Source organism: Pinus tabuliformis, chromosome 2_2, assembly GCF_031772625.1.
Source record: "Pinus tabuliformis cultivar Carrire ecotype Pingquan chromosome 2_2, CPIR1, whole genome shotgun sequence".
Lineage (NCBI taxonomy): Eukaryota > Viridiplantae > Streptophyta > Pinopsida > Pinales > Pinaceae > Pinus > Pinus tabuliformis.
This window is the reverse complement of record NC_142300.1, coordinates 433,568,921-433,641,009: the sequence shown is the minus strand read 5'-3', so window position 1 is coordinate 433,641,009 and position 72,089 is coordinate 433,568,921. Positions and strand designations below refer to the sequence as shown.

General features: G+C 37.4%; 1 protein-coding gene across 1 annotated transcript; it reads right to left on the bottom strand.

The window, feature by feature from the left end:
* Positions 1-12,567: 12,567 nt before the first annotated feature.
* LOC149193116 (E3 ubiquitin-protein ligase RSL1-like) lies at positions 12,568-68,510 on the bottom strand. Its single transcript, XM_089404784.1, has 4 exons — positions 68,386-68,510; positions 67,452-68,199; positions 25,588-26,375; positions 12,568-13,247 (listed from the first exon to the last, which is right to left on the bottom strand). The coding sequence occupies exons 2-4, from the start codon at positions 68,175-68,177 to the stop codon at positions 13,046-13,048; spliced, it is 1,716 nt and encodes a 571-aa protein (XP_089260910.1). The 5' UTR covers positions 68,178-68,199; positions 68,386-68,510; the 3' UTR covers positions 12,568-13,045.
* Positions 68,511-72,089: the final 3,579 nt, after the last annotated feature.

Here is a 72,089-nt window from a genome sequence, read left to right as displayed (position 1 = left end):
TAATATCTAACAATCCTCTTCACTGGCTTTCATCCTTTACATATTCAAGGTAATAACTAATGCATGAATTCACTTTATTTCACCAACATTCATACTTGAAAATATGTTAGATGTCATTATTTGCAGCAGGAAGTTAATTAGAAGGGACCTACAACATTCCCCTACACCAATGTTTAATTGAATTGATGTATTTGGAAAAGAAAAAAAACATCCACCACCTAACCATAAGTATTTTTCCTCCTTTATTTTTAATACATCTTAAGTATTTTTTGGCTAAGTTGTCATTCTATGAGGAGCATATCTATGCCATCAAACTCATCCAAGACTTGCACCTAGCATCATCCGCAACCAATCAAGGAGTTTGAACCCAAGTCTCTACACTAATACAACCCAATCACCTTGTTGCTTGTCACTAGACCGCATTCCTATGGGATCCACAAGCACGCTTACTCAAATGTCAATGTTAAATTGCACTATAAGATGACAAATACTTATATAGTGTGCTTTCTCCCTACAAACATGTATTAGCATAACCCCTTGTGGCAAAAGAAGCATAGATAATTTGCAACATTAAATTATAACCATGACAACAAACTGCCAGAACAATGGGATTCCAATATAAAATGTCTATTCTACAATCAAATGGAAAATCAGGAAGAATAAATGACAACTCAAACAAAATATTGATAAATGCATAAATGAAATACATACCTCTTTCTCATGGGTTGGTTCTTCTATTTCTTTCTTAGATGAGATTAGAATGCCTATAAAGTTTAATAGCATATCCACAAGTCTAGCATTGGGCTTTCACTGAGAATTTATAAGACCATGTGACGTTGTATATGGACATAATTAGTAACATGGAACACTTATCATTGACACTATAAATCAAATATATTCACATACTTGACCTATAAAGGTACTTAAAATGTCTCTTTCTCAAAAGGCAAAAAAGTCCTATGAAAAAAAACAAGTGACCTTCCTTTTTATACAATTCAACATTGGCTTATGGGACAGCCTAAATTTTCCAAACCATCAAATTTAACCTTAATAAATATATCTACATTCCAACCATGTTTCAAAACCTCGAAGATATTAATTTAGTCGCAATGGTTGTTAAGGAACTGTAATGGAACTCCCAATTTTAACATAGCATGAATTATGAATGGGTGCATTCTCGTGAATTGTCATATTCCCAATTTTATTCTATAATAACATGATAGTAAATCCACTCTTTATTTCTTCCAACTCATCTCAATACTTCCTCACAAGAGAGCTTATAATATTTAACAATCCTCTTCACAGGCTTTCATCTTATACATTTTCAAGGTAATAACTAATGCATGAATTCACTTTATTTCACTAACATTCATACTTGAAAATATGTTAGGTGTCATTATTTGCAGCAAGAAGTTAATTAGAAGGTACCTACCACATTCCCTTACACCAATCTTTGATTGACTTGATGCATTTGGAAAAAAAACATCTGCCACCTAACCATGAGTATTTTTCTTCCTTTATTTTTAATACATCTTAAGTATTTTTTGGTTAAGTTATCATTCTATGAGGGGCATATCTATGCCATCAAACTCATCCAAAAATTGCACCTAGCCTCATCCGCACCATATCAAGGAGTTTGAACCCAAGTTTCTAAACTAATACAATCCAATCACCTTGTTTCTTGTCACTAGACCACATTCCTATGGGCTCCACAAGCACGCTTACTCAAATGTCAATGTTAAATTGCACTATAAGATGACAAAGACTTATATAATGTGCTTTCTCCCTACAAATAGATATTAGCATAACCCCTAGTGCCAAAAGAAGCATAAATAATTTGCAACATTAAATTATAACCATGACAACACAATGCCATAACAATGGGAGTCCAATATAAAATGTCTATTCTACCATCAAATGGAAAATCGGGAAGAATAAATGACAACTCAAACAAAATAATGATAAATGCATAAATGAAATACCTACCTCTTTCTCCTGGGTTGGATCTTCTATTTCTTTCTTAAATGAGAGTAGAATGCCTATAAAATGTAATAGCATATCCACAAGTCTAGCATTGGGCTTTCCCTAAGAATTTATAAGACCATGTGATGTTGTATATGTACATTATTAGTAAAATGGAACACTTAACATTGACACTAGAAATAAAATATATGCACACACTTGTCCTATAAAAGTACTTAAAATGTCAAATTCTCAAAAGGCAAAAATTTCCTATAAAAAAACAAGTGACCTTCCTTTTTATAAAATTCAACATTGGCATATGGGACAACCTATATTCTCCAAACTATCAAATTTAACCATCATAAATATATCTACATTCCAACCATGTTTCAAAACCTTGAAGATATTTATTTAGTCACCATGGTAGTTAAGGAAGTGTAATGGAAATCCCCATTTTAACATAGCATGAATCATGAATGGGTGCATTCTCGTGAATTTTCATGTTCCCAATTTTATTCTATAAGAACATGATAGTATATACACTCTTTATTTCTTCCAACTCATCTCAATACTTCCTCACATGAGAGCCTATAATATTTAACAATCCTCTTCATTGGCTTTCATCCTATACATATTCAAGGTAATAACTAATGCATGAATTCACTTTATTTCACCAACATTCATACTTGAAAATATGTTAGGTGTCATTATTTGCAGTGGGCAGTTAATTAGAAGGTACCTAGCACATTCCCCTACACCAATCTTTAATTGAATTGATGCATTCGAAAAACAAACAAAAAAAAACATCCACCAACTAACCATAAGTATTTTTCTTCCTTTATTTTTAATACATCTTTTAGTATTTTTTGGCTAAGCTGTCATTCTATGAGGAGGATATCTATGCCATCAAACTCATCCAAGTCTTGCACCTAGCCTCATCCGCACCCAATCAAGGGGTTTGAAACCAAGTCTCTACACTAATACAATCCAATCACCTTGTTGCTTGTCACTAGACCACATTCCTATGGGCTCCACAAGCACGCTTACTCAAATGTCAATGTTAAATTGCACAATAAGATGACAAAGACTTATATAATGTGTTTTCTAGCATAACCCCTAGTGCCAAAAGAAGCATAGATAATTTGCAACATTAAATTATAACCATGACAACACAATGCCATAAGAATGGGAATCCAATATAAAATGTTTATTCTACCATCAAATGGAAAATTAGGAAGAATAAATGACAACTCAAACAAAATAATGATAAATGCATAAATGAAATACCTACCTCTTTCTCCTGGGTTGGGGCTTCTTTTTCTTTCTTAGATGAGATTAGAATGCCTATAAAGTGTAATAGCATATCCACAAGTCTAGCATTGGGCTTTCACTGAGAATTTATAAGACCATGTGATGTTGTATATGTACATTATTAGTAACATGGAACACTTAACATTGACACTAGAAATCAAATATATGCACACAATTTTCCAATAAAGGTACTTAAAATGTCTCTTTCTCAAAAGGCAAAAATTTCCTATGAAAAAAAAACAAGTGACCTTCCTTTTTATACTATTCAACATTGGCCTATAGCACAACCTACATTCTCCAAACTATCAAATTTAACCTTCATAAATATATCTACATTCCAACCATGTTTCAAAACCTTGAAGATATTAATTTAGTCACCATGGTAGTTAAGGAAGTGTAAAGGAAATCCCCATTTTAACACAACATGAATCATGAATGGGTGCATTCTCGTGAATTGTCATGTTCCTAATTTTATTCTATAAGAACGTGATAGTAAATCCACTCTTTATTTCTTCCAACTCATCTCAATACTTCCTCACAAGAGCTTATAATATTTAACAATCCTCTTCATTAGCTTTCATCCTATACATATTCAAGGTAATAACTAATGCATGAATTCACTTTATTTCACCAACATTCATGCTTGATAATATGTTAGGTGTCATTATTTGCAGCGAGAAGTTAATTAGAAGGTACCGACCACATTCCCCTACACCAATCTTTAATTGAATTGATGCATTTGGGGAAAAAAACATCCACCACCTAATCATGAGTATTTTTCTTCCTTTATTTTTAATACATCTTAAGTATTTTTTGGCTAAGTTGTCATTCTATGAGGGGCATATCTATGCGATCAAATTCATCCAAGACTTGCACCTGGCCTCATCCGCACCCAATCAAGGAGTTTGAACCCAAGTATCTACACTATTACAGTCCAATCACCTTGTTTCTTGTCACTAGACCACATTCCTATGGGCTCCACAAGCACACTTACTAAAATGTCAATGTTAAATTGCACTATAAGATGACAAAAACTTGGATAATGTGCTTTCTCACTACAAAAAGATATTAGCATAATCCCTACTCCCAAAATAAGCATAGATAATTTGCAACATTAAATTATAACCATGACAACACAATGCCATATCAATGGGACTCCAATATAAAATGTCTGTTCTACCACCAAATGGAAAATCAGGAAGAATAAAAGACAACTCAAACAAAATAATGATAAATGCATAAATGAAATATCGATTTCTTTCTCCTGGGTTGGGTCTTCTATTTCTTTCTTAAATGAAATTAGAATGCCTATAAAGTGTAATAGCATATCCACAAGTCTAGCCTTGGGCTTTCACTGAGAATTTATAAGACGATGTGTTGTTCTATATGTACCTTATTAATAACATCGAACACTTAACATTGACACTAAAAATAAAATATATGCACACACTATTCCTATAGAAGTACTTAAAATATCTCTTTCTCAAAAGGAAAAAGTTTCCTATGAAAAGAACCGGTGACCTTCCTTTTTATACAATTCAACATTGGCCAATGGGACAACCTACATTCTCCAAACTATCAAATTTAACCTTCATAACTATATCTACATTCCAACCATATTCCAAAATCTTCAAGATATTAATTTAGTCACTATGGTAGTTAAGGAAGTGTAATGGAACTCCCTATTTTAACATAGCATGAATCATGAATGGGTGCATTCTCGTGAATTGTCATGTTCCTAATTTTATTCCATAAGAACATGATAGTAAATCCACTCTTTATTTCTTCCAACTCATCTAAACACTTCCTCACAACAGAGCTTATAATATCTAACAATCCTCTTCACTGGCTTTCATCCTATACATATTCAAGGTAATAACTAATGCATGAATTCACTTTATTTCACCAACATTCATACTTGAAAATATGTTATATGTTATTATTTGCACCAAGAAGTTAATTAGAAGGGACCTACAACATTCCCCTACACCAATGTTTAATTGAATTGATGTATTTGGAAAAGAAAAAAAAAACATCCACCACCTAATCATAAGTATTTTTCCTCCTTTATTTTTAATACATCTTAAGTATTTTTTGGCTAAGTTGTCATTCTATAAGAAGCATATCTATGCCATCAAACTCATCCAAGACTTGCACCTAGCCTCATCCGCACCCAATCAAGGAGTTTGAACCCAAGTCTCTACACTAATACAATCCAATCACCTTGTTGCCTGTCACTAGAACACATTCCTATGGGATCCACAAGCACGCTTACTCAAATGTCAATGTTAAATTGCACTATAAGATGACGAATACTTATATAGTGTGCTTTCTCCCTACAAACAGGTATTAGCATAACCCCTTGTGCCAAAAGAAGCATAGATAATTTGCAACATTAAATTATATCCATGACAACACAATGCTAGAACAATGGGAGTCCAATATAAAATGTATATTCTACCATCAAATGGAAAATCAAGAAGAATAAATGACAACTCAAACAAAATAATGATAAATGCATAAATGAAATACCTACCTCTTTCTCCTGGGTTGGTTCTTCTATTTCTTTCTTAGATGAGATTAGAATGCCTATAAAGTTTAATAGCATATCCACAAGTCTAGCATTGGGCTTTCACTGAGAATTTATAAGACCATGTGACGTTGTATATGTACATAATTAGTAACATGGAACACTTAACATTGACACTATAAATCAAATATATTCACATACTTGACCTATAAAGGTACTTAAAATGTCTCTTTCTCAAAGGGCAAAAAATTCCTATGAAAAAAAACAAGTGACCTTCCTTTTTATACAATTCAACATTGGCTTATGGGACAACCTAAATTCTCCAAACCATCAAATTTAACCTTAATAAATATATCTACATTCCAAACATGTTTCAAAACCTTGAAGATATTAATTTAGTCGCCATGGTTGTTAAGGAAGTGTAATGGAACTCCCAATTTTAACATAGCATGAATCATGAAAGGGTGCATTCTCGTGAATTGTCATATTCCTAATTTTATTCTATAAGAACATGATAGTAAATCCACTCTTTATTTCTTCCAACTCATCTCAATACTTCCTCACAAGAGAGCTTATAATATTTAACAATCCTCTTCACAGGCTTCCATCTTATACATTTTCAAGGTAATAACTAATGCATGAATTCACTTTATTTCACCAACATTCATACTTTAAAATATGTTAAGGTGTCATTATTTGCAGCGAGAAGTTAATTAGAAGGTACCTACCACATTCCCCTACACCAATCTTTGATTGAATTGATGCATTTGGAAAAAAAACCTCTGCCACCTAACCATGAGTATTTTTCTTCCTTTATTTTTAATACATCTTAAGTATTTTTTGGCTAAGTTATCATTCTATGAGGGGCATATCTATGCCATCAAACTCATCCAAGACTTGCACCTAGCCTCATCAGCACCCAATCAAGGAGTTTGAACCCAAGTTTCTAAACTAATACAATCCAATCACCTTGTTTCTTGTCACTAGACCACATTCCTATGGGCTCCACAAGCACGCTTACTCAAATGTCAATGTTAAATTGCACTATAAGATGACAAAGACTTATATAATGTGCTTTCTCCCTACAAACAGATATTAGCATAACCCCTAGTGCCAAAAGAAGCATAAATAATTTGCAACATTAAATTATAACCATGACAACACAATGCCATAACAATGGGAGTCCAATATAAAATGTCTATTCTACCATCAAATGGAAAATCGGGAAGAATAAATGACAACTCAAACAAAATAATGATAAATGCATAAATGAAATGCCTACCTCTTTCCCCTGGGTTGGATCTTCTATTTCTTTCTTAAATGAGATTAGAATGCCTATAAAATGTAATAGCATATCCACAAGTCTAGCATTAGCCTTTCCCTAAGAATTTATAAGACCATGTGATGTTGTATATGTACATTATTAGTAAAATGGAACACTTAACATTGACATTAGAAATAAAATATATGCACACACTTGTCCTATAAAAGTACTTAAAATGTCAAATTCTCAAAAGGCAAAAATTTCCTATAAAAAAACAAGTGACTTTCCTTTATATACAATTCAACATTGGCCTATGGGACAACCTACATTCTCCAAACTATCAAATTAACCGTCATAAATATATCTACATTCCAACCATGTTTCAAAACCTTGAAGATATTAATTTAGTCACCATGGTAGTTAAGGAAGTGTAATGGAACTCCCCATTTTAACATAGCATGAATCATGAATGGGTGCATTCTCGTGAATTGTCAAGTTCCTAATTTTATTCTATAAGAACATGATAGTAGATACACTCTTTATTTCTTCCAACTCATCTCAATACTTCCTCACATGAGAGCCTATAATATTTAACAATCCTCTTCACTGGCTTTCATCCTATACATATTCAAGGTAATAACTAATGCATGAATTCACTTTATTTCACCAACATTCATACTTGAAAATATATTAGGTGTCATTATTTGTAGCGCGCAGTTAATTAGAAGGAACCTAGCACATTCCCCTACACCAATCTTTCATTGAATTGATGCATTTGAAAAAACAAACAAAAAACAAAAACAAAAACAAAACAAAAATCATCCACCACCTAACCATAAATACTTTTCTTCCTTTATTTGTAATACATCTTAAGTATTTTTTGGCTAAGTTGTCATTCTATGAGGAGCATATCTATGCCATCAAACTCATCCAAGTCTTGCACCTAGCCTCATCTGCACCCAATCAAGGGGTTTGAAACCAAGTCTCTACACTAATACAATCCAATCACCTTGTTGGTTGTTACTAGAACACATTCCTATGGACTCCACAAGCAAGCTTACTCAAATGTCAATGTTAAATTGCACTATAAGATTACAAAGACTTATATAATGTGCTTTCTCCCTACAAACATATATTAGCATAAGCCCTAGTGCCAAAAGACGCATAGATAATTTGCAACATTAAATTATAACCATGACAACACAATGTCATAAGAATGGGAGTCCAATATAAAATGGATATTCTACCATCAAATGGAAAATAAGGAAGAATAAATGACAACTCAAACAAAATAATGATAAATGCATAAATGAAATACCTACTTCTTTCTCCTGGGTTGGGTCTTCTATTGCTTTCTTAGATGAGATTAGAATGCCTATAAAGTGTAATAGCTTATCCACAAGTCTAGCATTGGGCCTTCACTGAGAATTTATAAGACCACGTGATGTTGTATATGTACATTATTAGTAACATGGAACACTTAACACTGACACTAGAAATAAAATATATGCACACAATTTTCCAATAAAGGTACTTAAAATGTCTCTTTCTCAAAAGGAAAAAATTTCCTATGAAAAAAAAGAAGTGACCTTCCTTTTTATACAATTCAACATTGGCCTATGGCACAACCTACATTCTCCAAACTATCAAATTTAACCTTTATAAATATATCTACATTCCAACCATGTTTCAAAACATTGAAGATATTAATTTAGTCACCATGGTAGTTAAGGAAGTGTAATGGAACTCCCCATTTTAACATAACATGAATCATGAATGGGTGCATTCTCGTGAATTGTCATGTTCCTAATTTTATTCTATAAGAACATGATAGTAAATACACTCTTTATTTCTTCCAATTCATCTCAATACTTCCTCGCAAGACAGCTTATAATATTTAACAATCCTATTCACAGGCTTTCACCTTATACATATTCAAGGTAATAACTAATGCATGAATTCACTATATTTCACCAACATTCATACTTGAAAATATGTTAGGTGTCATTATTTGCAGCAAGAAGTTAATTAGAAGGTACCTACCACATTCCCCTACACCAATCTTTAATTGAATCGATGCATTTGGAAAAAAATCATCCACCACCTAACCATGAGTATTTTTCTTCCTTTATTTTTAATACACCATGAGTATTTTTCTTCCTTTATTTTTAATATATCTTAAGTATTTTTTGGCTAAGTTATCATTCTATGAGGGGCATATCTATGCCATCAAACTCATCCAAGATTTGCACCTAGCCTCATCTGCACGCAATCAAGGAGTTTGAACCCAAGTCTCTAAACTAATACAATCCAATCACCTTGTTGTTTGTCACTAGACCACATTCCTATGGGCTCCACAAGCACGCTTACTCAAATGTCAATGTTAAATTGCACTATAAGATGACAAAGACTTATATAATGTGCTTTCTCCCTACAAACAGATATTAGCATAACCCCTAGTGCCAAAAGAAGCATAAATAATTTGCAACATTAAATTATAACCATGACAACACAATGCCATAACAATGGGAGTCCAATAGAAAATGTCTATTCTACCATCAAATGACAACTCAAACAAAATAATGATAAATGCGTAAATGAAATACCAACCTCTTTCTCCTGGGTTGGGTCTTCTATTTCTTTCTTAGATGAGATTAGAATGTGTATAATGCGTAATAGCATATCCACAAGTCTAGCATTGGGCTTTCCCTAAGAATTTATAAGACCATGTGACGTTGTATATGTACATTATTAGTAACATGGAACACTTAACATTGACATTAGAAATAAAATATATGCACACACTTGTCCTATAAAGGTACTTCAAAAAACAAATTCTCAAAAGGCAAAAATTTCCTATAAAAAAAAGTGACCTTCCTTTTTATACAATTCAACATTGGCCTATGGGACAACCTACATTCTCCAAACTATCAAATTTAACCGTCATAAATATATCTACATTCCAACCATGTTTCAAAACCTTGAAGATATTAATTTAGTCACCATGGTAGTTAAGGAAGTGTAATGGAACTCCCCAATTTAACATAGCATGAATCATGAATGGGTGCATCCTCGTGAATTGTCATGTTCCTAATTTTATTCTATAAGAACATGATAGTAAATCCACTCTTCATTTCTTCCAACTCATCTCAATACTTCCTCACAAGAGAGCTTATAATATTTAACAATCCGCTTCACTGGCTTTCATCCTATACATATTCAAGGTAATAGCTAATGCGTGAATTCACTTTATTGCACTAACATTCATACTTAAAAATATGTTATGTGTCATTATTTGCATCGAGAAGTTAATTAGAAGGTACCTACCACATTCCCCTACACCAATCTTTAATTGAATTGATGCATTTGGAAGAAAAAAAAAACATCTACCACCTAACCATGAGTATTTTTCTTCCTTTGTTTTTAATACATCTTAAGTATTTTTTGGCTAAGTTGTCATTCTATAAGGGGCATATCTATGCGATCAAACTCATCCAAGACTTTCACCTGGCCTCATCCGCACCCAATCAAAGAGTTTGAACCCAACCATCTACACTATTACAATCCAATCACCTTGTTGCTTGTCACTAGACCACATTCTTATGGGCTCCACAAGCACAAATAGATATTAGCATAACCCCTAGTGCCAAAAGAAGAATAGGTACTTTGCAACATTAAATTATAACCATGACAACACAATGCCATAACAATGGGAGTCCAATGTAAAATGTCTATTCTACCATCAAATGGAAAATCAAGAAGAATAAATGACAACTCAAACAAAATAATAATAAATGCATAAATGAAATATCTACCTCTTTCTCCTGGGTTGGGTTTTCTAGTTCTTTCTTAGATGAGATTAGAATGCCTATAAAGTGTAATAGCATATCCACAAGTCTAGTATTGGGCTTTCACTGAGAATTTATAAGACCATGTGATATTGTATATATACATTACTAGTAACATGGAACACTTAACATTGACACTAGAAATCAAATATATGCACACACTTGTCCTATAAAGGTACTTAAAATGTCTTTCTCAAAAGGCAAAAAATTCCTATGAAAAAAAAACAAGTGACATTCCTTCTTATACAATTCAACATTGGCCTATGGGACAACCTACATTCTCCAAACTATCAAATTTAACCTTCATAAATATATCTACATTCCAACCATGTTTCAAAACCTTGAAGATATTAATTCAGTCACCATGGTAGTTAAGGAGGTGTAATGTAACTCCCTATTTTAACATAGCATGAATCATGAATGGGTGCATTCTCGTGAATTGTCATGTTCCTAATTTTATTCTATAAGAACATGATAGTAAATCTACTCTTTATTTCTTCCAACTCATCTCAATACTTCCTCACGAGAGAGCCTATAATATTTAACAAGCCTCTTCACTGGCTTTCATCCTATACATATTCAAGGTAATAACTAATGCATGAATTCACTTTATTTCACCAACATTCATACTTAAAAATATGTTAGGTGTCATTATTTACAGCGAGAAGTTAATTAGAAGGCACCTACCACATTCCCCTACACCAATCTTTAATTGAATTGATGCATTCAGAAAACAAAAACATGCACACCTAACCATGAGTATTTTTCTTCCTTTATTTTTAATACATCTTAAGTATTTTTTGGCTAAGTTATCATTCTATGAGGAGCATATCTATCCCATCAAACTCATCCAAGACTTGCACCTAGCATCATCCGCATCCAATCAAGGAGTTTGAACCCAAGTCTCTACACTAATACAATCCAATCACCTTGTTGCTTGTCACTAGACCACATTCCTATGGGCTCCACAAGCACGCTTACTCAAATGTCAATGTTAAATTGCACTATAAGATGACAGAGACTTGTATAATGTGTTTTCTCCCTACAAACAGATATTAGCATAACCCCTAGTGTCAAAAGAAGCATAGATAATTTGCAACATTAAATTATAACCATAACAATACAATGCCATAACAGTGGGAGTCCAATATAAAATGTTTATTCTACCATCTAATGGAAAATCAAGAAGAATAAATGACAACTCAAACAAAATAATGATAAATGCATAAATGAAATACGTACAGTGAAAAATGAATCACCTTTTGGACACCATAGTACCCCATTGCCCATATAGTGAACTTTAGCTATGATGGATATCCCTTTCTCGTGTAGCCATAAACTTGAAATATGCTACAAGCATTATGCATTTACCTTTTTACAATCCCTCGTTGATAAGTCATGTACCTAAAAATATCAACTATATAAACTACAGAGTGTTCAAACAACAAAAAGCAACAAAGAAATAAAATATTGAGATGCAAAACCAAGCATTAAAGTTAAATTACATATTTCCCAAATAGTCTTAAGATAAATGAAATCTACCAATGGATTTTAAGGTTTACTGAGCTGGAAACATTGTGACCACATGTGATGGAATTAATCTCATAAGCAAAGGATTATTAGCCTCGCCTATGCAAATGTAACAATAAGTATAGCTTGCAAGGGCAACAAAAAAACATTGTAACTTAAGCCAAAAACTCATACAAAAATATCATGATTTCATGATTTTTAATGCAGGTTTAGCTTTCCAAAGATCAAAAGGCGTGTTAAGTATAACACTAACCAGTTATGGGCAACTAAGAATAACTAGAACACAGTACCACCTTGAGAGAGAAACTCGGGATATTAAAGTTAATCCCAAAATCCATGAATCATATGATAGAAATGTTGTCATTAAAGACAACCCACACGAGATAATCTAAATGATGAACCATAGATACTATGCTTTAGTGCACTACGTTTGATCATAAAGAATAATGTACCACCCAAGCAAAACCATGATGCTAACATATTGAAATGAAATTTGAAGCTTTTGAAATTCTAGATAGTTGAGCTGCTTCAACATGACTCCAAGTAGAAATTTGAGGCTTTAGGAATTCCGGAGAGTTGAGCTGCTTCAATATGACCGCTTCATAATAGTGGATACCAATGATGATCATCATCAAAATAGTCATCACTCTCGTCTTCGTAGTCTTCATCTTCTTCAGTGTCATACTCACTATCTGTGAGTGGTTCTCGAATGATGTTAGTCTCATCCCATAAAACACAGTTACATGTCGCTTTCTTATTCTTCCATTCAGCACCACAAACATAGCAAAATTCAAAGCCGCACCTGAAAATCCAACCCAATGCCACTATTAAATTTATAATAGCCATGTACAATTAAAAGAAAAAACCTCGCTTTAAAAAGGTTTCACTAACGATCATCCATGACTCGTCACAAAAGGTACTTGGAATTATCTATAAAGTTTCTTAAAAGAGATTCTTGGAGAATGGAACCGAAGGGAAGGATTCTTCACAGTTTGATACTTGTTTGACTTGAAATTTTATATATAATTTCTTAAAGTTTCATTCTATATAAAATTTCTGAGAAAAGTCATGGAGAATGGAGTTGAACAGAAGGATTTTTCAATGGTTTGTATACTTCTGGACTGTTTTTTATCCATGTTCACGGCTAAGAACCATTTATACAACGTCATTGGCATTTGTTCTCATACTGTCATTCTTTATAATTATTCATGTCCACAGTCAAAGCATAACTGCTCACATCATTTGAGTAATAGGGAAAATATTTTAAATAGTGACATTAAAAAAAAAAAAAATAGACGTCAGTTTTTTTTAAAACAACACCAATTGCTGCTGTTTTAACTTCTAAACAAATACCTGAACTGACAAGAGGCAGAAGAGAAACTTCAACAGCATACAAAATCGAAGAGCACCACATCCATGTAAAATATAGGTTTATGGTACAGTGCATATAGATAGATAATTGGTACTTTACACACGCATGCACTAGCACAGCGCGTGGCGAACTGCGACAACTAACCAATTCTTCAGGAAAGCTTTAAATTTTAATAGCATTTATTAATATCTATTGGTTGGACATTAATGCCCACATTAACACCCTCTGAAGAAGGACGTAACATAGATTGCCAAGGTTTCTCACATGGGCAGAAGCAAACGAGTCAATACACGGTAGACTTTGAAACTAGTAAGATGAGCATTGAAGATGTGATCAGCCGAAGCATTTGGTATGGCCACGGCGATTGATGAGTCAAACATTCTGAGACCACATTTACAAAGTTTGAAGTTACCTAGCAAATTTTCCAGGTTCAGATTGTAATGATGTAACATGCACCCTAGTGGTGCTTCTATTGTTGCCGTGATAGACAGAGAATACAAAACAAATATGGATGCAATGACAATTATAAACAGAATGTGAATATTTGCATGCATACAGAGCATCCATATGACAGCTACGTATACATGAACCGTATGATCCAAAATAGATTTTGGATAGACTCCTAAGTCTAGGTGTTCCTCACTGAGGAAAATAAAAGTCCAAGGAAGTTCCTGAAACTAGCCCCATTGCAGATATCGTCTCGTTATGAATCCACTGCAACCTGAATAAGCAAAAATGGACTTAGGATGCGGAAGTTATCATAAAATGAAGCTGCCCTTTATCCTTTGGAAAAATGGGCAAAATCCCCTAAAAATGGGTCTTAAAAACCCTCTAAGTCTTCTAAAGACCAAAACTATCGCAAAAGGAGAACCTTCAAAAAAAGGCGGAAAACACTATCGGGACCCAAAAATATGAAGAAATAGTGGAAAACAAGCTTATCAGTGGTCAAAGGAGCAACGTACAGGAGCCGTCGGATCTCGCCAATCAACGGTTCAGATCCGATCGGCATATCGCAATCAGCGGTGACAGGCAGAGGATATCGGAGGCAGACATGCGATAGGACCGAGTCGATGCGATATCGCCATATCAGTGGATCACAATCGGCTTTGGCATAAACCATACCATATGGAAAGACCTCAGGCTTATGCGATATGCGATTGCGACAAGTCGCATCGCAATATCGCATCAGAGCATTACAAAGGAGCGGGGGCGTTATATATATATATATATATATATATATATATGCGATGCGATAGCCGGACCCGACAGGGCTATAGACAATATTTGATATATTTTGAGATCTGTCAAACGGCAGTTTTCTATGTATTTTCGCGTATTTCGTTTATTAAACGAAATATGAAGGGAAGCGCCGATGCGATGAAACTAGACCCGAAAGGGTTTAGGAATGCAAATATATAATATTTCAAGTCCGTCTAAAGCCATTTTACGGGATTTTGCAATGTTTTAATGTATTTTTAAAATACAAAGGGAAACCACAGAACAGGGCAGTTGCGACATGCGATAAGCGATTAAAGGCGGACCCGATAGAAGTATAAAGCGGATCTATGGATATTTGAGGTCCGATGAACAGTGTTTCTGCGGATTTTTCCCGTGTTTGAATGTATTTCTCTATGTAAACAGAGAATGGCTATTTCGGGGATTTCAAAGGCCCGATGGACTCTTCTGTTGCAGAACAGGTGGCCACCTCCCCTGAAGGCGTTATGCCATGATTGCTAACGCTCAGAAGGGGGATTCGAACGGACAGAGGCCAAAAGCCAGAAAGCTCGAGAAGAGGAAATAAACAGATAGCGTCGATTGGCTTAAAAGCCATAGACTAACAGAGAACAAAGCATAAGCAGGAGTTGTTGCTAAAACAAAAAATAAGCAGGTAGCACAGAAGCAAAAAGAGCCAGAGAGAGTGAAAGCTAATGCGCAGAGCCACTGAGGGAGTCTTTGGAGTCACTTGGAGGTCAAGTGAAAAGCTAGAGAGCTGAAGGTTGCAAAAAAGCAAGAGCCAGAGCCAAGAGCCAGAGCCGAGAGCCAGAAAGCCGAGAGCTTCAAGAGCCAAGGGATAAGATGGTGTTATGAACCCATTGTTGCTGTGTAAAACAGTGGAGTTGAGCTAAGAGCTTGTAAAAGGACTTTGCCATAATCCCAGAGAGCCTAGTCAAATTGACTAGAGCTCAAGGAGATGTAGCCCAAGAGTTTTGGGTGAACTCCACATTAATTTGTTGTCTTATGTGTTTGTTTTACTGCTGCATTATTTACTGTTATATGTATCTATATATCAGTTTAAGCACATCAACTTACAGCACAACAACAGATTCTAAAGCATATAATCAGTTAAAAACAAATACCAGCATACACCTATTTTCAAGCATTTTTAATTCCGCATTGGTTAATCATAAAGACTTGGGAATATTTAAAGCTTTGGAAGTGGGAGAGGTTCTTGTAAGTTAGACAAGAAGCCTAAGTGCCCCATTTTCAGATCAAGTGATATCAAAGCTTAAGATTGATTAACCCCACCTTCAAGGAAGGTTATATCAGAGTGCTTGATTGACAAAACGAAGATTGCTCGCCTAAAAGGTGTTTTGGTAGTCAAGGATTGATTGTCTGATTGATGTATGCTTGTTTGCAAACTGACTATTTTCTGAGTTTGCAAAGGTGAAGGGAAAGCTATTGATAGCACAGTCCAGGAAGGACAAATAAGAAGAAGGGCTGAAGGCATTCTTCTATCCCAAAGGACCTCAAAGCAATCCTTGAAGCACAAGAGGTTTGTTGCAAAAAGTTGCTTAAATAAGCTCTTTATTAATTTTGTTTGAAGTTCTTTGTTTATTGGCATAATGACAACTTCCTCAAGTGTATCCTCAAATTCCTTCTCCGTCACAAGACTCTTTGATGGAGACATGAAGCAAGACTTGTTCATCATGATGGACAAGGTGAGAGAAATATATGAGGATGGCAAAAAGAGCAGCATACTTAGAGAGCAGTTGAATTCCATGAAGGAAGAGAAGCAGTTGCTTTCTGACAGACTGCAAGAAATGGAGAGGCAACTTCATATTGCAAATATGAACCTGAAGAGAATGCATGAGTTGGAGTCACAGCTCTTTGTTGCCAAAGAAGCCTTGGTCAAGTATCAGCTTGAAGAAGAGGTAAGCCACTCCAGTTTGTCTTCAAATTCCTCTAAGAATGCTTATATTGGTTATTTTGAAAAACATACCAAAGGCATAAGTTCCAAGCTAATGTCCAAGATGGGCTATGAAGTAAAAGGCTTGGGTAGACATGCACAAGGTATTGTTGAGCCAATAATAATTGAGGAAAAGACTAAGTATTTGGGTCTTGGCTATGGACAAGCTTATGGGGAGAGTTCCAAAGCTGCCATGAAGGCCATTAAAACAGCTCCAAGAAGGAGATGCATAGCAGGTCTTCAAGAGTGTGAAGGTTGTATTCAGGAGGAATGCAATAGCTTGAAACATCATTTGCAGGATGCAAGTGTTCAAAAGCACACACTTGAACCAAAAAGTTCGGGAGACTCTAACAACCTTGAAGAGATTGATGGGGTTCCAAAGGGAGCCACTTCTTCATTTGCTTCACGTCCTCATGAAGGCAATAAAGGGGAAAGAGAAAGGTATAAATCTGGTTCTAATCATCTTCCTTCTGATTTTGCAAAGCATGATAAATTTCCACATAAGCATGGGAAAAGAATTGCATGTTCCTTTTGTGGTTTGGATGACCATCATATTTCTAGATGTTGGAAGAAAATGGCCACATACAAGAAACTTTTGAAGGAAAAGAAGCAAAAAGCCAAAGGTCCATTGGACAAGGCAAATCATGTTGTCAAGAGGATGCACATGTGTTGCACTTACTGCCATAAGCAAGGGCATCTTGCTGAAAGGTGTTGGACTCTGAATCCAGCAATGCTTCCACAAAAGTTGAAAAAAGTGGAAAGAGAAGATGGCAGAAATGGAAAGGAAGATTCCATGAATGATGTGTCTCAGAATGATTCACATGTTGATGCTAATATGAAGACAAAGGAAAGACCTTGGAACTGGATTGGTAAGAAATGGCTAGAGTTTTTTTCCAATTAAGGTTGCATGTCTATTGACGCATCTATTTGCATTTTTGTGGTAATTGAATGCAAGATGCAGGGTTCTACCAAGAAAGTGAATGGAAAAAGGTTGAGTAGGAGACTCACTTTGTTGCTGCAACATTATATTTCATTTCAGCTTCGAAAATACAGTGTGCTTAAGTGAAAGTTGAAGGATGAAATGCATGCATGAGCAGGAGATGCATGAACACAGGGATGCTGATGATTTCCTTGTTTTTGAACATGTATGTGTAATCAACTTGCAGGGTTGATTGCTTTGACATGCATGGGATGCAATGTTGACTTGGGAGAAGTTAACTTGGTCTCCAAGATGGAGATAATAATGAAGTGTTTCATCTTTGGAAAGGAGTCCTAATGGTCTTTTTCTACATGCTTGACTTGAAGAGTCATTTGTTTTAAAGGCATGTTTTGTAGGCCTGTTACCTAGTCCATCATTTGTATGCAGATGTAAGGCATGGAGGTGTTCACAAGATGTGAAATTTGTTTCTTTTGTTGAAGCAGGTGTTAGACCATCCAGTTGTTGTCTGTATTTCTGTTGTTGTTAACAGCTTGTCAAATAGGTACAAATGAAAGTTTTGTGGAGCAGGTGTACTTCACCTTTGTTTGAGCCGCCTTGGATCAATGATCAAGGCAGAGAAGTTCAAAATACCTTCTGTGACCATCTAAGCAGGAGTTCTGCAGAAAGGCAAAGAAGAAGGCAACTCTTTCCAGGAAGACCAGCCCATCCAAGAAGGGAAATGGTCAGAAACTTTGGTCTAGAGGCACTATGCAAGGAAAGTGTAGGGGGAGGCTGAAAGAAGAGGGTGAGTCTCTCTCATTTACTGTTCAGATCAGTATACCAGTCTTTTGGAGACCCAAAGTTTTTTTAGTGGGAAGGCGTGATCCAAAATGGATTTTGGATAGACTCCTAAATCTAGGTGTTTCTCACTGAGGAAAATATAAGTCCAAGGAAGTTCTTGGAACTACCCCATTGCAGAGATTGTCTCGTTCTGAATCTACTGCAATTTGAATGGGCAAAAATGAACTTAGGATGCGAAAATTATCATAAAATGAAGCTGCCCTTTATCCTTTGGAAAAAGGGGCAAAATCCCCTAAAAATGGGTCCTAAAAACCCTCTAAGTCTTCTAAAGACCAAAACTATCGCAAAAGGAGAACCTTCAAAAAAGGCGGAAAACACTATCGGGACCCAAAAATATGAAGAAATAGTGGAAAACAGGCTTATCGGTGGTCAAAGGAGCAACGCACAAGAGTCGTCGGATCTGGCCGATCAACAGTCCAGATCCAATTGGCATATCGCAATCGGCGATGATAGGCAGAGGATATCGGAGGCAGACATGCGATAGGACCGGACCAATGCGATATAGCGATCACCGATATCGGCGGTAAGCAATCGGCGTTGGCATAGGCCATACCATATGGAAAGACCTCAGGCTTATGCGATATGCGATTGCGACAAGTCGCATCGCAATATCACGTCGGAGCATTACAAAGGAGCAGGGCTATTATATATATGCGATGCGATAGCTGGACCCGACGAGGCTATAGACAATATTTGATATATTTTGAGATCCATCAAACGACAGTTTTCTATGTATTTTCGCATATTTCGTTTATTAAACAAAATACGAAGGAAAGCGCCGATGCACAGTGTTTCTACGGATTTTTCCCGTGTTTGAATGTACTTCTCTATGTAAACAGAGAATGGCTATTTCGGGGATTTCAAAGGCCCGATGGACTCTTCCGTTGCATAACAAGTGGCCACCTCCCCTGAAGGTGTTATGCCATGATTGCTAACGCTCAGAAGGGGGATTTGAATGGACAGAGGCCGAGAGCCAGAAAGCCCGAAAAGAGGAAATTAACAGATAGCGCCGATTGGCTTAAAAGCCATAGACTGACAAAGAACAAAGCATTTGCAGGAGTTGTTGCTAAAACAGAGAATAAGCAAGCAGCACAGAAGCAAAAAGAGCCAGAGAGAGTGAAAGCTAATGCGCAGAGCAGCTGAGGGAGTCTTTGGAGTCACTTGGAGGTCAAGTGAAAAGCTAGAGAGCTAAAGGTTGCAAAGAGCCAAGAGCCAGAGTCGAGAGCTTCAAGAGCCAGGGGATAAGATGGTGTTCTGAACCCATAGTTGTTGTGTAAAACAGTGGAGTTGAGCTAAGAGCTTGTAAAAGGACCTTGCCATAATCCCAGAGAGCCTAGTCAAATTGACTAGAGCTCAAGGAGATGTAACCCAAAAGTTTTGGGTGAACTCCACATTAATTTGTTGTCTTATGTGTCTGTTTTACTGTTGCATTATTTACTGTTATATGTATCTATATATCAATTTAAGCACATCAACTCATAGCACAACAACAGATTCTAAAGCATATAATCAATTAAAAATAAATACCAGCATACACCTATTTTCAAGCATTTTTAATTCTGCACTGGTTAATCATAAAGACTTGGGAATATTTAAAGCTTTGGAAATGGGAGAGGTTCTTGTAAGTTAGACAAGAAGCCTAAGTGCCCCATTTTCAGACCACCGTATGTATTGCGCTAGTATACATACCACTAATATTGAAAAATATTTAAGTTAGGTTAATAAATCAATTATCGAAATAAATTCCTAACTCGCCATAATATAATAAATATATAGAGTGGGGCATTTGATATAGATATACAGGGGGTGTATATCAAAGGCGCCACTCGATATATTTATTATAGTGAGTTAGGAATTTACTTCGATAATTGATTTATTAACTTAGATATTTTTCAATATTAGTCGATATGTATACTAGCACAATACATGCGAATCATGTAGATGTAGCTATCACATGGATGCCCCATATGCATGCTAATATTCACATTCTGTTTGTAATTGTAAGTGGATCACTACATGCAACATACGGTTTGTAAAGAACACATAGTACAAAACAGTTTCAGAAAACAGAGGCTACAAAACCTTTGATTCTCAATAATCCTCTCCTCTTCCTCTCAATGTTCTGGTTGTTAGAAAGGTATGTCATACCACCTTGAATGCATGCATGTGACTCACGAATGTGGGCATGCATGCAAACTCAACATATTCACTAAATGATTGCATATAAACTCAGTTTATTCACTCAGAGAAGGCCTGCATTCAACCCACTTAGAGAATGCATGAGACTCATGCATACGACCGACTCAATGTCTTGCATGAGGAGAAATTGATGCATGGAGTTATGCCTATATTTTGAGTGCTTCAGTTGGAAGTATTGTGAGAGGTTATTAAAGGTACCATTATACTGCCACAATTTCTCTAGAATCTGAATGTTCTTGATCGCCCATATTAAGAGCATAGAGACACCTTTGTTAGTCATTGAATAATACATTTGAGTTTGCATTTGAATGTGGGATTTTTTTCAAAAGGGATTCACACAAATAAATAGTTGTTTTCCACAATTATTTATTTACATTTTCCACACATTCTCCTTTCATAGATTAGATTAAGTGATTTGTACCAGTTTATTACAGTTCAATATCATAGTAATAGTGTTATCTATTTAACAAAGAACCCAACCTTCCATTTGAAGACAGCACATTGAAATCCAATACCACTTTGTCCAACGCATGGTAGAGGATGGAAAGTTGACACTCACATATAACTCATGCATGTGGGCATGCACATGTCCCACTCAATGCATGCGTGTGAGTAATCAAAACATGCAATGTGTCTTGCATGATGAGAGATTGATGAATGGAGTTGTGCTTATATATTGAGTGCTTGGGTTGGCGTTATTGTGAGAAGTTATTGAAGGTACCATTTTGCTGCAAAAAATTCTATAGAACGTGAATGCTGATGATCATTACTGTTAAGAGAAAGGTGACTCTAGAAATGTATTTTAGCCTTTGTTAATTGTTGAATAGTACATTGAGCTTGCTTTGGAGTGTTGGTTTTTTTTCCCGTATGGGTTTTCCCCGAGAAATTATTGCATAATAGTTGCATGTATTTGTGTTATCTGTTTTCCGTGACTATTCATTTACGCTTTCTAAACATTCTTCCTTCATATATTAGAGTAGGAAGTAAATTCTGCACCTATGCTTCCTTTTAATGGTGAACCATCTCTTCTATAGAAACTATTGAAGTTTAGGTATTGATATACTAGAAAGAATTGCTATGTTCACTCTTTTGCAGTGTTCCACAGGGACACATTCCCCAAGGTGGGGTGCACGCACCCCACGCTTCCCACACACCTGGGACGAGGGAACATCTAGGGAAATGTTTACCCATGTCCCCCTTTTGGTGAGACGCAGGGAGACAAGAGGAACATTTCTCCAATGTGGGGGATGTGTCTCCCTAAAAGGGGTGCTTCTGGGCACACCCCTTCAGAAGGGAGACACATATCCCTTCAAAAGGGGGACGTCTAGAAGCACCCCTTTTTAGGAGGGCGCTCAGAAAAAACCCCTTTTGAGTTTCAAGAATTTTTGTGTGGGGAAGCCTAATATTCAAGCCTATGGCCCTATTATTGCTATGCAATTCATGGTAAAATTAAAGTGACAGTGTCTTTTATCTTTCACTTTCATCATTTTACTTAAATTTTTAACATTACCATGAAATGACTAAAGATGTTTGAGAGTAGTTCCAACCTCATTAGATTTCATATGGAGGGAGTAGAATTTTAGATCTCACTCAAAATCCAGCAAACTGAACAGTTTTTCAGGATTTCAAGATCAGAGGCATTGCAACATTGCCATTGGATTTTTTTGTCATGTACGAAGGTATGGAACTAGTATTCAATCACGAGCACGAAGCCCCTTATGTACCTTGATGTTAGTGGCATTATTTGTTGAACTCCTCTATCATGACCCTACTAAAAATATACCCATCACTACAACAAAATCTTGACTTGACATGCTACGTTTTTTTATCTTATTTTAATGCTTAGAGGATGATATTGATGATGAAGATCCCAATATAGGTAATCATTTTGATGATTTGTAGGTGTTTGTTGTAGCATGATTTTTTTGGATGCTAGAGACCATCTAGAGCCCGTTTGTTGATGTATTTTCAGTTCAGAGATGGATTGCATGTGTTGCTATTTTGGTTATGTGCACCCTTACATGATATATAAATGAGAATTTTCGCTTATTTGTGTATAAATGGTTTGGATTAATATGGATGCACATATATATATTCTTTAAAATATGAATATTTTATGTGTTTTTGGTAGACTGGTTTTTTGGTTCAATTTTTTTACCGGTTCCAGCTGATTCTCGGTTCAGAGGGTTTTCTGGTTCGATCACTGGTCAGTGGCGATAACATTGGTATCTACTATAGTCTATTTTGCTTAATACTAATTAGATTCTAGAATGATGAATGGTGAATTTAAATTTTAAATCAATTTACATTCTTGAATGGTGAATGATAAATTTGATTTTTAAATCAATGTAGATTCTAGAATGATGAATGATGAATGTGGATCAATGTATTTGATTACTGAATTTCGTTATTGAATCTCATGGTGTATGGATGAATGATGAGTATGAATGATGCATGTACCAGTGTGAACAATGAATATGGATTAGTGTATTTCATTATTTAATTCAATTATGTATGGATCAATATATTTATGCTTTCATTATTGAATATGAATTATATATATATATATATATACTCCGACATCTCCCCATCCCCCTTAAATTTTCCTAAAATTTGAGGGTACTCCCACACCTCCCCCCTATGCGTCTCCCAACACCTGTGTCCCCCCGTCCCGGAGTCTTGGTCTTGGTGGAACATTGCTCTTTTGTATGGCTAAGATCATTTTTTCTCCATCTAGTTTATTCAGTAACAATAGGACATTCTGGAATCTGGTGATTTCCTTTAAGATCCTGCTCCAACATAGATTTTTCTTCTTTCCATTTTTCTTGCATGTTGCATAGTTCCTAATATATAAGGCCTCAGGTCCAGGTAGCCAAATTTTGTTAGGCAGTTGAACCAACGACTATGGTTTGCTCAATTGTATTTGTACATTTAAAATATCTTCCTGAGATCATACGACCATTATAATTGTGGATCAAACTTGAGAATCAAACTTCTAAGCCTTCTCAAATATCTAATTATTAGTATTTGTGATCATGCTAGATGCATCATTATTAAGATCCAAAATTCAATACACAAATTTGCAGAACTTCCATTCTTTCCTGCGCAGATTATCCGCCCTTTCAGTTGCTTGATTGCTCAAACGTTCAAAGAGGCACACCAACTAGCAGTGTCCTTTATGCTTTGACCTCCATTGCACCAAAAGCACCAAGGTGTGCTTTTACAGCCCAGGGTGGGAGAAATCTTTGTGTACATATTCAATGCTGATAAATAAAATAGAAAGAATATGATGTCTGACGTGTAATGTCAAAAAAACTAGCATATATCCATTTTGACACAAATCTTTTAAGCACCGAGAAGCTTACACCTGGGTTTTTAATCCCTTTCAGTGCTTAAAGAATCTGGATATGAGACAGATAAATGCTAGTTATATCTTCAACGAACTCACATACCCACTTGGTAGTTAGCAGATCCTAACTAAAGCTACTGATTTTATTTTTCTCAACCAGTTTCTTTCATTGAGATCTCCACCAACTGTAATCTATTTGTGATTCAAGTTCTTTCACATTCACAAAATAGTTGAAAAGCAATCAAATGATATTTCCCATATTTTAATTGCAGGTGTAGTGTCTTATATTGTGGTTTCCCAAATTATCAATAGACTCCAATTGCATTTAAGATGGACCTATTCAGAAATTTACAAAAAAATGGATAAATCTAAAATTTGAGTGTAGATCACTGTCCAAGCCTACAAGCCATCATAACTTTTGGAGGTCACTCAACAGTAAACTCTACACTGCAATGGGATTGGCAATTTGGATGTGTGTGTGTATACATATAATAGAAAATAGCGCAGTATACTCAAATATGATTTCAAAGCACAAAACCTTGTGAATGGGGATGGGGGTGATAAAAAATATTATACTATGCCAGCGTAGATCCATTTAACTGTAGATCCCATTGCAGAGTAGAGATGACTGTTGAGTGACCTCCAAAAGTTGTGACGGCTTGTATCCTTGGACAGTGACCCACTCAAATTTTAGATTTATGATTTTATCCCTTTTTTTGTGGATTTCTGAGGATCCATTTAACTCCAGATCTATTACTCACCAAGAAGGATCCAAAAAACAATTGAAATTTGAAATATATATATAGATATATATATGTGTGTGTGTGCGTGCGCTTAGTATTACACAGCTCACTGTTGATAATGGAGTTGATAAAAACTGCCACTAATGGTGCCAAACAGAATTGCCTCATATTCCTCCAAATAGTTGATATATCATATGATTTCATTTTAATAGTATTAATGTGTGTGTGTAAAGATTTGCTCCTGGTGCATTCTACAGCCCAGTATTGAAGAGAATATAACATTCATCTCATCCATCCATCCACCCCATGTAAAGTCAGCCCAATACAATTTGTTACACAAATCTAAAAACATAGTAGTAATAAAATCTAATTTGAACTAAAGTAGATAGTGTTCTAGGTCTCAAGGTTGCCAATTTTGGAGGGACTATTAATAAATTGAGATTGAATAGACAATAAAGTCCACATTTTTTTTAATAAAAGAAATAAACAAATTCCAGAACTCAATACAGTACCTGCAAGTCATATGGTTGCAACCTTCAGCCAGTTCAATCATGTGCTTGCATTTTGTACACCGCTTCCACCTGTTGTTCTTTGCAAGCAAATGCAACTTCGCATCCACACCGTGCAACTGAGGAGCACGTCTTTGATACTCCTGACATGACATCCCAGTGTGCCAAGGAACCCGACATTCAATACAAAAGAATTTGTGACATTGATGGCATTCTGAACGCCCTATTGCTGTTGGAAAGGGATGTGAGGATGAGCAAGCTTGTCGTGACCTATCTAATCCTGATAGAGTCATCAAAGCTGAGCAGTTAGGGTACGGGCAGTAAACTTTGTCTGACTCTGGAATAGCTGCCTCTTCCAACCGTTTTGTCCAAACCTCAACCCATTTGGATGACAAGAATGCCTTACAACCGTCTACCGTTAGTTTTATATTGCACCCTTCATGTGGGCATGAAGGCACACAGCCATGTGTCAACTTGACTTCAACATGTTGTGACATACAAGAAAAACAAAACCTATGCCAGCAAGTCATTATTTCATGCATTTCACTCACATTGATGTCCTCCAAGCATATACTGCAATGTTCCTCCTTTGTTTTCTCCCCTTCCTGAACATGTTCAACTCTCTTGTTTAATTGAGAGTCAATGGCCTCTCTAGCTAGCGTCAATGCAACTCTATTGTCACATCTTGGGATAAGGACCATAAATAATTTGTCCAATTTGTGAACCTGATCTACCACTTCCTGGTGAAATTTGACAATCTTGCGCTGTCTGACATTCCAACGACCTATAACCTGCAACGTAGAAAAAAATATTATATTGGAAAAGACATGCATCAATAATCAAATGTGTTGACGGCCACATGTCACAATTTCTGTGGCCACTATAAAATTGTGATCTTTATATATAGACAAGTTCAGGATATATAAATTCGATCACAAATATTGCAAAAAATAGCAACAGCATGTTGATAGGAGTGATAGGAGTGATGAATCTTAAGGTGGGAAAACAAGACACGCATCTATAATCAAATATATGTTGACAGGAACATGTCACAATACGAAATTGTGATCTTATATATATACAAGATCAAGATATTATAAATTCATTCACAAATATTGCAAAAATTAGCCACAACATGTTGATAGGAGAGATGGATCTTAAGGTGGGAAGCAGCCATTTGCAAGATGGCAATTCCTTGGGAGGATACAGCTGAAATGATAGCTAGACAGAGAAGGTCTAAAGGGGAAAATAAAAAGCAGAATTCAACATAATTTCAATTTAATGAACTCTTTTAACCCTTCCCTACAAAAGGAAATCCCAAATGTAAAACATTTCCTGCATTTAAGAGTGCAGAAATAAAGGGGCAACAATCAAGGCCAGTATGAGGGCATTGTGTGATTCTGTCCATGCTCAACTTTGAGTTGACACATCCCTTTTAGAATAAACATAAAATATATTCTCAATAAAAATACAATGTCAGCTATAATAAAAGCATAAATGAATATACATAAACCACTTAAATAAACTATTTGAAAATATTTCAATGTCTATGTTAAATAAAACAATTTTATATCAATTTTATGTTATGTAATGTATATTTACATTAATATACCACTTAGATAAACTATTTGAATGTCCATGTAATTAATATATTTCAACATGAACTTCATACATATGCATATATAGAGAGGGAATACTCAAAAATAAGAAGTAATTAAAAGTAAAATAATTCAGTTGCTTCCTAATAAGAAGAGATGTGTAATTCATTTAATTTTTAATATAAAATCTATATGTGGCATTCAAAAAATATTAATAACAATAACAATATTTAATATGGATCATAAATAAGATATTTAACAGCATCAAGTTCATCACAAAAAGTTCTAAAGAGATATGATAGGATGTTGACATCCCATCTCCTGTTGAATGTGGGATATAAAGTCAATATTAAGGTGCTATGTAGCATACCCAGACCATGTCCCTCGGCAGTCGAGCCACTCCATTAAAATTTTCTTCGTCATTCCAAATTCAAATTCCCAGCTGTGAGTGCAACTTGGCATCCCAAACCAGGCCATGATACCACCAGGGCAAAGAAACTCCTTCAGGCTCTAATCTAACTCATTGCCGACAGTGCCCAAGAATGCAGACAAACGAGACATCCACCACTTGACTTCCAAGAAGACTCTCCAGGAATCTCACCCATCCATCAATCAGCCAGGACCTTCTTCCCTTCAGCGAAACACAACATAAGGGAAGGTATTTCCCCTCCCTGCTCAATTATCCGTTGAGAATCCCTTCCCTCTAGTGCTTCAGTGCAAACAAGAAGAATATGGCCCACTGTTTGATCTCTAGGAGTCCTGGACTTGCATATCATTTCCTCAACAAATACCAACCAGTTCCCTTTTTAATATTTGTTACCTTCCTCACATATGTATAAGACAAAATATATTCAATCAATGTAAAGTATTACCCAATAACCATCCACCTAAGGAAAAATAGGCACAAGGAAAGAACAATAGACCCAACAACCCCACAAGAACATAAATATTCTTTTAATGAATTTCCATGGAACATATGTAGTAAATGGAATTTATATAATCTGGCACAGACATGGAGTTGCATATTCACAGTTTGCTCCAAACACTATGGACATTGCAGCCATGGTTCTCCCTTCAAAGCCAACTCATTTCATTTCTTGACAGCAACAATCCCCACCTACTGTTAAGCACTCACTACCCTCATGTTGACAGGGTTTTCTTCCAATTTGCAGGCAGGACAGCCTTGGAATTTATATAGGATACTCAATAACCAAGGGCAAGAATGTCTCATGGGATGGATGGAGAATAATGGGAGGGAAGGGAGCTCCCCCAAAAACAAATTCACATTATATATTCCTTCTTGCTTGGGGCATACATGCTAGGACGTGTTGGAGACAAGTTTTATGCATGTCCAGAAACAAGACACATGTCAAACTCGTGTCCAACACATGCCCTACCATGTCCCATGGTGTCATGCACACACAGGCAAAACAGAGATAAAAATAATAATAAAAAAATAAAAACTCCCCCTTTTTTCCCTTTCAACCATGGAAAACACTCTAACATTGAATAGAGGAAGGACAAAAAGAAGATTTGAAGGGGTTCCATGAGGTTTGAAGGCATTCTAACTTCCTGCATTTGTCATTTCTCCAACAACAGAGTTCTTCTTCATTCAGACCAGAGAAATTATGACTCAATCACCAACAGCTACTGCTAAAGGTCAAAGGAAAAGGAAGAATGCCAGTACTTAGTGTTGCCCACCCTTTAAGGTTCTAACTACTAAACATTTACTTTACATGTATTCATTCTTGAATACTTTAATTTCTTGTGTTTATAGTAACTACTTGTACCATTTCGAGGGTCGACATGTCCTGTGTTGGACAATGATATCTGCGTGTTTTGAGGGAGTGTCCTGTGTTGGACACTGATATTCACATGTCCCAGTGTCATCTGATTTAGTCACAAACTTTTGGACACAAGCAAAAGGCTGAGAGGACATGGACAAGTGTTGAGCCACATTGTACCTGATATATTAATAGTATATCCCTTGGACCCCACCTTTCATCCCTTTTTGTGGTATCATAGCAGCCCCTTGTTGCTCAACTAGCAACTTTCTGGTGGATATTATATTAATATATTTCTTTTGATACATACTTTACATAACCTAGGCACACCATGGTATATTCAAATGGTAACAACTGGAACTTAACATCCTCACCATAATCCTAGCTTGTGACTTAGACTTGTAACCATTCACTAATCAAACCTTTGCCTTGATATTCCCACACCTGGCTTGACACTTGTCTCCTATAAATCACATCATTACAACAAGCACAAGATTTCATCCAAGATAGTCTAGGCATTAAAATTGAGGTATTACATGCTAACAAGAAGATTGGAAAGAGGAGTTGCCAGGATCATTAGAATGGAACAAAATTGATTTGTTAAAGAAAGGTTCGTTTTTATTTTTAATAAATTTCAATCTACTTAGGAAGCAACTGAGCAAGCTAAAAGAGAAAAGGCTCTTCTCCTAAAGATTGAATCAATAAGGCTAGTGACAGAATTGAGTATCCCTTTGTCCTTGATGTGATGCTTTGGCTTATTTTGGCCCTAAGCTTATATCTTCCACTGAAGCTTTGTTTCCTAAGGCCTCTTTCAAAGTTCAAGCAAATGCTTAGCTACAATTCTTAATACAACATAAAAATCAATTCTTCAAGGCAACTTCTTTACATTATAGCCACATATAATTTGGGCCAGTGGGTATAGGCCACTTAAAGTGCAAAATCAAATTAGAGCTGTTTCTTTGCATGGAGATCAATATGTGATCAATTCTCACTTTGCAAATATTTCAAATGTCTCTCAAATTCACTCATTAGTGAATAATCAATGGCAAGAACTTCATTTGACCATTTTTGTAGCTTCTAGAATCAAAGGCAAAGGTCAATGAGCACAAGATAGAGTTTTGCATTAATGCTATGTTGCAATTCTACAATGGAAATGGATTCCATATTGCAATATTGTGAGATATCTTGAGACCCCCCCTTGAAATTAATATATTTAATGATGTCATTTGGGAAGGGGTCATTGTTTAAGTTTAGGGAAAAAAAACCAGCAATGGTATGATAGAGACATCTCATTGGCCGAGAAGCTCATTGTAATTTCTTAGGTCCTAGAATATAGTCACTCTACTACTTCTGCTGATTGTCCAATAATTACAACTATCACAAGCCTGACAACCCCTTGAAACCATTTTGTTGGAAAACCAGAAAACTGCAGGAGTGAATAACAAAGAATTCCAAGACAATAGACATTGTTATAGCACTAAAGCACAAGTGAGCATAGCTCCACCCATCATGCATTATGTCATGATAAACTGATCCATAGGATCATCTGTCTATAACTCAAAGCATTACTAAATCCCACAGAATAAGAAAACATTGACAATTTTGATTACCTTAGGCAAACACCTAGATCTTCAACTTGTCTACCTCAACCGACCTGCCAGCTGACATAATCAAGACCACCATTGGTTGACCTAACCAATGGACATAGTGAAAACCATTATTGACCTTTCCCCACTAGTTACCTGTCTAGTCAATGTTTGACTTTCAACGGTATTATACTGACTATCTCCGAAGGATCCAGAGATGGGATGACCCTACTATTCCATAAAACCCCTCCCCACCCCCCACACTCCAATCAGCATAATTTTTTGGAGATTTAGAATGTGGAATTATCTCTGTACACCCCATATAAGGACAACATCCTAATGTATAAGCATAGCCCAAAGTTTCACATACTAAGCTTCTGCCAATGGCTTCATAAATATGTCAACAATATAACCATACGCAATGTTTTAAAACTCTGACTCTGGTTCGGAAACGGCCGAGGGTCGGCTCTGACTCCGACTCTGACTCAGTATCAACTCGGCCGGTTTGATTTCAATGACTCGGTCGTTGTAAAAAATACATTAAATATTTATTTTTTATAAAAAACATAATTTTAAAGATTTTCATTCATGTTTCCAGACGCAAAGCTTTAGAATATAGAGAGAAGACAACATATGATCAAAGTAAGCTCATGAATATATACATTATATCAAAATGGCACCCAGTGCACTGTCGAATACAAAGTTCATACTTAGCCACCAATGCCAGGATTCTTTTCTGCCTCAGCTCAAGGACAATCACTAGACTACAACAACAATAATGCCAATTCTCTGCAACCAATCATAGCTTCCCAAATGATAAGCCAATGAACTTATCAACAGATGTCTTCAAATTTGTGCCTTTGCTACAGGACAGCGTATCTCATGCTTCTACCTAGACTGTTGGAGATGATTTCAAGAAATCTACGCCTAATGAAGTCTCAAAACCCTTGATTTAATTCTAGTCAAGCTCCAGAACAATCAGAGGTAAATATGTATCTATTAGTCCATTGCCTGAACGTTTGCCTTTTTAAAAACATTGTATGGCTCAATGCATTGTTTCAGTTTTCTAATTCATACCACTAGGATAACCATACATTGGCCTTGTAATTTTCAAAAGTTTCTCACAATGATAGATTACTTTAGGGCTATAAATATGCAATAAACAACAACCCAATCGTTGATATGTGGGAAGCGGAACAACTTTTAACAAATGTGCTTCAGGATCTTTTTCAAAGAACCGAGTCGACCAAGTTGTTACCGAGTCGGCCGAGTCCATGATTGGCTCGGCCGGCTCGGTGACAACTCGGCCAGCCATTCCGTTTCGCCCATCGAGCAAACCCAGCGAGGCATTGGCTTGGTCTGGCTCGGCCAAGTCAAAGTTGGCTCGGCCGTTTTTTAAAACACTAATCATATGTCCTACAATAAACATGCAACACAATTTTCTCTTGTACCAATTGTCTCAAATAATGGACATTAAGCTCCACATGTTTCATTATATTGTAAACAATAGGGTTTTCAACTACTTGTATTGCACTTTGAATGTCACAGGACACAATTCAATACAGTCAACTCCTTAAAAAAGAAATCCAAGCTCCCTCGATAGGTTGTGAACAGACATTCCCTCTATGCCAACATTAACTACACCTCTATATTCAACTTTTGTGGTCGATAGCAAAATAGGGTTTTATTTCTTACAAGACAACACTATGGGTCCAAATCCAAGATGAAACACATCCTAAAATTGATTTCTTATCATTTTCGTCTCTAGCCTAATCCAAATTGGAATAACTGACCAACTAATTCCAAGGTTACACAAACTGCGGGTGTGATCAAAATCAACAAAAGAATCTAGTTCAAGTGCAGCACTCATCCAAAAATTAGGAATCAAGGAATTGAAATTCTAACCCTAATTTAAAAATAAATAATTTTTATATTGAAAAAAAAAAACTGAAATGAAATCCAAATTAATGCATAGCAAGTGTTTATCTTTCATATTCATATTGGGGAATGAGATACATCAATGATAAATGGCAAATACTAAATACTAAACTAGCATCTATAGTCCCATGAGATTCTAGTCTCCAAAGAGTCGTAGAATCTTGCAAAAAATAATGAATCAAACACTTTCCAATATGCTCCTAATTCTTCTCAGCAATGCAAAGCTATAGCAGGAACAAAGAATGATTTAAAAAGTTTTTTTCCCTTTTATCCTGTTGTTGAAGCCCCGAAAATCGGGTCTACAACAAGGGGGATACCCACCCAGTCTGGACCTTGGTTAGCAGCTCCTTTTCCGTTTGGTATAGTGGGTCCGACTAGGGATATGGGACCAGTTTCCCAATATATGTGTGTGTGTGTCGAGAATTGATATTTCTTTCCTAATGATTCTTAAGTAAAATGATTTTTATTCTAAATCTAATCTAACAACATGCAATTGTATTCTAATAAACAGAAATATCTAATTCTAAACTAACCCGGGATGTAATCTTTCCATTATGCGATCTAAAATGATTTCAAATAACAGTTGGTAATAAAGATCATTCAACTGCTATGAGAAAAGAATTCAATAAAGATAAACCATTTCGTATAAAAAGTTAGACGAATCAGTTGTGAAAAAACATATCGCATAATAAGCTACTCATATATTAAGCATAAATAAATAGCTATCACCGTACAAAAGTGCCAAATGATAACTCAAGCATTTAAGCATTCATATATAAATAACTGAACATGAATATCACCATAACACATAAGCAGAAACAGTTAAGAGATAAAAGTACCATTTATAACTGGTTCTACTCATGAGCTTCAAGCAATAATGATCTATCTCTTCTTAATCCAACATCCACTAAGAGTACAAAAGTGCAACATCAGTAGTAGATATTAAACGTAGATATCAATAAATCCTGTTCCATTCATTCATCAAAACCTCCTCGGAGGGTGCAAAAGTGCATGTTCTGAGGACAAGTTTTTGATAAATTTCTGGACCCTTCTCTAAATGCATGAGAAGGGTTTAAATACTACTAACTAAATATAAAAATAATTTATTACAAAAATGTAGGATGCGGTTTAAATGACCGTCCTCATTTTAGGCAAAAATAAAGCAAAATTAAAACTAAAACTAATAACTAACTATCTATGTATCTGTTCCTTGTAGTCGCAAGCATTCAGCATTTGCTTGAGGAGAGTTGGCTAGCTGACTTCTGACTTTAGCTGTCCTGCGAAAACGAAATCGGTAAGAGCTGGCGCCATCTTCTCGGCAGAATTGACGATACATTTGAGAGTCATGCACTGGCTGTGTGGTTTTACCAAGTACGTCTAGTAAGAATCCCAATTCAACTTGGTTAACCTTTTGATTGACTCTGCCCTTTCTTGAGCCTTTTGTCTCCAGCTTGTTTGTAGATGTTGTACATTTGGTAGATATCCTGGAGTGGTCTCTGAGATCAGATTTGCCCTGTGTAAATTTTCATTGATGCAGTCAATGACATTATTTGTTGTTGTGGCTGCTTCTTCTGCCGCTTGTTCTGCTTTCCTGATCTGTGCATCCCACTTATTAAAGAGCATTTCTTTGTGGGTGTCATTGATTATTGGTGCGCCTGCCTTTTTCCCTTCCTCTGTTTCCTGCCAAGCCAAATATTCAGTAACTCTTCTATCAATTAAATCGTAATCATGTCGCAAGTCCACGACTTGATTAGTAATTTTGTCACTTGTTTCGCAATAAGAGCTCCACTGTGATATTCTTTGGCACAATGTTTCTTGTTGCTGTAGCAGTTGATCATTTAAGGAAATGGATTCTGTGACAAATTCTGTAAGCTTAGGATCATCCTTGTGCATCTCTTGCATAACCTGCAACTGTTTTTCTCTTTCGGCCAAACTGTTCTGGTATCCTATCTGCATCTGTTGAAAGTCCTGTTGTAGTTTTTCAAGCTGTTTCTGTGCTTCTGTTCGCACTGGCTTGTTGTAGCTGTTGCTGCAAAACTTGTATTTGATCTTCTTTTTCTTTCAGTATTTGTTGTACCTCAGATGCTTTATCAATGGTCGCAGAAGCATATGCTCCTGCGATCTGAGATAATTTAGTGAGATTTTCAGTAGGATCAGTGGTAGGATCTTGCCAAAGGATGTCTAATTGTTCTGCATCATGAGAAAGCACACTTTCCAATTTCCTTTTCTTTCTTAGTCTTCTCATCCGCTGTAAAATACATCGAGAGAGGGAATTTCCTCTATTTTGAGCATAAGTTCAGAGGATGGGGTAATGGGAATATGTTCCATTTCTGGGACATTGCTGATTGTTCCTGTGACTATATCATTCACCGTCTGTACATTACTCTCAGGTGTTTTTGTGCTCTGTCCCTCAATATTGATTAAGTCATTGAATGTCTCCCATTCTTTATCCAACTCAGTTCTGACTGATGGTGGCTGGACGATGAGAGGGGGAGGATATACCTGTGGAGAGGTCAAAACCTGTTGTTCTGGGAGCTCCTTAGACTGGGCAGTATCCCTTACTAACCCTTCGCTTTTATTATGGTCACTCTCGGACCTCTTGGAGTGTTCTGACGTTTCTCTCCCAGACTTAGATTTAGACCTGTCTATTCCTGAACTTCCACTGAGACTAATACTGGGAGTTGGTTCCCTCACAGGTTCCAAGCGTAATTTATCCAAAGGGATATTAGCTAACCTCCTTTCTCTGTATATTTTGAATTCTTGAAATTCTGCTGGAGGGAATCACATTTGGGCCGAATGCAGAACTTCTTTAAGCGTACTTTTCTGTTGGAACATATCATCAAAAAGATCATCTTCTTTAGAAAACACCTTTATTTTGACTGCAGTAGTGAAATTCTTAACAATATCAGAAGGGTCGAACGGTCTTCCTGGAAATTTGAACAATTGTAGACATAACATGTTGTTTACTTCTTTGAATGCATGGCCTACATCAAATAGTGAAAAGGCCCCACAGGCCACAGGAAATTGTGGCCAAATGGCCTTCTTCTTGTCCTTCAACTCTTTACTCATACCTCCTTCTCCGCAGGTCTGATAAGCAATCTCTCGTGCCAGTAGTTTATCAGGAACATATAAAGGTAAGACATGAGGGGAAGCGAGACTTCCGAATACCCTGACATATGTGAAAAGTTCTTCTCCAAACCATCTCGCGACAGGGAGCATATCGACCTCCGCTTCGGGAGAAAATCTTGGAGGGTCTTTATCATACAACATTTTGTACAGAGGCAGCATGATTCCATGACAAATCTTGTAGAAATACGGAGTGAACTTGGAATCCCACAATTCTTTGTGATAAATATGAATGGGTAAGGGATCTTGAGTAGTCCATTTCCAACCCATTAGAGGAAACTTGGAAATATAACAGATTGCATCCATCACATATGCAGATAAGTAGAAAGGGGGATAAATTCTCTGAGAAATAGTCCTTTTAGACCGGTAACTCAAAATGGCTGTGGCTAAATTGTCAGACAAGATCTTAGCCCAATCCACAATAGTAGCATTAATGGCGGCATCCAATAATGGTAGCCATTCAGATGAAAATTTGTTAATGTCTGGCTTTCCAAAAAGTCTACAGAGCATAGCAGTAGCAAAGCAATATGGGGAGGTGAGAGAACTAGTACTATACATACCGTGCTTATCCTTTTTTAGTGGTTCATCCCTTCTTGACCAGTCCTTGGTGCATTCTGCTAAATCTTCATTTTCTTTAGCGAACTTCTCCATGAACTGTTTGTTATAAGTCGCCTGTGGCTCTGGTAGATGATACATGAGCCTCAAATCTTGTGGAGTGAACAAGCCAATGAGTCCTTGACCCTGAGTCTTGAATTCTCTGTTTGTGATATCAGCACTATCTAGTACCCATTAACCATGTCCGTGTATGGAAGAATTTTGGGCCTCGCCACTATCCTGTGCAAGAACGAACATGCTAGATCTGTAATAGACGCCTCAAAAGACCCGTGTGAGCCTGCAGTAGCCGTAACCTCCATTACCTTGGGATCTTCTTCCTCAAGTAAACTATACATGCCTTCCCAAGTAGTAATACCGGCATCTTTGTTACAGGTGGTGTCTATGTACAAGGGCGTCATTTCTTTATCTTCAGAACTCGGAGATTTACCCTTCTTTCCCATAATATCCTGAACATTGCTATGTATACTTCTCTGCTCTTCGTTCCTGCAGTTTACAAATGAGGTGAAAATAATGGTAAGAAAAAGGTGATGGGAAAGCTTTAAATGCCGAAAACATATAAAATATACCACCTTACGTGAAATGGCTCCTTGATAAGATCAAAACCATATTTTATTAATGATTGCCAACTAACTCATTAATTAACATTAACGCGCATAACTGGGCCTCGGTTTATGAAAAAAGCTTTCTCGAACAACGAGCCCTGCAGATTTGTGATAAGGCGATTTTGCGATTTGCTTCGCAATATCGCAAATCATTGCGTGTGGTAATCATCCGTCAATGTGTTTTCTGCGAAATGCGATTCACGAAATGCGCCATCGCATATCGGCAGTTTAAGGCATTTTAGCATAAGTGATGTTTGAGGCATGCGATGCGATGAGGGTCTTTTGATGCGTGATTTCGCATCGCAATTTCACACTTTTAGATTTCCGCTTGTAGGAAGGCATCCATTACCTTTTTTGCGATGCGACGCGTTTTAAGGAGTGCTTTTATTCTAACTTATCATAAAACTTAAGTCTTTTTAGATTTTTTGAGGGTATTTTCCTAAGTTTATGATAATAAGTTTTATTGAAAAAGGAAACACAAGCATTAATCGATTTTTTAAATTTTTGAATAAGGGCCACTTATTTAGTATTAGTGATAAAACTAAATAAGAAGGGGGGTTGTTGCTAGCCACAACACCTGCATAAGTCTGTAATTCACTAAGTTTGAACAAACTTCCCTGGTGTGTCTGATGGACCCACAATGTTCAACTAAATTTCATACGCACCTCATAATCTTACCAATGCCTATACAGGTTAGCAAGTCAAAAGAGTGTAAGTAATGAAGTGACTGAAGAGCCAACCAAAGGTGCTAATAAATTACAATGAGTTTGTACAGTACATGTCCTATAGCACTACCAGTTGGCGTCGCTAGTTACCCAGGTAATTGGATAGAAGTTGTGGCTCCATAGGAACACTGCAATTAAAATAGTGGCGAGGCTGATTATCTTGATGGTACAAATTGTTGATCCTAAAATATGAATTAAATCTGAAATCTGCCACCAATATGTCACCAAAAACAAATCCACTTGTATCAAAAAAGGATCTGATTTTAGGAAAGGGATCCAATCAAAAAACACAAAAAAAACAAGAATCCAATATGGTTCTGTGATTCCCTGAGGCGAATCCAATAACAGAGACCAGTTCACACTCTTACCGCAATACCTAACACTAAATAGATATGTACCCTTGATATCGAGAACAACCAGCTTTGCAGCCTTCAAGTGGCTCTCTTGGATCCCACATGAACATAGAGACCATACTAACAACAAAGGATATATCAAGTCAATTGTGAGTAATATAAATGAGACTACTAATGAGCTTCCTACAGACAGTAGCATTGTCCTTTGAAAACTTGAACTCTTTGGTCAACTTCACTCTCAATTGATATGGTGTAGCCAATGTTATCAGAACCGGACCAGTCATCAAACCAGTGAACCCCAAAATCGAGAACCAGAATTATAAAATAATAGATTAAAAAATACCAACAAGTACCAACGCTTGAAATTGTTCAAGTAAACAGAGTACTCCATACAGGATGAACACCTCAAATAACCACTCACAACTAGATCAAAGATACAACGCTAGTATTTTTACGTGGTTAAAACGCTGTGAGAGTGAAACAGTCCATGGCCCCAACCAACGCAACCACTTGAGGTAATTTCATTAATGCAAAAGAAAAAAAAATGTATAAGAGAGTTCTTACAATCAATCATCAACCATGAACCTCCATGATCTTTAAAGAGAGATCATGGACCAATCGGGTGTTAAGCCACGAATCAATAGCCATTAGTATCAAGGAGAATATGAGTCGTCGGATCACTCTATGTCTAGAATATATCGTGGCTATCGGATTACACACCAAAGAAACACACGTTTACCTAATAGACAAATTAGACCAAGTTGAACTTAACTAACTCCAAAGTGTCTAAATATCCTAACAACCCCCCTTAAGAACAACTTGGGATAAGAATAAAGAATTTACAAAGGTGACACAACAGAAGGAAGGAGGCATTAAAGCCTATCTCCCTTTAATGACAACTTCCTGAACACCTAATATATTATTGAAGCTTACAAAACTTCATCTTTATAAGATACTTTCTGAAAATGTCTGCAACTTGATCATTTGTAGGGAAAAAGAGCACTTCAATAACTCGATCATGAATGACCTTTCCAATGACATGCATTTGTAGCTCAATATGTTTGCTGCATTGATGTTGAATTGGCTCTTTGGCGAGCTTGATGGCACTCTAATTGTTGTGCCAGAGGGGGGTCGAATGTTGTTGTTGGAATCCATTCTCTAAAAGAACCTATCAAAACCACAAGACTTCTTGACTTTCATTAATTGTTGCTCAATACTCTACCTTTGTTGAAGAAAGAGAAATAGATTGTTGCTTTTAATAAGCCCAAGTGACAGGTCCAAAACCAGGACTGAAGACAACACTTGTAGTAGACTTACGATCATCAGCGTCGCTAACCCAATCTAAATCAGTGAAACCAACCAACAAATTAGTCCCCCTTGGATTGTAATGTATCCCAGACTAAATTGTACCATGAATATATAAAAGTATCCTTCTTATTGCTTTGCAATGACTTTCATGTGTTATTTACATATACCGGGCAACAAGACTGATAACAAAGGAAATATCAAGATGGTTATGAGTCAAATATAAGAGGCTACCAACTAACTAAAAGTAAAACACAACATCCACTTCAGGTGTAGTGCAAGTGGCAGTAAGTTTGACTCCAGATTGACAGGGAGAAGTGGTTCATTTACAATCTTCCATGTGAAACGATGAAGAAAGTCACAAACATACTTAGATTGGGAAAGAGAAATTCCTTCCTTGGTTTGCAATATTTGGAGGCCAAGGAAATAATACAAATATCCTAAGTCTTTCATTTCAAACTTCTTAAATATTGACTTCACATGGGTTAAAAGTTTAGGGTCACTATCAGTGAGGATAAGGTCATGAACATAAAGAACAAGGGTTATGAGATAGCTTCCTCCTTTCTTATTGTAGACATTGGGTTCAAAATGATATCTAGAGAAGTCAATGTCAAGAAGAAAGCTACCCATTTTCGCATACCAAGCTCAAGGAGCTTGTGTAAGACCATTGCGAGAATTTTTGAGGCAACAAACAAGACTAGAGTCACTTTGAACATAGCTAAGAGGTTGTTCCATGTAGATTTCTTCTTGTAGATCCCCATGCAAGAAGGCAGATTTAACATCCATCTGATGGACCTCCCATCCATGTGAGGTAGAAAGGGCTAGAACTTGGAATTCATTTTGGCGACATGGGCAAAGGTTTCATCATAGTCAATTCCTTCAACTTGAGAGAATCCTTTAGCAACTAACTGTGCCTTATGTCTTTCAACACTTCCATCTGATGCATACTTAGTTTTGTATACCCATTTACATCTAACAAGTTTTCTTCCTTTTGGAAGAGGTACAAGTTCCTAAGTATTGTTCATCATCAAGAAACGATATTCTTCATTCATAGATGTTTCTCAGTATGGATGGCCTGAAGCTTCTGCAAATGTTTCTACATGATGAGTCTCTGAAACTTGAGCCAAAAGAGAGGAGGCTCACAGGAACTGTATAATAGGACGGCCTCCTAAACATGTATATAACGGATCATGTAGAAGGCTAAGTGAATAAGTCCAAGGCTAGATGTTGATGATGTCAAGAATACCCAAGTCTAACCGATGGCGAGGGGGACGACAATGGTGTTGGCTATCAGAGTCATTTGGATACAATGAGGAGTCTAGCAACATGATCCTAGAGGGGATGTAGGAGCAAGGGATACTCCTAACATCCGAGGCCAGAGGTATTAAGCTCTTTGACACTCTAGGTGTGAGTGAACCAGTGTTGCAGGAAGCGCCCCCCCCCCCCCCGGATCCTAGGCCGGAATCGCGTCCCGTACGGAAGCATTCCGGAAGCGCCCTAGGAAGCGCGATTCCATTTTTTCCGAAGCGCGATTCCAAAATTTTAATGCGCTTCCTGGGATTCGGGTAAGGATTTTAGAGAGCAGTTTCGGTGATATGACTGAGATTACTATCTCGGATCTCATAGAAGATTGCGTTGAAGATTGGGTTCAATTTTGTTATGTATCACAATGAATGCAGATTGCAATGGAGACAGTTCTGTTATGTATTACAGTGACTCAATGTTATTCCTATCACAGTTTCGATGCTACCTTGATTTCGATGCTATTACAGTGATCACACTTCGGTGATATTACAGTGATCACACTTCAGTGCAGTGATGCAGTCACAGAAACTCGAATTATCTCTGAAATAAAATTTGGGTACCACAGTAAGGTAATGCAGATTAAAGGTTTTGTGCTACCACAGTCTTGGTGCCTCAACAGTAAGAACAGTCATCAATAGATTTTGGTATAACTACAGTGATACAAATTTGGTATCACAACAGTGAGAAAGTTTTCATCACAATAAGAAGATCTTGGTACCTAACACAGTCTCAATGATAAGGGTTCGGTGAGAAGGTTTCACTGTCAAAATCTTGACGCATAACAATGATATTACAAGGATAAGGACTTTGCATCACATACATAAAAATTCGATCAAGGCACTTCAGAGTTTCGATGATATTATGTAATGCTTAAATCAAAATTTTCCCATTTAATTTTACAATTGAATTGCTAAATTCATGTAATGCTTAAAAATTTGATGTATGTTTGTAATAGCTAGAATATAGATGATTGTTGTACATACTAGTAACTACAATGGAATCATGGATGCCATATCTATCTTGATTTATGCAAAAATATGCATGTTTTCATGTCTTCTACAATTAATTTGGTATTTGGGATGTTTGTTTTGAGTATAAATGCAAAAAAATATAAAAAAATATATATATATAGCAGACGCTTCCGCGGACGCTTCGCTTCCTAGATTTTTGGAAAATGACGCTTCCGCGCTCCGCGCTCCCGCTTCGTGCAACATTGGAGTGAACTAATGTGCAATTTGGCACCTCCGCAATAGTCTCGAGGGCACAAGTTGACCCCCCAATGGGGGGGCACTGATGGGAGACCCGAGGTATCACTACTCTACTATTTGAAGTAACCTGGGAGTCAGCGCGTCACTTGTGGCTCCGATCAATTGGATCAACATTAAAGCATGATGTGCTCGTCTGAATTGTCCTCGAGTGAGGCGGGGTATGTGGGATCTGAGATCTACGTCTAAATATATCCCTGAGGAAAAGGGATAGACATCTCTAGTCAAGATACCAGAAGAAGGTAGAGAGGGAACCTCCCCACTCTCTATGTAGCTAGCCAAAGTCTGATTTTTTGAGCTAGCCAATTTTATCGGCCGATTTTTTGGTGACTTTTTGAGAAACAAAAATATCGGGATTTTATCGAAAAAGTCGAGATAAAATTGGGAGTTTTCCAAAAAATCGTGAGTGACGTAGTTTTTTTTAACAACTTTTAAAAAAATTTTGAAAAAATCGAGATTTTATCGAAAAAGTCGGGATAAAATCGAGAGTTTTTCCAAAAAAATTGTGAGTGAGATAGTTTCTTTAACAACTTTTTAAACAAAAATTTAAAATGAATATTTTTTGTATTTTTTGTATTTTGCATTCTTTTTCAAAAACCTCCTGACTTTAACGACTTTTTCAATTTCTAGACCCTTGCCAATTTAATCCCGACTTCGACTTTTTCCACATCGATATAGGCAATGATATTGTCCTTTGATCTCATCGTTTATGGGGTACTGAAAAATGACATGCATCTCAATCTCTAGCTCCTCTAGGTGGCACAACTAGAAGAACCTATCAGAAAGTGGTATATGGTAATCCATCTCCACCTGAAGTCAGACAATGAGGCCATCCTGCAACTCCAAAAAGTGATCTAAGTAGAAGGACATCTTTGATCCAAGGCTCACCGAGGGGGGTGTCCAAGTGAATTGAATGTATAATCTGTAGATATCCTCTCTAATGGCCTGATTTTGTGTGTCGAGTCAGTAAGAGATATGCTACTCCGTCAAGGGAAAAACTAAATGGAGGAAGGCACTCTAGGGAGATGGTCACTCACCCTTGTATGTGCTCATATAGGAAGGACTCGAGATCATCAATATAAATCCCAAAGAGAGTTGGAGAGAGGGGTAACCCCTACTTCACCCCGATGGTACTCTAACTGAAGTCTAAAAGATTGTGGGCCATCTTGAGGCTCCCCAACACTAGCTCGTAGAATCTCATGACAACAGTTAGGAGGGTCTCTACTATGCCAATGACGCGGGATCTCTAGAATAAAGCCTCCCTCGGAACTATGTCAAAAGCTTTCCGAAAATCTACAAAGTAATGTAAACCCACGAAGAGTGATGGCGAGTCTCCTCAATGATGGCTCTGAGGGTGAAGATGTGATAAATCATTTGGTAGTCTAGGCGGAAGCCTGCTTGTCCTCTAGCTCTAAGATGTCAATTCTCCAGTTCCTTAGAAAGCCACTAATGTAGAATTGTGGCATAAAGCTTGGAGAATGCATGGCCCACCATAATAGTCCTATAGTTTTCGGATTAGCACTGCTCCCAGATTTGTGGATTGGATGGATGATGTGTCTTGTCTAAGAGGGGGGAAGCCTAAAGAAACTAAATGGTTTAAAATATTTGCAATATATGACTCAAGCGACTAAATGCCATGCTTGAGGAATTCAGCCTAAAACCAATCCTCATCAGTTACTCTGTTGGTACTCAAAGCTCTAGTTGCTCTCCTGATTGCCAACTCAGAGAAGATGTGGCATAAGGTGGGAGGAGACAGGATACAAGTGGGGGGTTGACCAAGGATGTTGTAAAGGGAGGTGGTGTAGGAAAACATGGTATGGGGGTCAAGTCTAGGAGAGATGGTGTGATGTCTAGGAAAGAGGGTCCGCCAAAAAGCTTTCGGGGAGTAGCAGAGAGCATCACAAAGTTCTTGTCTTCGTTGAGAGAGGAATGTTCGTTTTTTGTGTTGGAGTAGTCTACAGTAAGCTTTGCAAAGGATAAAGGAGGAAGATGCGTCATGCGTAAGCGTGAGGTGTAGATGCTTATGGAAAGATTTGCATTCATCATCAAACCAACAATTCATAGGACAAGTACCGGGTTAGTTTTAGGGCGAGACTTGGGAGTTGAGTGGGGCTAGGAGTCAAGGGTTGCTTCCATGAGGGTCGTGGAAAGTGTGTCGTATTTAGTTATGGTTGTGTCTAAGGCTCTAAAGTCAGAAATGGGCAGAAGCAATGCCTTGAGGCAAAAATTGTAGGTGTCCACATAATCTCTATCAAAAAGAAAGATGGTACAAGTGGAAAAAGGGGTGGGGGGGAGAAGGGGATGTAGAGAGGAAGAAGGCGAGGAGAGCATGGTCAGCCAAAGTCAACAGGAGATAGAGAAATTTTGGATCTGGAGGAGGAGGTCCTGAATGGCTTGGACATAGTCAACTAAATTGGCTCCATTGCTATGAGGAAAGCAAGTAAAATCACCTAAATCAAGGAAACAAGGGAGCCCGTTCAGGATCAATATCCCATGAGATTCCCCTAGCTATAAGAGGTATCTCATATAACCTGTGAGGGTTCCATGTTTGTCCTACGACCTCCTATGAAGACCCACTAATGTTGGCTCCAACTCTTGGAGGCAAAATACATCATCTGCTCTGTCATGGATGAGCTCTTGCAAGTCTTTGGTGCACGTGTTAAAGTCTCCTAGAAGGATGATATCTCCGAGAGAGGAGTACTGGGAGATGTTTGCATAAAGGTCAAGGAAAGTGTCTCCCTCAAACTCCCTATGAAGTGCGAAGTGCGATGTGGCAGGCGAAAAGTAGCAATCTGCAATGTCCTTGTCACGGAGTAGGGGGCTACTCTGATGGATCTAGACCCACAGGAATCTAGCATGCTCATCTGAAGAAACCAAATTGACTTTGCCCTGGTGGGAATCTCATATAAGAAACGCCACACCCCCTGAGCCTCTGACATTGTCGAACCTTGTCTCCTGTTGGCAAGATCAATGCCCAGTGGTACCCATGAATCAAGGGTGGGCTTCGCATAGGACTCTGTAAGGAAAAGGAGGTCACAAGTCCCAATCGTGTCATGAGGTGCACCTGGGGAAGACCAAAACACACCATTACAGTTCCAGTAGCCAATGGAGATGGTAGACTTGTGCCCCTCGTCATGTCCTCCATTTGAAAGGGATTTTCATTTGGCCCACGATCAAGAATATCCCCGAGGGGCTGAATCTCGAATGATGGCTTTGAGGCCACATATAACTACCCATTTCCCTTCTTTTCATGCAGTTGCAACCCGATCTCTGGATAACTTGAGTTCCCCTTGTTGGGATTTGGTGAGGTCAGAATCAAGAAATATTCTTTGTGAGGGTGGGAGTGAGGTAAGTTTTATCTTGGCTCGAAGGGCTCTCAAAGGTCCAAAAACGAATGAAGAGTGTGGATTTGGGCCCCATCCATGCATGATCGAGATTGATGTCATTTAGGTCCAACGTGTCATGGAGGAAAGATGTACCCAGCTGAAGTGGGTACGATGGAGCTATTGGAGGGGGCAGCCCACGTACTCTCAAATAAAGCTCTTGGGCATGACGGAGGTGCTCCTCATTCAATTTTTCTTGTACAACCCCCTCAACCATTCTAAGCAGGTGGAGAGTTCCCTTGTTTCCCTTTTCCGAAAAACTTCAACACAAGAGTTTAAGTGTTTGTTGTTGTGTTTCTTCCTCCTGTTTAAAAAGTGCCTATTATGAGCATGTTTCATTTTGTAGGTTCTTGATGTGGGAGAGCTCCATTTGCAATGTGGGAGAGTCCATTCATTTTGTTTCATCTCTGAGACCAATTGTTTGAGGTCTACCACATCAGCTCAAAGTTGTGTATTTTCATGCTCAAGCAGCTCCACCCGCTGCAACAATTTTTTTATTTGGGACATAAAAAATGTGAAGTCTTGTTCCATAGCGATAATCATGGGGTTGTATGTTTGTTTTGGATTATGATCGTCCTTGCTATGGATCCCAACTTCGTCACTTGGCTAACATGGTGTTGGAGGATCCTCCATTGGCTACTTTCACTCCTTTAACAATAATGGATGCAATGGATCGCTAGGAAGTGAATTGTCTTGCGGAAGATTAAAATTGCATGCATAGACTTTCTATGGATTGATGAAGTGATGCTTTCGCGAATGGTGTTAATTTATGTCTGTATTTTTCTTCCATTTTGCTAATGTTTTAGAATTAAGGTTTTATAAACTCTTCATGATATGTTGTATCCTTGTTAGCTCTAAAATCTCCATATGCAAGATTTCTCACCAAGTATCCATTAAGGAAGCTTAGAATAGCCTTCCTTGACTTTAGATCTCCTCTCTATGAAAATCATTAAGGTTAAATTGAGAAGTTTTTGTCTCTCTCTCTATTCTTTCAAGGTCCTCCATCTTTGACCTCATCATCTTGACTCGATATAACCAATTGATTTAAGGCACTAGTCATTGTGTGTCAATCTTCTTTAAATTTTATCTCTTCTTATTTTTTCATGGTAAACTAGGGTTAGGGTTTTGCAAAATCTACATTAAATAGCATAAAACACCTTAAATGTCATATACCTAGGGTTAGGGTTTGCATCTATTAAATTCGGAAGAAAAACATTATTTTTTATGCACTTTTCAGCTACAATTTTAGCGCTAACGTCTAGGGTTTCCTAACTATCTTGTGCATTTCAGCCATTGAAAAATTTGCTTTAGCATTTCTCTTGTTTACCTACTTAACAGCCCTTTGATATTTTATTGTCTATCATTTCTAGGTTATTTTTATTGTTGTTGTCATAAATTCTGCATGTTGTAAATTGTTTTTATCTCAAACCCTAATTTATAGCAGCAATTGCTTAACTAATGGCAGAGTGTGTTTGGAATCTATTTGAGTATCCTCAGGGCTTACCTCGGCCCTCTATGTTAATTTTCCTTGAAAATCTACGACTACTTAGATGACTAACTGAAAACAAGGCAACTGAATACTGAAACCAAATTTACTTTCACCAAGATACAGAGTTTCTTAACAAATTAAAAGCAGTGGAAAATATTCAAGAGATAAAAACACAATCACACAAATTGACATGCTTGTTTACCCAGGAAACCCAAAAGGGAAAACCTGCTTTCTTTGTTGTGGTATTTCATTGATTTCTCTTTAGCAGCTTGATCTATTACAATGCAATGTCTCTAAGACAGCATTTTGCTTCTTCTCACTAATCTCAACTGATACAATTGATCTCGGCCTACCTTTATCACTACTTGATCTCGACCCTCTAGCATGCAACTATTCCCCTGAATATCCTTGACTTACCCTTGCAATCCCTGATCCCTAATCCTTGATCTTTGCGAACTAGAAGCTCCTATTCCTTTGCGCACTTCGGCCTATTTCCTTATGCACTAGATCCCTATTTCCTTATGCAAATCAGCGCCTATTCTCTAGCATAGTTCAGCTCCTATTTAGTACGACACAATCTCCTAAATCCTTGCACACTAGTGATCTCCTATTTCTTAGGACACAAGCTCTCAATTATGCACTCTCCACAATCAAAGATGATATCACAAACTTGTGTGAATTATGTGCCTTCTTCCTCCTCTTAATAAACCCAATTCGAGCTTGCAAGGAAGGCCTAGTTCAATTTTAGAAGTCTAGTTCTAAGAGCAAGCTAACTAAGAGTGATACACTTTCTCTCTCCAATCAACACTTGGAGTCTTAACTCGTTCTTCCTTCAATCAAGACTGAAGACTAACTTGCTCTAACTAAACTTGTAATTGCCACCTCGTTTTGTAGTCAAACTGATGAAGACTCCACTTAATTGAAGCTCCAACTCTATGCATGCTATCTTGATGATTATTCCAGTAAACTGGAAATAAACTCATCCTAATTGCAGTCTAACTCATGAGCTCGCTCTCATACTAAGAGAAAGACAAACCAAGGTCTTCACTCGCTAAGGCACAAGCCAAAAAACCTTTACTCGCTACATTTTCAACACTCTAGACCTAGCCATAATTTCTTTGAACTCGCTATCTCATTTTCACCCAGTGCCCTACTTTATTGAATACATATCAAAGGTCTCTAATTAACAAGCTCCTAGTGTCAAAATTACCAAGGAGAAATATAAATTTACTAAGAGAAGATTAAAAATGACCAACAAAAGATCACAAATCATAAACATAATTTTTATCCTAGAAAAACCCCAAGCCGAGGAAAAAACCAACTAACAAAATATTCTATTAGTGCCTTGGCCAAAACACGACCAAGTTGGCGAAGTGAGCCTTTACCGAGGCTCACATCCCTAACACATTACAATGAAGTATTCAAGCATTTTAAAGGTTTCATTACATGCAATTCACAAGCAAAAAACCATTTGAAGCCAAAACCATGTGCCCAAAATCATCACTACTTAACTGAGCAACTTTGAACCTTTCACCTAGTCAAGTTTTGCCTAACAATCCCCCCTTAAAATTTGACTTGGGGTTTCCCTTGACCAAATTCATCCAAACCGGCCAAGTGAACCAACACTACTCACCTATAGGCCCTACCCCCTTCAAGGTTTATAACTAGGGTATCCCATAATCCAGCATGCCCCTTATCACCAATGTCTAACTCTAGACTTCACTGCTAATTTCCCAGACGTATGCATGCCTTACTAGATTTACATGCAATTGAAAATATTTCAGCTTAATTATAATCACATTTTTGTAATTGTTGTCCTCACATTTAAGCTGTCATTCTCTTGCCCAATACTCTCCCCTCTAGATCCAATTTTTGTGCTTGTTCTCCGTATGAACCTCTGCACAATGATCTCCACAACCACTTGCTTCTTATCCACACACCATGGTTCACAAACATGAACCATTACTTCAATTTTATTCACCCCTATATTTTCCACAAAGTTGCAACCAAAAAATATATCCAACCTCCAACCTTAGATATCCATTAGATCCAAGCATCCAAGCCATATATCCTAGTGCTCTTAAAAGATAAACAACCTCAATCTCAGAGCCATCATCAAATCATTCTCATTAGAGAGTCCAAGTCAACTAGGCTCTAATACCATGTTAAAATTGCCGAGAAATATAAATTTACTGAGAGAAGATTAAAAACAACCAACAACAAATCATAAACATAATTTTTACCCTGGAAGAACCCCAATCCAGGGAAACAACCAACTAACAAAATATTTTATTAGTCCCTCAGCCAAAAGCCAACCAAGTGATCCTTCCTTGCTCACATCCCTAGCACATTACAGTGAAGTATTCAAGCCTTTTAAAGGCATTATTACATGCAATCCACTAGCAAAAATCCATAGGTAAACAAAACCATGTGCCCAAAACGACCAATGTTTAACTGAGCAACTTGGACTCTTTCACCAAGTCAAGATTTACCTAACACCTAGGAGGGTATTTGGCCTAGGATTCCTTAGGTTACTTAATCTCATTATTGCCCTAGAGTGCCTAGCGATGCTTTGCACTACGCTGCTAGATTTTGCAGTAGCATGTATTAAAGGATCCTTTTGTATAATAGATCATATTTATAACCTAAAGAGAAATTACAAATTTCTGCAAGTGATTTATTTGCATCTAAATTTCAATCTAAGGTTTAGGCATAGTGATGAGCACTAGTATTGCAGCAAGGTTGCTGCAACTCCTCGGGCTACCGACTTTACTTCATCAACCCGGGGTTCTTACAAACTTGGAGGTGACAGTGTTGTATACACAAATAAATGCAATTGGTCTACTCTTTATCACTGCTGAGCTGGGGCGATAGACCACTAGGGTTTCTCAAACCAGCCCTCTATTGACTAGAAGAAGTCTGATTACCAATTTGGAGAAGGGAGATCTATTCTACTTGGAAGAAAAAGAAATGTTGTCTATTGCATGAAGGAAAGACTGAAAGAAATTCTTGCAAAACAACATGAAATCCTCTATCTACTTGCTAACATCGTTTGCTTGCAAAAGAACCCTATTTTAACACATGTGATATTTTAACTAGTCTAAGCATGAAATTTGATCTAAAGAGTGCTAATCTGCTGTGTGCAAGAATAAATATAAAAGAACTTTTTCTTTTTATCTTTTTGCTTGAAAAATGTAAATGCTAATCTTGCTTGGTTCTTTGGCAGGGGAGACAGGTGTGAAGGAAAAGGAGTATAATGGTTCAGATGACTTGGAAGGCAAGTAGGGACCTAATCCAGGCTTTTAGTGATGATTTTTCTCAATTCGGGCTCAAAACAGGCCACTACAAGTTTTCCTACAAGATGTCTACAGGAAGTACTAGTTCACCTATAGGATCCCCTATTTTACTACAGGATCAAACTGAAAGCTAAGGGAGTGGTCTAAAAGGTTGGGTGGAGCTTGGAAAAGGTGAACAAGGAAGGAATAAGACATGGGAGTGATAGTCACTTACTTAGGACTCAAGCCCAGGCTTGGAGATGGTTGGATTTGCTCAATAGAGATGGCTAGTGTTCCTCATAAGACAAGAATTCGAATTGAGACCTTAGTGACTTTTGGCAATCATGGGTGGATATGGCTTGGCTGAGGCTAATGACATGAGGTCTCCCTGCAATTTAGAAACTCCTGCAATCAACAACATCATTCTTGGCATTCATATATGAACTCATCAAAAACAAGAAAGGTGTATTCGAGTAAAAGAAAAGAGAGTTATCACCACTTACTTTGCAAAGCTCATGCATGGAAATGCTTGGAACCAATATGAAAGCGAGATGAGATTAGTGCAACTTAAGAGATCCAAAAATACCCATTGCAACTTATCTACAAAACTGCAAGATAATGACCTAATTAGCAAGAAAACCCTAAATTACACAAAAAGCTAGAGTTCTGTGTTTTTGGGCTACATGAGAAGTATTCCTCAAACTATGATCCCTGAAAGGGAGAAATGAGGTGAAAACCACTTGCTGTCAGCCTTTTTGGAATATATTCTTATCACTACAATGCTACTATCAGAGCTATTCACAAATGGAAGCAAACTAATCAAATCTACCAATACTTGCAAATTGACAATACCAAAATTAGTTTAACAACTAACTATGAGATAACCTAAGCATACATATACAATAAGAGGAACCTCTGCTGCTAGGGTCAAGCCCTAACCCAAGAGCTTCAGCGCTCTGAGTCAACTCGGTGCTGGATCAAGGGAATGCTGCTCATTTTCATTAAAGAAATCAAAAATACATAAGAATGTTTGGTTACAATGCTTCAACTCGAAAACTGCTTAGCTATCTTGAACAAAAAATCCAAATCCTAATGAGGCCCTAAGCCTCTTGATTTATACAACTGAAGTTACCAACAACTTCCTTAAATTTAGGGACGCTTGGCTCCAATCTCAAGATCAACTAGTCTTCAGCTGTCACTGGCTTGGCTGCCAATGAACTTCATGACTCGGCTGCTTGCAACTCCGAGATGATGAGAATTGATTGAGAAATCTTCGAGTGAGTGAGGAGTTAAAGAGGAAGATTCTATCTCCTAGAATCCCTCTTGCTTGTCTCCATTCGAGTTTTTGCATTTTAATTAACCAAAATTTGCTCCAAAACTAGCAATCAATGCACATTAGACCACTAGACATGACATCTCATCTTTACTCTCCTCATTAAGCAAAACATAATTAAAACATGTAAATAATGATGAGAAAAGTTGATTTTAGTAAGTTGGAGGTGCATTAAGGTCCATATAATTTGTTGATTTTAGTAAGTTGGAGGTGCATTAAGGTCCATATAATTTACCCATTGATGAGCCTCATCACATAGTTGCCACTCCTTGGGACCAATAATATCTAGTACTTCCATACCAATTCTAGTTCTCTTGTTTTGCTTTCAAGGTTGAATGAAATGTTTCTCTCAAGAAATGTCATCATACACAAATGACTTTTCGGATCTAAATGAAGTAATTTATTTTCATCGAGAGATCCATATAGGAATCTAAACATTAATAAAAATTACAAAATTGCTTTCTTGGATGTAATTAATATAATTACTCTTGATGACACATTTCAAGCAATTGTAATACCCAATTTTAGAACTCTAGATTATATCACATCAGATTATGAAAAATGGTTATCACATGATTATTTTGGCAAGCGTCAACCTAAGTGCATTGAGCCACGATGACCTCATAATATACGTGTAAATGTTCCTTGTAAATATTCCTAGTACGAAGCTTGATGCAAAGGCTCAACTAATGAATGATCATGAGCTCAAGTAGTGGGTTGGGTTTATGATGTGTGTGTTCTATCTTATGTAAAATGTAAATGTGAAATATAAGGCGACAAAAGAAACATAAAATATAATATAATAACCAACAAAAGGGTTGCTAAGGAGCACAGGGGGCTATGATCCTATTGAAAAATAGCGAGTGAAGGTCTTCTTGATTTGTGCCCTTAGTCAAAAATGACCAAGAGTTGTTCTTCTTTAGCATGCACAAGTCCCTATAAATTAGGACGAGTTCATGAAGCAATTTGCCTTATGCGAAGGAGTGGAAGGCTCAGTTTATTGTTTTCTAGTGTGAGTTATAATTGGGAAAAAGACAAGTGAAGAGTCTCAAGTTCTAAACTGAGACTACATGAGTTACATGAGTTAGTTAGACATAGTTAACTCATCAATCACAAGTTCGACTTCCAAAAATAAAACTTGCCACATTTAGCTAATTTGAATTGCTTATGAGGATGAAGGCACATCTTTGTACATTATTATTGAGCACGAGTTTGTGTGAAGGAGCTTGTGAGAGGTAGAGCGTGCCAAGGAGAAGCTTGTGTGCAAATTGGTAGAAGGGATTTGCCCTAGGATTTAGGAAATAATTCCTAAATAATAGGAGCTCCCTATGCGCATGGATTTAGGAGGAATGCGCTAGGAAATAGGGGCTTTGGAAGTGCGCAAGGAAATAGGGGAGCAGATCAAGGTTCTTGCAAGGTGTTTCAAGTTTAGGACAAGTAGAGGGAGAACAAGATTGTTTTCTGATTGAAACAATGGTATTGTAAGAGATCTATTGCTCAAATTTCTATCAATTAAATTCTCAAACAAGCAAAGGGGTTTCCCAGTTGGGTTCCCTAGAAAAATATCATATTTTGCTATTATGTGACTGTTTATTTATGTTCCTATCATGCTGCAAATAAGTAGAGAAATTATGTGTCTTAATGAAAAGAAACTAGTTTCTAGATTGTACACTAGAGCAGTTGCAGAATTTCAAGGAAATTCTACATGGGATCAAAGTTGTGAACAGAATAAATATCGATGCTAAGGAGATCAATTTTTGTTGGAGAACAAAGATTTGAATCATGAAAAGCAGTTCCTTGGATAGGGAGAATGGCATACCAAGGACTAAGAGTTGATCATTGTTTAGAGGGAGCATCAAACTTCATCTCTTGGAAAGGGAGGGTCACGATAGTGTTGGAAGATAATTGGCCCAACATAATAAGAATGCTATCAAGGCAAGGAGAATTATTCTAGAAGGGGTTAAAGATCATATAGTTCCTCACATTCATGAGAAGACAGCATATGAGATGTATCAAGCCATTTCCAATTATATCAGAGTACTAGTTATACCAGGAAGCTAGCTCTTAAGGAGAAGCTAAGGAGTATTCAGATGAGACAAGGAGAGCCCATCGCCATATATCTTATGAGGTTCACTCAAGTTCAAGATGAGCTAGGTGGTGTGGGTGTCACTATATCTGATCATGACCTTGTGAGTTTGCCTTACCTGGACTTCACAAGTCTTGGTATGGCTTCTAGGATGTTGTCAATGGGAGAGAGAACTTTCCCAATTGGGAAAGTTTATGGACTGATTACATACAGGAAGAGATTCGGAGAGGGACTAGAGAAGAGAGATTAGTAAAGACAGATGACGAAGAGAATTTTTCTCTTGCAGGCAAAGCCAAGGGCAAGAAAGGCAAAGGGAAGGGCGAGTCTAGTCAAAAGCACGACAAGAAGAAGTATCTGAGCAAGATCAAATGCTTCCATTACCATGAGTTTGGGCACTACGCTACTAAGCGTCCAAAGCAAAAGAAAGAATTTGGTAAGGATCATGTCGCTGCATCAGTTGAGGTAGATGGGTTTGCTTCTCAGTTTGAGAAAGACTTCTCATTGATAGCCTACATGGCAAGCTCAATAGGCAGCATGTAATAACCAGACACACAGTAACTAAAATCTGGAATACAGAAAGCCTGAAGAATTAATTTGTACTTACCTTAACTGCTGCTGATTCTGCTACTGAACTGGTGATTCTGCTGCTGGTGATGCCGTGGCTATTTTGATCCAATCTCCGGGAGACCAATACCACCCAACCAGACTGAGCAAACCTAGCTGCTCAATCCAGAAAGCTGCTCAACAGAAGCTCTTTGTCCCTCTGTGCCCAGAACCTCATACGGCTTAAAGCTCTTCCAATGGATAATTATCTTCTCCTGGTTTTCTCCTGGTGAATTTCTACTTCTGGTTCTCTCTGCTCCTCTCTGGTTTTTCCCCCCACTCTCGATCCAGGCTGCCGGTTTTATCTACGGGCCTGGCGGTGGCCGCCCTCCTACCTGCAGCCACCGCCTTCCCTCGACTCGACACGCCCTCCATGCAATTTAAGCCCTCAAATATTTTCCTGGCAAAGTGCGCTCTGTTATCAATTTTCAGTTGGTTGGACGTGCCCCCTTTTAAAGGGTCCTGCAATGATTTTTAGGTATGCTATAGCATATAGTTTTGTTTTACGCTTTTAGATTATGTATGTTTATAAGTTCAGCTATATATTTTATAACATTTAAATTTATATATATTATAAAGTTCCATTATATATTTTATAAAATTTATATTATAAAGTTCAATTATATATTTTATAAATTTAATATATATATATTATAAAGTTTAATTATATATTTTATAAAGTTTAACTTATATATGTTTATAAAGTTTAATTGTATTTATAAAACTTAACATATTTATTGTTTAAATTTCATCACATTTGTTTTATTATAAAGTTTAAAACTTTATATAATGGATCAATTTAGATGGGTCGTTACATACACCCCCCCTTCTGAAAACTTCGTCCCGAAGTTTAGAGTTTTAGGTTCAAGGTTTTAATGGACATGACCTTTTTCTATCCAGGTCCCCAAGCTATTCAAAATCATCCTATCCTCCCTAATCTCTTCTGCTCCCATCCTATCCGTCCTCTACTGGAGTATGCCATGGCGTCAATTTTACTGACCTAACCATTCATAAACACTAAGGTGACAGCGTCGGCTATACCGACCTGATTCCCAGTAGGCATCCGGCAGTCATCATCACACGTCTAGGGGAGCGTGACTCGCACAGTCCTCCCATGACTCCAAGGTTCGGAGGATAAACGGTGGGTAACACCTCCACCCCTCCCAGTAAAATTAGGGCTACTACCCTATCATAGAATCACTTTGAGCTTTAATTGTTCTGAGGTTCTGTCATCACGTGGTCATCTCGGAAATTGGATCATTTACCTGCAATCATACACTTACCCATGCATTTGTAAAATGTGCATCAGCATATTCAAAATAACTCATGTATTATTCACATATGACACTACAGCATAACATATTTTGCCATATTCCATGCATGTCTTTTGACGTTCACCTAGAATGTATTCACTTTCCTGATTTCTATCTCATTGATCATATTTGACAAAAAAAAAAAAAAATGTCTTTACTTTAACAACTATAACTTAGTAAAATGAACCACATATATTGTTTTGGTATCCATGTACCAGCAGGAATTTAAACATATATTATGCCATAAAGTTTCATGTTTATCCATAATCATTCAAAATGTTTCTGAGTCTCCGATTGTAGTGAAGTAAATATATACTAAACATAGTGTAAGGTTCTTCAAAATGGACATAAATTAGGGTATCTCTAACATATGTCCTCTGTATTTTCCCAAGTTGCTGATCCAGGACTATACTTGTCCCATTGGACCTTAACTTGGTCCACCAGACGGTTCCTCAGCTGTCGAACTCTACGTTCCAGTATACGTAACGGTTCGACCGTTATGACTCCCTCGTCCGATACCTGCAATTCTTTCCACTGGAGGTTATGAGATAGATCAGCTATATAATGTCTTAATACAGAAACATGAAATACATTATGAATTCTATGCAGGTGAGGTGGCAGGGCAAGACGATAGGCAACAGGTCCAACTCTTTCCACGACTTTAAACGGTCCTATAAATCGGGGTGACAACTTTGTCCCTTTTCCGAATCGAATAGTACTTTTATTTGGTTTGATGCAGACGAAGACCTGATCCCCTACTTCATACTTCCTATCAGTTCGGTGAGCATCAGCATAACTCTTTTGTCTATCCTGTGCTTCCTTTAATCGTTGTCTAATCTGTCTGACCTGCGCTTCCATTTCATGGATTAATTCTGGTCCTATTATCACTCGGTCTTCTAACCTGTCCCAACTTAACGGTGTTCGGCAAGGTCTGCCATATAAAGCTTCAAATGGAGGCATCCCAATCGAACTGTGGTAACTGTTGTTGTATGCGAATTCGACTAAGGGTAAATACTTTTCCCAGTGTGATTGCTGATCCATTACATACATTCGCAACATGTCTTCAAGTACTTGATTTACTCTTTCAATTTGCCCATCAGTCTCAGGATGGTAAGCAGTGCTTAAATTTAGCTGAGTACCTAAGGCTGTCTGCATGCAAGTCCAGAATCTGGAAGTGAATCGCGAATCTCTATCGGATATAATCTTCTTAGGTACTCCATGAAATCTGATAATTTCATTTATGAATACTCGAGCTACGTCAGCAACATCATAAGTATCTCTTACCAGAATGAAATGGGCGCTTTTTGTTAATTTATCCACCACTACCAGAATGGCATTGTGTCTTTGAAAAGTAAGAGGTAGTCCAGTGATAAAATCCATAGAAATGGTCTCCCATTTAGACATAGGAATGTCGTGGGGTTGTAAGAGGCCCGCTGGGTGACAATGATCTGCCTTTACTTGCTGACATTCCAAACATTTTGCAACAAATTGAGTGATATCACGCTTCATGCCTGCCCAAAAGAAGAGTTTCTTGGTATCCGCATACATTTTCCCTACTCCAGGATGAGCACAATATACTGCTTTGTGGGCTTCCCCAAGGATGGTATCTCGAAGATCTTTATCATCAGGAATGTACATCCTTCCATGGAATCGTAAGATCCCATCGTTTTCTAATTCATAACCCTCAAATTTAGATTCTTTTGCCTTAATTCCCTCAAGACTTGCCCTCACCTTTAAATACCAGCTGTCTTTTATAAGACGATCCAGTACTCGTTGTCTTAAGTCCACTTTAATGGGTATGAGAGAAAATATCCGGGGTCTCCTGCTTAAGGCATCGGCTACTACATTTTCTTTTCCCTTAATATATGATATTCCGAACCGTTTATCCTCCGAACCCTAGAGTCATAGGAGGACTGTGCGAGTCACGTTCCCCTAGACGTGTGATGATGACTGCCGGATGCCTACTGGGAATCAGGTCAGTATAGCCGACGCTGTCACCTTAGTGTTTATGAATGGTTAGGTCAGTAAAATTGACGCCATGGCATACTCCAGTAGAGGACGGATAGGATGGGAGCAGAAGAGATTAGGGAGGATAGGATGATTTTGAATAGCTTGGGGACCTGGATAGAAAAAGGTCATGTCCATTAAAACCTTGAACCTAAAACTCTAAACTTCGGGACGAAGTTTTCAGAAGGGGGGGTGTATGTAACGACCCATCTAAATTGATCCATTATATAAAGTTTTAAACTTTATAATAAAACAAATGTGATGAAATTTAAACAATAAATATGTTAAGTTTTATAAATACAATTAAACTTTATAAACATATATAAGTTAAATTTTATAAAATATATAATTAAACTTTATAATATATATATATTAAATTTATAAAATATATAATTGAACTTTATAATATAAATTTTATAAAATATATAATGGAACTTTATAATATATATAAATTTAAATGTTATAAAATATATAGCTGAACTTATAAACATACATAATCTAAAAGCGTAAAACAAAACTATATGCTATAGCATACCTAAAAATCATTGCAGGACCCTTTAAAAGGGGGCGCGTCCAACCAACTGAAAATTGATAACAGAGCGCACTTTGCCAGGAAAATATCTGAGGGCTTAAATTGCATGGAGGGCGTGTCGAGTCGAGGGAAGGCGGTGGCTGCAGGTAGGAGGGCGGCCACCGCCAGGCCCGTAGATAAAACCGGCAGCCTGGATCGAGAGTGGGGGGAAAAACCAGAGAGGAGCAGAGAGAACCAGAAGCAAAAATTCACCAGGAGAAAACCAGGAGAAGATAATTATCCATTGGAAGAGCTTTAAGCCGTCTGAGGTTCTGGGCACGGAGGGACAGAGAGCTTCTGTTGAGCAGCTTTCTGGATTGAGCAGCTAGGTTTGCTCAGTCTGGTTGGGTGGTATTGGTCTCCCGGAGATTGGATCAAAATAGCCACGGCATCACCAGCAGCAGAATCACCAGTTCAGTAGCAGAATCAGCAGCAGTTAAGGTAAGTACAAATTAATTCTTCAGGCTTTCTGTATTTCAGATTTTAGTTACTGTGTGTCTGGTTATTACACAGCAACACATGGTATATTGATTTCGGTGCATCCTTCCATATGACCAGGAACAGTGAGTATTTCAGCCAGTTGGAGGAGAAGGACTTGGAGGTTCATATTGAGCTAGGAGATAATGGCAAGTATGCAACCAAGGGAGTTGGTACTATCAGCTTTGAGAGGGAGTATGGGAGCTCTCTCCATCTCAAAGATGTTCACTATATTCCAAGGCTGAAGAAGAACCTAGTTTCAGTAGCAACCTTTGAGAAAAAGGGATATGATGTCATCTTCAACATAGGTAAGGCGTACCTCAAGCACCTTTCTTATGGATCAGTGACACAGATAGGTGTGAGGATGAGGAACCTGTACAAGTTGCATGTAGAGACTTGCGCAACCTTGAGCAACAAGGGAAGTGGTGAGAAAAGTAGAGATATTTGAGAACTTCAACACAAGCGCATGGGACACTTGCATCATAGGGCATTGAAGATTCTTCAGCAAATATCCACAGGATTACCAACTTGCAACGTTGACAAGAATGGAGAGTGCAAGGGATGCACGCTTGGCAAGTATGCCAAGATTTCTTTTCAAGGACGAGACAGCATGACCAATGGTATTTTGGAACCAGTGCATTCAGATGTATGTGGACCCTTCTCTTCTCCTTCTCTTATGAGACAGGTATTATGTTACTTTCATTGATGATTATTCTCATAAAACTTGGATATTCTTTATGAAGAAGAAAGATGAGGTCTTAACCAAGTTCATGGAGTTTAAGGCCTTGGTAGAAAACCAAACAAGGAAGAAGATCAAGTCAGTGAGAAGTGACAATGGGAGAGAATGTCTCCAATGCCTTCAAGGAGCTGTGTGCGAAAGAGGGCATTAGGAGGGAGCTAATTGCACCCCATAACCCTCGGCAGAATGGGGTGGCCGAGAGGAAGAACCACAGTATTGTTGGAGCGACCAAGGCTATGTTGCATGATCAGGAGTTGCATATGTTCTTGTAGGCAAAGGCATGCAACACTGCAATATTTCTGCAGAACAGGAGTCCACACAAGGTTCTTGGACAAGTTACACTAAAGGAGGCTTTCACAAGCAAGAAACCTGATGTTTCACACTTTCATATCTTTAGCACAAAAGTTTATTGCCATGTGTCCAAAGATAGCAGAAAGAATTTGGAGCCCACAGTAGAAAAGGGTATTTTCGTGGGATACAATGAGACAACTCAAGCATACAGGGTGTATCTACCAGGACTCAAGAAGACAATTCTCAAGCGGGATGTGAGGTTCGAGGAGGACAACACACTGAGGGAGTCCCTAAAGTGACAGAAAATAGCAATACCTCAGATGGAGGAGCTACTCGCTCCTAAGGAGGAGCCTCAGGCAGGATCATAGACAGAGTCTCAAACAAGTGGCAAGAGGGCCGCATAGCAAGATGTTGAAGAGGATGAGGAGGAGAAGAGATCAAAACAAGCTCAGGCAACTACTCAAATGGAGAATCCTAACACAAGGAGGAAGAGAGCCAAGTGGGATGACAGGTTGATTCCAGAGGCCCGAGAGCATGTTGAAGCTCCTAGCACCATGTTCATGCAGAGCAAGTAGCCACAAAGGTACACAGGTTATATGGCACTGATGACAAAGTTGGTGGACACTGAGCCTCCTTCTTATAAGGAGGCAGCTTCTCATCAGGTTTGGCAAGATGCAATGGTGGAGGAATACTCCATCATGAAGAACGATGTCTGGGAGATTGAGCCACGACCTGAGGGCAAATCAATAGTAGGATCGAGATGGGTGTACAAGGTGAAGCATGGAACAAATGGGAGTGTGGAGAATTACAAGGCCAAGTTTGTGGCCAAGGACTTCTTACAAACTAAAGCACCAGATTCATCCATCAAGACTATTTTGGCACTTGCAACACAAATGGTGTGGAAGATCCACTAGATGGATGTGAAAACAACATTCTTCAACAAAGTGGTTGAGAAGGAGATTTATATAGAGCAGCCAGTGGGGTTTGAGCAATTCAACAAAGACACACATGTGTGCAGGCTATAGAGAGCTCTTTATGGGCTCAAGCACGCTCTAAGAGCACGGTACACTTGTATTGGCAGATATCTTTGAGGATTGGGCTTCACTATGAGTGAGGCAGATGCCAACATGTACTACATCATGGTTGGAGGACTTTCACTCATTCTAGTGCTCTATGTTGATGACCTTATATTGACTGGAGCAGACAACTTGATCCAAGATTGCAAGGAAGACCTTGCAAGGGAGTTTGAGATGAAGGATATGGGGCTTATGCACTATTTCCTTGGCTTGGAGGTTTGGCCAGGTGATGGTGAGATCTTCATGGGGCAGGGGAAGTACACTTCAGAGATTCTTTGGAGATTTCATATGCAAGATTGCAGTCCCATGGCCTCGCCTATAGTCACAAACTGGAGTAAGGTGGGTGCTAGTAGAGCAGAGCGAGTGGATGTTACAGTATACAAGCAGTCCATCAAGTCGTTGATGTACTTCGTCAACACACAACCTAATAGTTGTTTTGCAAACAACCAGTTGAGTCAATTCATGATAGAACCCACCAGAGTTGACTAAGTTGTTGCAAAGCATTTGTTGAGGTATCTTAGAGGCACAGCAGATTATGGATTATGGTAGAGGCAAGTTGATGATGTGAGGCTTGAAGGCTTCACAGATACAGATTGGGCAGGGAGCTCCATAGACAAGAAGAGTACTTCAGGTGGTGTCTTCAGCATTGGGTCAGCAGTTGTTTCCTGGTACAGCAGGAAGTAGAGATCAGTTGTACTCAGTTCAATAGAGGACGAGTACATGGTTGCTAGTTTGGCAACATGCGAGGTTATTTGGATGAGGAAATTACTTGTGGAGAAAGGATGGAGCCTACTATGATACACTATGATAATCAAAGTTGCATCAAGTTCTTTGAGAACCCAGTGTTTCATGATCGCTGAAAGCATATCGAAGTCAAGTATCATCATCTCAAAGATTGTGTGCAAAAAGGGAGATTGAAGCTACCATACATTCTAAGTCTCGACAAAGGAGCAGACAGCAAATATCTTGACCAAGGCATTAGCAAGAAGCAGTTTGTTCATTTCAGAGATAAGTTGGGAATTGTGCAGAATCCCTTCCTCACTAAGAGGGAGTGTTGAAAAGTAGTGAGTGAAGGTCTTCTTGACTTGTGCCTTAATTGAGAAAGACCACGAATTGTTCTTCTTTAGCATGACAAGGCACATCTTTGTACATTATTATTGAGCACGAGTTTGTGTGAAGGAGCTTGTGAGAGGAAGACCATGCCAAGGAGAAGCTTGAGAGCAGATCGGTAGAAGGGATTTTCCTTGGCATTTGCCCTAGGATTTAGGAAATAATTCCTAAATAATAGGAGCTCCCTATGCGCAAGGATTTAGGAGGAATGTGCTAGGAAATAGGGGCTTCAGAAGTGCGCAAGGAAATCAGGAAGCAGATCAGGGTTCTTGCAAGGTGTTTCAAGCTTAGGGCAAGCAGAGGGAGAAAAAGATTGTTTTCTGATTGAAACAGTTATATTGTAAGAGATCTATTGCTCAAATTCTACTAATAAAATTCTCAAACAAGCAGAGGGCTTTCCCAATTGGGTTCCCTAGAAAAATATCATGTTTTGATATTGTGTGACTGTGTTTATTTCTGTTCCTATTCCGCTGCAAATAAGCACAGACATTCTGTGTCTTCTTGAAAAGAAACTGGTTTTCAGATTGTTCATTAGAGCAGTGGCAGAATTTGAATGAAATTCTACAGATCCCACGAGATGGAAAGAGGAAAGGTGTCCATGAGTAAAACTTAAAAGATTCCTCACCACATGCCCTTTGAAGAACTCGCCACCCCTTTTGCCATGCATTTTTAATAAGTTAACCAACCTTTGACTTAAGTGTTCTAAACAAAATCCATAATGCTCTTTTGAGAATGCGCATATAGAAAAAAAAAAATATATATATATATATATATATATAATGTGAATTTTGATATGAGAAGTCTCTTCTCCTATTATCATTCATGCTAACCAAAAAGAAGATCTCTCGTGTCTAAAAACAACCCACCCCCATTACTGCAACTACCTAAAGAGTGAAGACCATGGGATTGAAAGCTTGAGTGAACCTGTAGTGATCCAAATGATTCGGTGGCTAATAGAGGATGGGAATTGACTGTTATTTAGGAGAAATGCATGGTTGTGAAGAAAGCATTGAGGTTAGGCAATCTAGGACACATTTACACACATGCAGTTACTGGTTATTGAAAATCTACGAGTCAGACTATCATGTTGGAAGTTACCCAAGGGCAATCTCCAAATGGTAATTGTTTCCCTACAATAGAGCACCTGTTGAGAATTCCTATAGATCTATGTAGTAGAGAGAGAGGATATCTTGTGCTTGTGTTGTGATTGGCTTAGCAAAAGATGCCCATAGCTTGTTAGGGTTTGGTTCAGATGCCTGGATACCCTGTAATATGGAAATTGACCAAGTCAAGAGTATTGTGAGTTGGGTTGAGAGAAGATAGGGCCTAGCACTGTCACTCATGTGGTCTCTTAGCCCAGCTTCGAGGAGGAATCTACAGTGAATGTCATGGCTTGGAGGTCGCATCTACAATGAATACTTATGGCTTGGAGATGAACTGCCCTTTTTGCAGCCAATTTAATTTTTATCTTTTATGAAAAGATGTGTTTATCTCTATTCATTATGTGAATTATTTTTGTTTGATAGTCCAATAAATTGGTTCCTTGAAGAAATCCGTTTATAATGGAATGAATATAATCATGAGAATTCAATTGATAGGTTCTAGGCATGCAATGTAATTACGTTTCAAATTTGGAAATCTGTTAGGAATTTTGTTTATGCGATAACATTTGGAATTTTATTTTGTATATGAATTATAAGTTGTGTTGCTAGAAACCACTTTGAGCATACAGCTAGGAAAACCAACTAGTAAATGGTGGAAATTTCAATTGGAGTGCCACAATTGTTATCACCTAAAAACTGCTCACTTGCAACAATTCCAATGGTTTTACTAAAATATATCAATATTGGCATGATTCATCTCCAATTTAGCCCCTTTCCACCACCATATGACCTCTAACTCCCCAGAAACTGCAAAGCCAAACACTAAATTTAACAAAACCGCCAACTCAAATACTGACCCAAATAAGTGCACTAGAACAACACGAATAATACCCCCAAAAGCTACATTGCTCCCCCAAAAAGCCAATTTTCAATGTTTCTAAACCAAATTTGCCAAAAAGGAAATTAGTTATATGTGGACCATTTTAATTGCTATTGTTAGCCTTAATTATTTCAACTTTAACCATTATTCGAAGAGCGTGTCAATAGGGTTTAACCACTATTTTCCCTATAAATAAAGCATTGATATCACTCCATCCATGATCCCAGATAACGAATAAGATTATGCTACTAAAATTCCACCCGAATTCCTGAGGGCCTCTTCATGAAATTCCACTGGATTCTTGAGGGCCTCTTCCTCTTGAGAGAGTATCATGTCTAGGTACCTTACATATCCATCAACAAAAGAGGCATCAACACAATTAGGAAGCCAAGGACCCATCCCAAGAATGGATTTTAGAGCCCACTGTCTTCATCAATCTCACTTCATAGGTGCTATGTTGGTCTCATTCATTTGGTAATGAACTTATTTACATTCTTTTTGAATTCATGTTCATTCATGCTTTGAGTTATTTAATTCATGAAAGACATATATTTGGGAATGGTAAAATTAGCTTAAGGTTTTTGTTTCTAGATTTGAAATCCATTATTATCAAAGCTTAACACATAAACATTCAACTAGTGAGATTTTCTCACCCTTGTGACAAATCTACGAAAACAAAATGGTGACTCCATAGAAGCAAAAGACTTTATGCCCCATGGAAAAGTCGATTGGTTTAAGAATCTCATGCATGAACCTAATGCATTTAAGAAAGGGAATACGGCCAACATTTCACCTACCATTAAAGTGGATATCTTTGATATGTTTGGTTTCACTGAAAACACCTTTATTGGCACAATCTATTCCCTTGACGAGCGTGCTGCCTACAAAGCCCTCTTTCAGGAATTCTAGGATGTTTTTGCATGGCCATACTCATAGATGCCTGGACTCAATCTTACCACCATTGAACACCACATTGATACATGATCAAGGGCCAGCTAGCAAACAAACTCACCAAAGCTAGACTCCCCATTGGCTTTAGGGTGCAGTATGGAAATAAAGAACATGAAACATAATTATAGTCTCACAAATCTCAATGCTTGCCTCAAGTTTTCTAGCCAATTATGGTCTGACATATCACAATGCTTCCACAATGTTTTCTAGATGCCTCTTTTGTTGGATGGCAGTAATCTTTCATGACCCCTGGTAAGAAATCAACAAGGTGGTTCTGCCATATAGTATGTTCTCCAACTCATCTGTCCTTTATCCATGGAGAGTGAAGTGCAACATGACTTTGATTTTGAAAAGAGAGTTTAGTAATATAGGCTTTTGCATGTTCTTGGACGAGTTGCCAACAAGCTTGTTCTAAGATCATGTTACTTGGAAAATATATTTTTGTCCACTGACATGAAGAGGAAATCAGAGATGCTTGCTCTCCACCTGGGTCTGAAGAGGAAGTGCTGTGTTATTATCCCCCTTCCAGCAAATAATCTTTTTTCAGAATATAAACCTCAATTTTCTTACCAAATAACAAAAATGACAATAGCATTACTAATCTATGCATGTGTAGACTCTAGACTCTACCCTAGCTTTCCCAACCATAATAAGTACAACAGTTTCCATTTTCAGAAATCCCTTTGCTGCTGCTTTTAATTTCTCATTTCCTATTCTTGGGAACACTTGATTACAGATATGGGCGGGGTTCAAACTCTATCCCTAAGTACAAAGTGCGTCTGATGTAGCACCCAGCAAATCATATCCTTCACCGTTTCCTATTATTCATTCTTTTTCAAATTTTAATAAATTAGACTTCCTAACAGCTAACAAACATTCACCAACCGAAAATGAATATTTATTACTTATGTACATATCCTGACCCTAAACCATTCTTTCCTTTTTCAAGGCTAACATTTTTGAAGCAGGTATGTTGTGTCCAGCGCTAGGGAGGTCGAAAGATTCAGCCAAATTGACTTAAAAGCATGGTATCAAAATTCAGCCGAATTAGGCCCTTCCATAAGTGAATTCAGTTATGAATTTGATTCAGCTAAATTCTCCCTCATTAAATTTGATCCCCCTTCCGTACGGGGATTCAGTTAAGAATCCGATTCAGCTGAATCATACCTCATTCAATTTGATCCATACAAAAACCGCATACAATAACCTTTACATGCAAAATTTAAATTTAATAATATTAAAGCTAAATTACACTTGACATTATGAAATTGAAACCTAGAAAGATTTGGTAAATAAGGTGGATTATGAGATCTCCCATGTCGGGCCCACGTTGAGGAACGCACTCCAAGAAATTGTAACTATTATTGGCATGTCTTTTCATATCAATGGCATGCATACTTTCCAAAAGAAATAAATCAAATTGGATTTCCCAACAAGAAAAATTTCTATATTGTATCACATCTGAATTCGTATATGGTTAGCATACTTAAAATAAATCAAGTGACAATGGCAACACAGAAGAACCAAATGCATCTTCTGAAAAGGAAAAAAACAAAATTCAAAAATTTAGACTAGTAAAAGGGCAAATAATAGTCCCAAGGCTTTAACTCAACTGGTTGTCACTAATAGGGCAAATAATATTCCCAAGGCTTTAACTCAACTGGTTGTCACTAATATTGCTGGGCATCTAGCCAGTTTTGTGCCAACAAATGTCCAGTTCAAATCCCACTGAGTGAGTTGCACTAGTTTATGTTGATAAGTTTATTTGGAATGTCATCCATAAATGTAAAACATCCCTAGGGTTTCCCTGCAAGATTTCCCTAAGGATTTAACAACAAATAACAAAACAACAAACAAAATATAAATCCCAAATAATTAGACTCTCAGAGTTCCAAATGGGGATTTAAAAAATTAAAAATAGCAATGATAAAAACACGGGTTTTTAAAAGATAAGAATGAAACTAACAGGGTGTAGGTTCACCAATGGGGTTAACGGGACTATTGAGCTCCCACAAAGTTTAAAAGTGTTAAAAGCAAGTGTGTGTCTCCCATGACTTTTTAAGGCAATTATTCCTCCAGATTGGCACTTAAGCTGAAGGGAGACTACTCTAAACACCTTCTCAAAGAAATAAGATAAGATAGATATTTTACTAATGTTCAATGAATGCCAACAGAAATAGGTCAATGGGACTGAACGGAACACCTAATGTAATGTAAGTACAAAGTGGGAGTGCGAAACAGAGAGAGGAAGGGGATCATTGTCAAGTGATAAACCAAATGATTTTCGCAAAACAATTATCCCTCAAAGTTGGCACCTAAGACCTAGGTTGAAGGAAGTCCACTCCAAGCACCTTCCCAAATAAATAAGATAAAAAAATATAATTTATCTTATATAAGTTGAATGACCGCAAAAGTAAGCCCACTAAACCAAAAGAATACATCGGTGTGAGTAGAATGTGGAAATGCAAAAGAAAGAGAGACAAAGAGGGGATCGAACATGTTGCCACATTAAGGTACCCGATTTGTGATTTCCTCAATGTTTTAGTGAGAGACAAAAAGAGGGCAACATGTGAGTGGGTCGTGGTCAAGTGATAAATCAAACGCACTTTTATTGCAAAGACTCATGTTCAACCCCAAAGAACATAATGTTAATGCACTTTTATTGCAATGATACAGAGGTTCAACCCCCAAACAACATAATGTTAATGCAGTTTTATTCGCAAGACTCAGAAGTTCAACTCCTAAAAAAACATGATGTTAATGTGGCTAAGTTGTGATGTCTTGTCATATTTCATTATTATCTTAAATTAGGTGTTATTTTCAAGCCCAGATGCAGTCCTGAGCGATTTCAGCCAAATAAAAACACATCATATAGAGCAAGGGGTTTTTAGCCCTATAGGGTTTCGCTTAAAAGGTTTCATAAATTAAGAAAAGAGACCACCAACAAACACATGGGAAATACCAAGACAAAAACTTGCCTGATTGTATACTTGGACACAATCCCCATGAGCAGTAACATTCCGGATACCCAAATCGAATGCAGCAATCAGACCCTCCTTCAAAGCCGAATACTCTGCAACAGCCCTACTCATATCGAGCCCAAGCTGCTTCCCCAGCTTCAGAATCAAATTATCATCCGGATCGTAGATAGCAATGCCCGCTCCCGCAAGAGCATCCCAGCGATCACCAATCCCGTCCAAATTCTCAGCGCTGATCATACCTTTGTAATACAATTTAAACTGTCTGTCATCCTTACTAATCCGCTCGGCATCGAAGGGTTGCTCATAGTTTTCCCCAGTGGCTTCCCACTCATCCTCCGGCATTGCTTGAATGCTGCGGGCAAATTTAGCGTCATGGATTTTTCTGTAAATGTCTTCAGACAAACGCCGCATTTCTTCCTCTGCCTGCTTGTGGTCGGCGACCTCCTGTTGGAATTTCTCGAACTCGAGGGCCTGCATTCTCAATAACAGTGTCATCTCCCCTTCTTCGTCGCCGCCACCCATCTCAGAGCAGCCTAAATTGCCACCAGAATTGGAGGCGCTCTTAGCGGTTTCATGGTGCTGGTATTGGGTTGTTCCCATGGAGGCTGCGAGGGCCTCCTGCAACTGTAGTTCGTAGGCATAATCGAGGTCACTGCTGGCTGTTTGGGCTGCTGACAATTCTCTGTATTGGAGGGACGCTGTATCCATGTCCAAATTTGCCATCCTTGGCCAAGCAAAAACGATCCTGAGAAGGAGATAAAATAAATTTCAAACTGATTATGGCCAGGTGATTGAATAAATTATGAGTTCAAATCCAGAGGGAAACAAAGGGATTTTGCCCTTCAACTCCTTCGCCGCGCTCCCCAGAAAAACGATTATTCACAAAACCTCAAACCATATAAACTTTATATATCCGTCCAACGATTCTTACCTTCCCTCTGACGCTTCCTGAGCCAACGCTCGTCTCAATTTTGTATCTAGTTTTCTCCCGCGGGACGGTCCGTAAGTTTCATCCTTGACCGAATTATATACATATTTGGGTTGGTGGGACAGCAGGCGTTAATGTTAGCGGTATTTTTCTATTTTATTTAATGGTTATTTATAGAGGTGCTTTTAAAAGTATTTATTTACGGATTTAAAAATATAAATAAATATTGACATTTTTTAATTGAAATGGTTTTTTTAATATTTTTTTCAGGTAATTTTAACTAAATTGGGATCTTTAAAAACCTGAATTTAATTGGTTTCATTTATAGAATTTTAGTGTTTTGGAGGGGTTTTTTTTGGCATTTTTTATGGGTAATTTAAACTAAACTCGGATTTTAAAAAACTTGAGTTTAACTTGTTTAATTTATACAATTCTAGTGTTTTGGAAGTTTTTTAGGGTGTTGAATCTATTTATAAAGCATTTAAAAATGTATTTTAATTATAAATTCTTATAAAAAAGGTTATTTATCTATATATAATTTACAAATATTTATTTATTATTAATTTTATTTAACAATTTGAATAGATTTGATAGTTTTTTTTTTGTAAGCTTGGTAGGACTTTCCCCGCTAATGGGGAAGGGTAGCCCAAGATTTGAACCCAAGACTTCCCGTTCGGTGAGACTTCATTTCCACGGCCACTGCCACTTGAGCTACCCCATGCGGACTGAATAGATTTGATAGTTAAGAAAATAGTTTTTTTTTTTTTTTTTGGACTCGAATTCAAATGGGACAACATATATATATATATATGCTTTTATAGACTTTAACTATAAAATTGGCAGAACATATATACTTTTATAGACTTTAAATATAAAATTGTTGTGTAAAAAATTCCTTATTTCAAGGAAAATTAACAGACACCAATCTAATAGCCAACTTAGAGATGATTTTAAAATTATATATATATATAATAACATAAAATGTCTAAAATCACTCCATTTTTTTAATTTAATTTACTCTTATTTAATTTTGAAGATCATTGATCTAACAACCCTAATATAATTAGGATAAATTTATTTTAATTATGAATCTACCAAATGTTGAGAGGATCAAATTTTTTAACATGCAAACATCTTTTTTGAGTGCAAAACTTAAATAAAGGTTTGCACTTTTAGAAATTTGATTCCTTTTAACACTTTATATATCTAGAGTTAAGATATATATGTTAGTTCTTAATAATATTATTTATATTTATATAGATTTAAGACTTCTATATATAGAAATATTCTTATTTTTAATTCTATTAAAATCTCATAATATATGTAGTTACATATATATTAACCATTTTTGGCATGTTTTATAATCTTTAAATTTATTTATTTTTAATGTGAAATACATAGCATTTATATAGAGGATGTATTTAAGAAAAAGAAAAATGTAAATATTAAGTTTTTAAATGCTTAATCAGTTTGTTTTACGGATTAATCACATATTATAGAATTGGTTGATGTTTCGAACCAACTAATGTGGTTCATCCTCAGGACAAATGGTTATTAATTCAATTTAGCATAGTCTAACATATAGACGAAATAGCTTTTTTCACCGGAATTCACCAAAATCTGACAATACAATTTTAAGATTTTTTGTCATTTAAAATACATTTTTGAATGCATAAATAGATTCAGCACCCTGAAAAACCCCTAGGGCACTCAAATTATGTAGATTAAACAATTTAAACATTGATTTCAGACTTTTGTGATCCATATCGCTATTCAGAATGTATTTCGGATTAATCACGTCTTTGGTTTTGAGTCAACCTTTCGAACCATCTATGTGGTTCATCCTCATGATAAGGATAGATGGTTTTTCATCCTTGTCCTGAGGATGAATCACAGTAGATGGTTTGAAACATTGACTCAAAACTAAAGATGTGATTAATCTGTAACAACCCTACTGAAAATTCCATGTAAAATATATATATATATATATATATATATATATATAAGGCCACGATGATGGGACGTGTATTCCAAGTTGAATGGTGGGCAAGACATCCTAGTGTGGGTGTTCATTTGGTTGTTTATGGCTAAGGAAATTGGCAAAGGCAATGGTTAAGGCATTAAAAGGAAAAAAGCATTTTTGGAACATTTATTTATGAAAATAAAAGAAAATAGGAGAAAAAGGAGGTGAAAGGTCACAGGTTGCATGTGAGGAGGAAAATGAAGGAAAATAACGAAAAATGAAGAAAATGGAGGCTTCATTAATAAAAAGGCTTCTGAGGATCAATGGGTAAGCTTTTGATAGGGTTTTGGTGAAGCTCTTAGTCAGTGTTAAGCTTTTTCTTTGGTTATGCATGGGATCAAGAAAGGCAAAAAAGACAAGAGAAAGCAAAGAGCAAGCAAGGAAGAGCAAGATCAAATAGCTACAACATCATTCTTTGCAGGTATCGATTTACATGTGTATTTTCCTTGCTAGATTTGGCATGCATGGTATTGCATGTGGTTCTTTGTTGTTATGGCATGGGTTTTGCTAGGTGTAACAGTGTTTTCAGCCTAGCCTTTCCATTTACAGATAGTCATGGTGTGATGGGGTTCTCATGTTCTGGTTGAGTTGAAATGCTGGATGGATTCAAAGCTGAGTGGGGTGGATCTCCAAATGATAGAGCACATGTCCTAGTGGTCCCTAAACCGGACCATGGATCACGGTAAAGCCACAAGCCTAGTGACCCCTGAGCTAGACTATGGGTTGCGGTAAAGCTGGATTGTGTTGCCTTGATAGGCCTAGGAATCCTTGCCAGTGAATGGTAGGATATATGATAAAGCCAAGAGGTGGTTTGCTCTCCGTTGAGCCTAATAACCCAAGGTTTGGGATGTGCGGTAAAGCCTGGAGAGTGGGTCTTGGTTTAGGGCCTAGTGATTCGAGTTTGGATTGTGGTAAAGCCTGAGAGACTAGGAGACATGAAAATTCCCCATGGTGTAGGAGGAGAAATCCGGTGGCATCCATGCTTGTTTGGCCTAGTGATCGGGTAGAGATCATGGTAAAGTCTGTTATGACGTGTTCATTGTGTTGACCTAGTGATTCGGGATGGATTATAGTAAAGTATGGTTTTTATTAATGAGGGTGAGGTGGTTTAGCTTCGGTGTGCCCTGGTTGGTTCTTTTGGTTTGAGTCCCAAATTCATGCTTGGCATATGGGGGGTGAATGGCTGAAGAGAGATTTGGCTCAGCCATTCTATGGTCGGGTGGAACGTGGAAGTCCCATCTCGGGTTTGGATTTTGCATCATTTATGAAAGGTTATTTATCCTTGTATTTCTATGAGTATCTTGATGGATTATATGTGGTCTATATGGTTATACTTTCATGAGTATTTTTGTTGTTATTATTCCAGTTATATGTGTGTTTTATGACAGCAACTATGTATGGCTCTCAGCGTGTTTTTACTTGTAAATGAATGGATAATGTATCTATGGCTTAATAGATGATAATGCAGAAAATGGCATGAGGGAACAATGGTTCTTAGCAATTCTCAGATAAGTATGAGATCCCTACACTTAATTATGTTGTTTACCCCTGTAGCTTACATGCTTGCGACATGTTTGATGAAATGTCTGTCATGGCTAGTAGGGGTCTGATTAAGGTCTTGTTTAACTTATTGCTTTTACGTCATTGTTTCCCTGTTCTTTAACTAATCTTAAGCTATCATTCC

What these genes read in the sequence shown, in the direction of transcription:
- LOC149193116 (XM_089404784.1), bottom strand. Translation starts at nt 68,177, where the DNA reads ATGGCAAATTTGGACATGGATACAGCGTCCCTCCAATACAGAGAATTG. An exon ending in GTGTCCAAGTATACAATCAG is followed by an intron (nt 26,376 to 67,451) that starts GCAAGTTTTTGT and finishes TCTACGTTGCAG; the next exon opens with GTTATAGGTCGTTGGAATGT. An exon ending in TGCAACCATATGACTTGCAG is followed by an intron (nt 13,248 to 25,587) that starts GTACTGTATTGA and finishes TTGGATTTTCAG; the next exon opens with GTGCGGCTTTGAATTTTGCT.